General features: G+C 43.5%; 4 protein-coding genes across 10 annotated transcripts in view; 1 reads left to right on the forward strand and 3 right to left on the reverse strand.

The window, feature by feature from the left end:
* pld4 (phospholipase D family member 4) overlaps positions 1 to 1276 on the reverse strand; it is a 4418-nt gene extending 3142 nt beyond the window's left edge. Inside the window, exons 1-4 of the mRNA XM_079641169.1 lie at positions 1153 to 1276; positions 986 to 1056; positions 736 to 896; positions 24 to 207 (exon numbers count right to left, since the gene is read on the reverse strand). Coding sequence (XP_079497295.1) covers positions 24 to 207; positions 736 to 896; positions 986 to 1036 — 396 coding nt within the window. The 5' untranslated portion in view covers positions 1037 to 1056; positions 1153 to 1276. The remainder of the gene's footprint in view (positions 1 to 23; positions 208 to 735; positions 897 to 985; positions 1057 to 1152) is intronic.
* Positions 1277 to 1341: 65 nt separating this feature from the next.
* Positions 1342 to 22782, reverse strand: cep170ba (centrosomal protein 170Ba). Of its 6 annotated transcripts, none has more exons than XM_079641164.1 (19): positions 22588 to 22782; positions 21753 to 21890; positions 19861 to 19950; positions 19023 to 19103; positions 18279 to 18335; positions 17578 to 17728; positions 14882 to 15010; positions 13667 to 14155; positions 12654 to 13582; positions 12319 to 12459; positions 11551 to 11689; positions 9844 to 11433; positions 8808 to 9054; positions 8495 to 8627; positions 4900 to 5034; positions 4726 to 4814; positions 4181 to 4274; positions 4036 to 4087; positions 1342 to 3394 (listed from the first exon to the last, which is right to left on the reverse strand). In XM_079641164.1, exons 2-19 carry the CDS (start codon positions 21855 to 21857, stop codon positions 3180 to 3182), a joined length of 4866 nt encoding a protein of 1621 aa, XP_079497290.1. In that variant the 5' UTR covers positions 21858 to 21890; positions 22588 to 22782; the 3' UTR covers positions 1342 to 3179. The 6 variants fall into 6 exon arrangements, with proteins under 6 accessions (XP_079497290.1, XP_079497291.1, XP_079497293.1 ...); XM_079641165.1 differs by having other exon boundaries at positions 4936 to 5034; positions 12319 to 12477; XM_079641167.1 differs by having other exon boundaries at positions 12358 to 12459; positions 22588 to 22781.
* A 3428-nt stretch (positions 22783 to 26210) lies between these two features.
* On the reverse strand, positions 26211 to 57194 carry akt1 (v-akt murine thymoma viral oncogene homolog 1). 2 transcript variants are annotated; one of them, XM_079691781.1, is made up of 14 exons: positions 57015 to 57194; positions 52144 to 52329; positions 39535 to 39663; positions 37002 to 37113; positions 36581 to 36707; positions 35916 to 36047; positions 35717 to 35782; positions 35090 to 35158; positions 34849 to 34974; positions 33169 to 33297; positions 29883 to 30097; positions 29647 to 29734; positions 29366 to 29468; positions 26211 to 28053 (listed from the first exon to the last, which is right to left on the reverse strand). In XM_079691781.1, exons 2-14 carry the CDS (start codon positions 52187 to 52189, stop codon positions 27974 to 27976), a joined length of 1422 nt encoding a protein of 473 aa, XP_079547907.1. In that variant the 5' UTR covers positions 52190 to 52329; positions 57015 to 57194; the 3' UTR covers positions 26211 to 27973. The 2 variants fall into 2 exon arrangements, with proteins under 2 accessions (XP_079547907.1, XP_079547908.1); XM_079691782.1 differs by having other exon boundaries at positions 56958 to 57194.
* Positions 57195 to 63770: 6576 nt separating this feature from the next.
* Positions 63771 to 70533, forward strand: zbtb42 (zinc finger and BTB domain containing 42). Its single transcript, XM_079691780.1, is given in 3 exon segments — positions 63771 to 63964; positions 65196 to 66309; positions 66311 to 70533. Coding segments are annotated over 2 exon segments (1596 nt in total). The 5' UTR covers positions 63771 to 63964; positions 65196 to 65209; the 3' UTR covers positions 66807 to 70533.
* Positions 70534 to 71461: the final 928 nt, after the last annotated feature.

The following is a 71461-nucleotide window of genomic DNA, read 5'->3' on the forward strand; positions in this document are numbered from 1 at the left end:
TTCTGTTTTAGTTGATAACTCACAGCTGTATCAGAGGAAGAGTTGACGTTAATGTCTTCCCCAGTTAGAGTCCAGTAGAAAGAGGATATGTCCACTTGGGCCGTTGCCATGGAGATAAGATCTTTCCATACTTTTTCCAGAGGGATGCCAAGCGTAGCATTGGCTTTGTACTTCATGTGTTGAGGGATGCTCTCCACCAGGGCCATGCTAAGAGATAAACAGAGACATCTGCTGAAGGACTTGAATAGAAACAGACCGGAGAGAATTATAATTCAGAGAAAGACTAGAGAATAATTAGGTCAATAGATGTAGATAAAGTCATAAAGAGAAACAAAATAGGTAATTTGCTACATTAAAACACAGAATACACTGTATTGAGCATTAAAAACAGACATTTAGGAGGGATCTATTTTGTAATATGACATACGATAGGTCTAGAAATTGTAATAATCATAAGTGATAAAGTCAGTGTTTTGTTAAGTTTCGAATGTCTTTCAGATAAAACTATAACATGGAAGCATATGGTGCTAAATAAAAGCAAGCATTGGAAAAGTCAACGAGCATTCATATAAAAATAACGATAAAACAATGAAAATATATACAATATATCTGAATTAAAATGAAAAAGCTGTACAGTACACATAATGTTGAATATTGACAGTTGCGCATAAGCATCTGTTGAGTCAACTGAGTAGATGATAATCTATATAAATCTATCTTCCATGGGATTATTACCTGCACTGGTCTGTAGAAAAAGCGCTACCACCAGCTCCCTGAGGAAGTGTCTCATGGTCTTTGGGGGGGTTTGGTCTTTCCAGCACAGCGATGGCCAGCAGGACCCCCAAGACGGTCAGACAGCCCAGAATCACAGCTAATGTCACACAGCTGGTCGACCTCTAACATCACGTTGGATAGGAAATCAATACAAATTAAAATATGAGTCATAATAAAACAGAGTTAAAGAATATTTAATGTTGTCCTTTACCCTTTTGTTTGGAACATAGCTGTCATGAAGGCGGCTGTACAAAGAGGTCATTTTCTTTTAGTGCTCCTCGTCTGTTCAAAGGAAGACATTAATAAACACTACTACAAATTCGACCAGTGTAATGACAGAAAGATGAACCATAGGTATTGAAAGCAACAGTAACTTACACAAAGCAGATTTAGTAAATGTCGGAGGCCACTTGCTTCTTCCCCTCCAGCTTCACTAGAAATGAATCTGAAGTGATATCTGTTTTACTGAATACACCACAGCGCAGTTCCTCTTTTCACTTTCATTTCAGGTTTTGCTAAGTAACAACATCAAAATAAAATCTAATGAGTGAAAAAAGTCAAGACAAATAACTTTACTGATCATATTTATTTGAAAAACCTGCAATCATTCTCGAACAAACTACACAACACATGAATACCAGCTTACAAGACAGCAAGATTACAACAAAAATCATTCTGGGTAAAACGAGGAGGAACTGATTGAATATCAAAAAAGGAGTCACAAATTTGACAAACAAGAATGACATTTCAGCTCTCAAACCTGCTCTAGACTAAGATGGAGTAAAGCCAAGGAGATTTTCTATCCCATGGACAACGAATAGCAGCAACACTTTGAGCAAGTGAGGTTAAAGGACAAACATTCAACTTTAGCTTGAGTTTGTAAACAACCACTGTCCCACCCTGCTCTGTGGCACGTACTTCCCAATTACAACCACATGTGAATCTGGACGGGGGGGGGGGGGGGGGGGGGGGGAACGGACTCTTGCTGGTGCACTGGCTCACCGTCTTTACCCGATTCGACCTCCACAGCATCAACTGTTTACAATCATTCACAGGGCAGAGGTGGTTTCCAGTTTGCAGCATTATAAAGTCGAGGGGGATAATGTGCAAAAGACACGATTGAGAGGTAATTTCTATGACGTACAAATATCTTTACTTATTTACATATAGAACACGTCACAAACTAATCATTAGATTTATACTTTCAGATTCAAGCTGACTTTGTCACTTAAATGCTACATTTACATTACTCCTGTCATGTGAGGACCCATCAGAAGAGGAAGGGGACTCGAGAGGAAGCATCAGATCTAACCACAGAGCTCTGATATTTACTGTAGGTGTGATGTGATTAAGTCGTTTTATGATTGTCTTTGGCCAAACTTCAGAGCCGACTGTGGCATGGAAAACTAAAACTAGATGTAAGCCCCCAACTGTGTTCAACACACATAAAAAAAACCTCTCTTATAAAGGTAAAGAGGCCAGGAATGCTTGGAAACCCTGGTTTTATAGCCGTGTGAGTGTGTGGTTGCCAGGTGACTAGACTGAGTCCCTCCTACCAGCCACACACATTCCTTATCATTCCCAGCTGAACAAAATAGTGTCCGTCCACTGAGGAGGGCCGGCACAGAGTCGCTACACTGGGAAATGTTAACAGAAGAAATACTCAGGGAACTGGCTGGTAGCAACTGTGTGATATCACATAAATTGTCCTGGTACTAATTCTCATGTTGTCTCGGTTACAATGTCTCACAAAAGAGCTCCCTAATAAATACTTTTTACATCTGTTGATAAATCTGGTCCACAAAGAGAAAAGATGCAACAAGAAGACAACAACATTGGAAGGAAACAAAAAGCGAAATCAATGGGTTGAACAGGAGTACACAGTACACTACATTCTGCTGCTGTTCCTGCAGTGCTTTCTACCCGAAAGAAATATCAATATTTCCTCAGAAATGTGATTTGTCACTAAACATAGACATTTTATATACTCGTAGATTTCCCTAAGAAGATTATGTTCAGGACGATAAATAGAAAAACTTTAAAATCAGCTATGTTTCTCATATCATTGGCAAATAAAGAAGTCAACCTTCAAAACAGAGAATCAAGTATAGTTTAGAGGCCTTGTCGAGGTGTGGTTTATGAAAATATTTTGGTACTTCCTCAAATCTTCACCTCATATGTAGCCCTTGTGTACTCTAAGGGTGTTTAGGTCACTGTAAATGACACCTCTGTGTGGGTGTGTAGTGCTTATAGTGCAGTAGTGTTTGTTTGGAGGTAAAGGAGGCTACACTTCTGTGTTTACACTCTCACTTCCCCCCTCTTGGTATCATATTGCGTATAACGGTCCGACACCTGTGTGTGGGGTCACAGCAGCAGATCAGCGCTGGTGGGAACTGCGTATGGTCTCACACCAGATACCCCGCTCTGACATCGTCTGGTGTCACAGCGGCTCTCCTCACACTCTCGCTGGGCCGGGGGCCGCCGCCACGTCTGGAGGCAGAGTGGACCGTCCTCCAGTCCCGTGAGGCGGGGGGTCTGGAGGTCTGGACCCCGGAAGAAGAAGAGGCTGAGGCCCTGGATGCTTCAAGCTGCCCACTGGGCTCCATCACTGTGTTTATGACTAGGGGAAAAGAAAACATGTAGTTTGTAGCTGAATATTTAGCTTCACATAATCAAGTAGTAGAAGAAGTAGAAGTACAGATACTCGTGTTTAAAAATACTCTGGTAAAAGTAGAAGTACTGACCATACTTCTTTACTCTAGTAAAAGTAAAGAAGTATGGGCTTCGAAGGAAAAAGTTCCCATAACTACCAACTGTTTTAAAGACTAACTGACCTCACTTTATATTAATAGAACAATAATGTCATTGTTAGCTAATGAATGTTTCCATGCTGAACAACGGCAACATGACAACGTTTTCATCGGTCCCTCTTGTTTAGAGAAGATCAGGAAATGATGGATACACGGATCGTGTTCAAATCAATAGGCACGTAATGACTCTAAATAATAATGATCACGCCACCAGACACAGATTAAAACTAAAGGAACTAGCCTGTTTGGAAAATGTAAGAAGTAGAAAGTACAGGTATTTGTGTTAAAAATGTAAGAAGTAAAAGTAAAAAGTTGTCAGAAAAATAAGTAGTGGAGTAAAAATACCACAAAAATGTACTTGAGTACAGTAACAAAGTATTTGTACTCCACGACTTCCCACCTCTGCACGTAATTATTAAAATGATAGTTTGTATTAATGTTGTTGACTCACCCTCAAGTTGTCGCTGAACCCTCCTGAGTTCTTTCAAGATGGATGTGATTTCCTGCAGTACAAATGTCCAATTCAGCGATCCAATACGATTAGCAATAATTGGCACACATTTAAATTTGAATGTTGACAAACACGAGTCCCTTACCTTGTTGGCGCTTTTGACAACAGGAACATCATTGTCAGAGTTAACCTTTGCATCAATTTCTTCCCAGATATCCACCCTGTCCTGGAACAGTAACCTGTGTGCACAATGACAGATTCAGAAAGTGAACTTATTACTGCGTTCTTTAAGAAGGGACAATCCTAATTTGTGTCCAATATGTTATTGATCTTGTCAATTTGTCACTTATAGCTTACCAATTCCGGAGAGTAAGTATAACTAAATCAAATCAGGGAAAAATACTAAAATACACGTTTTCTTTTTTGATATACTATGGGTTTCCAATTCAATAACAATTGTAAAGAAATCACCAAATTGTGGCTACATGTCTCAGGGGATAACATTTAAACAGGAACAGTTTTATCTGCATCTAATCTGTTGAGCAGATTACATCCCAGTCCTCTCAGCCCCATATTGTCTGTTAGGCTATAAATCCTCGTGCTGACTGACTCAGTTACACCCCTTTAATAAGATTATTGGCTCAGTGCAGTCTGAGCATGGGAATAAAGGATGTATGAGTAACATCTTACTTAATTTTGTCAGCGAGTTGCTCAGTGTTTTCTCTGATAGCCATGGTGATCTGAGACACTGGGTTCAGCATCAGATTGTCCGCAGTGACCTGGGGAAAAACAAACAAAACAATGATCCCCATGTTTTTACATCACAGAGGTTTGCTCAAAGTGACGCAGCACATTAGCTCTGACCTCGTCTCTGCTCCTCGCTCGCGGCCTGGAGCTCACCTCAGGGTCACTGCAGCTCTGCTCCGGTTCCCTTGGAGGGGCAGAATTTGGTGGCACTCTCTGGTAGTTTAGTCCAGCCTCTGGGATACGATGAACCAGCTGCAACACAATCTTACTTTAATTCCATCCACTTGCAGCTTAACGCACCTGCCCCCCCTGCTCCTCACACAGCTCGTACTCCAAGCACTGCTGCTCCAGCTGCACGCTCCTCAGACTGCCACCTCTCTGCCTTCTCCCCTGTGGATGCTGTCCAGGTCGCTAAGCTGGTCTCTAAGGCCAAGCCCTCCAACTGCTCTCTAGACCCCATGTCCACTGTCCTGGTAAAGGCAACACTACACACTGTTCTGCCCACCATCGTGGATATCATTAAGAGGCTGAGGCCCTGGATGCTTCAAGCTGCCCACTGGGCTCCATCACTGTGTTTATGACTAGGGGAAAAGAAAACATGTAGAAAACATGTAGAAAACATGTAGTTTGAATATTTAGCTTCACATAATAGAGCAGTAGAAGAAGTAGAAGTACAGATACTCGTGTTTAAAAATACTCTGTTAACTGGCATCTATCCAACATCCTTCAAAACCGCCTCAGTCACCCCCATTCTGAAGAAACCCGGACTTGACCCAACTGACCTCAATAATTACCGGCCAATCTCCAACCTTGCCTTCTTTAGTAAAATCTTGGAAAGAGCAGTCGCCGACCAACTCCACCATCACATGTCCAACCATGAGCTCTATGAACCCTTTCAATCTGCCTACCGGACACAACACGGCACAGAGACCGCCCTGATCAAAATCACCAATGACCTCCTCATCACAGCTGACTCAGGCTCCATCACTACACTAATTCTCCTAGACCTCTCTGCAGCCTTTGCCACCATCAACCATAATATCCTCCACACCCGCCTGTCTGAACTCCTTGGCCTCACTGACTCCACCCTCTCCTTCTTCCACTCATACCTCTCTGACTGGACACAGTTTGTCACACGCTGGCTGCAGCTCCCCCTGTGCTTCTGTCAATCATGGAGTCCCCCAAGGCTCGGCCCCCTTCTATTTAGAATATACATCCTTCCGATTGCTCATATCATCCGCAGCCATGGTCTCTTTATCCACTCCTACGCCGACGACACCCAACTGTACATCAGCACAAAACCCTCTGCCCATCTCCCCTCTCAGTCGCTAATCAACTGCCTCCACGAAATTAAAACCTGGATGACCACCAACCTACTCAAACTTAACAGTGATAAAACTGAGCTCATGGTTGTGGCCCCCAAGGCACTGCTCGGGAAGGTTGGAGATCTGCTCCTCAACATCGACGGTTCCATCTTCTCACCATCCCCTCAGGTCCGCAACCTTGGCGTTATATTGGATTCAACCCTTTTATTTCAGAACCACATCAAGTCAGTATCAAAATCAGCCTTCTTCCACCTCAGAAACATATCCAGACTCCGGACATCACTCTCCGACTGTTGCAGAGAACCTCATTCACTGTTTCATTACCTCCCGTCTGGACTATTGCAACAGACGCCTGTCCGGGGTTCCCAGCAAAACCCTGAACAGGCTCCAGTACATCCAGAACTGAGCTGCCAGGGTTCTCACACGCACCAAGCGCTGGCAGCACATCACCCCCACTCTCTTCAACCTCCACTGGCTCCCGCTCAAGTCCCGCATCACCTACAAACTCCTCCTCGTCACCTACAAGTCCCTCCATGCCCACTCCCCCCCAGTACCTCACAAATCTCCTCCACCCTTACATCCCGTCCCGCACCCTTAGATCCTCAGACTCCGGCCTGCTCTCCATTCCACCTTCACGCCTCCGCACCTTCGGGGACCAGGCCTTCAGTGTCGCTGCCCCCACCCTCTGGAACTCCCTCCCTGCTGAAATCTGTAACGCCCCTCAGTGTTTCCCACATAATTTGATTCTATTTGTGGGGGCACCGCACCCCCCCCCCCGGCAAGAAAAGCCAAAGGCCCCTTAACCTATTCGGGTGGTCCAGTGGGCGAGTTCATGGCTACTGTAGACAACGATCTTGTTGCTCTGTGTTGTTAATGAGTGAAACACACTGGAGTTGAGGATCTGTGCGGTTTATTCTCCCAAAAATATCATTTACAATTTAAAATTCAGGCATTTAGCAGACGCTTTATTCCAAAGCGACTTACAATGACCAATTACAGGGATATTCTCCCTGGAGTAACTGAGGGCTAAGTGAAAAAAAAAAAAAAAAAATTATAATACTTTTTTTGTTTTTATGAGATCCATTTGTGGCGGACGATATGTAATTGTGGCGGCCAGCCACAAATAAATCAATGTATGGGAAACACTGCCCCTTCTCTGAACATCTTCAAATCAACCCTGAAAACTCATCTGTTCAACAAAGCCTTCCAACATTAACTCACTCATCCCCCCCCCCGCAATGTAACACTTCCATTTCTGCCCCCTGTTTTATGTCTTGTCTTTAAATGTTTCATTGTTAAGCGACCTTGGGTTAATGAAAGGCGCTATATAAATTAAAGTTATTATTATTACTTTAGTTTCAATGTATTATACCTTAAAATATTATTTTACATAACTGTAAAAATATCTAGAAAATGTACTATATGAGAACCTGCAAGTGTAGTTTGTGATAAAGAAGACAAAAAATATATAGAATGGTCATCCTTCATTTTGGTCACGTGATCAAATTGAGTCTTAACGGTCCCATATCCTGCTTTTCCGGTTATTACCCATCCCCTTGTGTGTTATGAAGGTTTTTATGCATGTAAACGGTCTGCAGAGTCAAAACCCTCAAAGTACACCCTGTAGCGAGTAAAACTCTAACATAGAAAATACCTCCCCAAAACGCCTCATTGGAGATACGTCATTGTCCGTTTGATTCTTCCGGGTACGCATGATGTCAACCGTACCCGGAACGAAATGGACCAATCCGTGGAGCCGTTACGTTACGTCCGCGGAGCCGTTACGTTAAGCCCCCGCTGATTGGTCCAAATTGACCAATCCACGGACTTCCTCACACACACACTCAGTGCAAGCAGCTCTGCTGATTTCTCCTCCCTGGCTGCAGGCTGATAACAGACAGTTGGGATCGCGGCGAAATTCTCTCTGCAGACCCATTCTCACAGCGTTTATCAACCTTTTTCTAACTCAATATCAAGCCACACTTATTGTTTTTACTTCGGCTGTGACTTTGTGTGTGCTCAGGGTGAGTTTGGTTGTGTTTCGCTGTCGCTAAACAAGGAAACCACACCTCCATGGAGCTTAGCACGATTCACAACGTCCCGACCAATCAGAGCACACTGTGCTCACAGGGAGGGTGGGGGCTGGAGCTACTGGAGCTACAACGAGCCGTTAAAGGCAGAGAGTGAAATTCAGTGAATACACGTAGTTTACAGAGATGCTGTATGAGAAACCAAAGTGATTTTGGAAAATTGCACAATATAAATCTATTCTAATAGACCTCAACAATGGAATTATGATTAGTGGAAATGGCCATGTCATGGGACCTTTAATGCTTTATTGTGTTAGATTAAGAGGCAACAGCCTGAGGAAAGAAAAAGTGATGTACCTGTTCATGAGCGGTTACTGCGGAGACAGGCGCACTGATCTCTTCTGCTGGGTTTGTGGGGTCACCATCACCCGCCACGTCATGAATCTCTCTCGCCAAGATAGCTAGGTCTTTAGCCAGGTCTTGACTCAACCTAGCAGGCGAGGAATATGTGTTAGAAAGATGACAGAATTAAAAAGTGTCTTTATATTTAAAATGTTTCTACTGTATTTCAAAAGGTTAATTTGTTTAGACCCTAGAATGGAAAATGCAGTAAATAAATGCTGAAGTTTGGCTATAGTCAGGCTTTCTTTAAACTTTTAAAAAACCTTACCTTGCAATCTCAGAACTGTGATTGGTCCAATTATTATAGGCCTCTCCTTCGTTGTTCTCGTCCTCAGAGTCTCTGCTGCGGGGTTTGGGACGCAGCGCGACCACGGGCTGAGGCCGAGCCTGATGACGAGGGTTGTGGGAAGCTGAGGAAGGTTGGGAGCGTTTGTGTTTAGGAGTGCTCTGGTTTGAGTCGTACTCCTCGTCTGAGGTAGAGGCGTAGTCAGAGCCTTTCTGACGTCTCCTGGAGCCTTGGGGTCGTGAATTGGTTTGAGTAACAGAGGGAGAGGATAGAGGAAGTTGGGAAAACGGGATTGAAGGAGAGATACCATCAAAGAATATGGGAAAGAAAAACACCACCAAGCATATTAGAACAAATCCTCCCAGAACCAGAGACAGAGAAGTTGCTGTGGAAGTGCTCATTTCTACATGGAAAATCTATCTGAAATGTCCCAGTTTTTTTTTCTCCCAGTTAAAACATTATTTACAAACTGAAATGAGTACTTCATTCCACAGAACAGCATCTGAGTACCAGCAGAGTACATACTTCAGTATAGAGTGCTCCGGAGAGTGAAGAATTTTGAACATGGCTAACTTTATAATATTCATCAGGTCCCATAATCCTCAGAGAACAATGTGCAGGGCACTTTTTATGCTCCTGTTTGCCCCTCGACTCCCACCTGTGTGAAGGCACCAAAATACCATGAAGACCACCAAACTGAACGTCAAGGTCAGGAAAATACCAAACAGTCAGAGCGCTACTTGCCCTGGTCAAATCAATGTAATGTTAGTTTGATTAATTACCTGCTTTTATGAGAAAAGTATAGAACCCCGGTGTTATTTTCTGAAGGACACTCTATAAACAGAGGACTCTGAATGTATCAAACCAACTCACCACTTTAGTTGATCATGAAATACTTTGAATTCAGATTTTTTTCATCGATACTAGATTTGACTAAGACAGCAGTAAGTGGTTACACCAGTCATAATATTTGAAACCCCATGAAACAGGTTCATGGGAATTTCTGTATTATACTCACTTGTGGTGCTGCCGGTATACTTGGCACTATTTGAGCGTCCCCTTGTGAGAGGGGCCTTGTTGGGCAGGGCTTTCTGCTGCTTCTCTGCAGGCTTCAGCCCCGAAGTGGAGGCCCTCCGAGCCGAGCTGCCTCCTGACTCCGTGCTGCGGTTGGAGAATCCCGAGCGGATTGGGGCTGAAGAGGACTCCGTGTCGCTGGGAGTGTTGAACGAGCCCGCACGCTTACGAGGCATCGCGAGCATGTCCAGCCTGGAGAGTTTCTTGGTTTCCTGGGGTTGCTTAGCCGGGGCGTTGCCGGCCTCCTGGGACATCCTGTCCGTCTCCGTGCCCTCGTTGTCTGAAGCTTCTCCCAGGCGAGCCCGGCGGAGCATGGACGCTCTGGTGGGTCTCGGGGCTGTCAAGCTGTTGGCCCGACTCAACGCCATGGACGTTCTTGTTGTCTTGGAGTCCTCTTTCTGAAGGGGCACTGTGTATTTTGTGTGTGTTTGGTAGCTGTTGGACTCCTGATCAGAGCAAGGTAAGCTGTGCGGGTCGTCACTGAGGTCTGTGGATCCACGTTTTCCGAAACTACGTCTGAGTCCAACCGGCCTCCTGAAAAACCCGGTCTGATTGTTGCTATCTGTTCCCAGAGAACGCATCTTTTCCGATGTAGTGGACTGGTAACTTGAGTCCTGACTAGCTATACTGCCTGAAGACCTCTCCCTATGGAGGCCACTAGCAGAGGCTTTACTTGTCAGTATATTTGACCTGGTGTTATTGCTGTGTTGGCTCACAGTGCTGGAGGTATCCACATCAGACTCCGTAGACACACAGTCAATTACAGGAGACTGGGTTTTCTCTGATTGTCCTGCTCTGAGTTTGGCCTCCAGAGCAGCCAGGACGTCCTCTGTGTCCTTGAGGTAAGAATGTGTGTCCTGATTGACGGCTCCCTGGAATGATTCAGACTCTCTCTGAAGAGACAGGATAGAGATGTTGGGTAATCTGGCATTGCTAGGCCGCTCCTTAGTGTAGCTCTCTTGTCTGATTAATGGAGAGACACTACCCTCTGACTCTGAACTCTGATTTAGGACAGGAGCCGACAAAGCGGGCTTGATTTTTCCGGAGTCCGGGCTACCTTTGGGTTTGGTTAGAGTGGCTGTTGAGAACATTTTGGTTCCATTACTTTTTTCAGTGCTTGAGTTTGAGCCCCCACGATCAGGTTGTGACTCCTCAGACCCGATGTAGAATGATGTAGACTTTGTTGAGAGTTTGTTCTCTTTTGTCTTTTCTTCTGTGTCCGACGGCTTTCTTTTATTTTGCTCCACGATGGAACCGTCGTCTGACCTGCTGGCATCGCTCAGGCTGTCGGGCTCTACGTCGTCCTGCACCGATAACCTGTGAAGGCCCTCCTGAAACCTGGGGGTCGCCAAGCCCCTCTCCCCTACAATAAATGTCGAATGCGGGTCATAATGAACATGAATGCTAGGAGTTGGAATGTCACTCTTCTCCCCCTGCGGCACCTGGGGCAGGATGCGATGAGCTCTTGAACCGTCGCTGTCGCCGCTGTCGTTGTGTAGGGTGAGCGTGGCATTGTTGGTGATTGATCCTCGTGCTGAAGTGAAACAGTTTGAAGGCATATTAACGACACGCACTAAAACAGAATCATTCATATTCATCAGGGCGTCTCATTATCATTTCAAATAGTCTGGTGTCTCGTCAGGTGGCTTACCCCCTGCTGACAGCTCCATCTGGGAGGAGATGTCAAAGAGGCCAGACGAAGGGCCAGATTCTGTGTAGCTGTCTGCCAGGCTGGCCCAGCAAGACATCCACTTAGGAGCCCCCCGCAACACTGCACCTGCTGCCTGGACCTGCACCAGATAACAGACAACTTAATCAATATAATAAAGATAGTAGATTAAACACTTAAAAGAAAGCAGTTATTATTTATATGATTTCCTTAGAAAACAAAGTTAATATGACACACAACAGACAATTCCATACGTCATCCGTCTCATGAGTACGATTCAGGAATGCACCAATATGACTTCTTCAGGCCTGACCTGATACCTGGACTTTGTGTGTATATCAGTAATAATTCCAATAAAATAAAAATCGCGAAAATTAAAAAGGAATTTAATTCAAGCATTAACCTTTTAATTGCAGCAACAAATCGCTCATTAAATCCCAGTATATGATATTTGGTAATTTAATGGGATGGCCCCCGTTTTAACCACTAACCGATCCAGCTATTTCCAAGTCAGCATCGGCCAGATGTTCGCTATTGGTGCATCCCTAAGATTATCTTGTATCTTGTTAGAAAGCAAAGAAATACCAAGAACCTGTGAAGAAAGATGAAGCACATCTAGAAATCAATGGAGAGAGAGATACACCAAAAACACAGAAGAAACCCCGAGAAGGCACATACAGACATTGGATTAGCGATAACATATTGATTATTCCACTCCAACATTGATCACACCCTGAGCAGAAGGTTTACCTCCACCAGACTCTGTCCCTGTTCTGGAGCTGGCCTCACCTCCCCACAGCTACTCTGCCTATGCTGCTCCCTGCTCTCAACTAGAACAGGACTAAACTCTGAGGAAGAATCTGCTTCAGTCTGGTTGGTTCGCTCTGGGCTCTGTAAAACACCAAACACCTGTCAGGAACAAAGCAGTGCAGGTTGATAAGTCGGACAAAGTACACGGCTCCTTCGGAGTGGAACTTTCTCCCTAGAGACAGAGGACACTGGCGAAAATGCAAATATGATTTCCTTCAAGCAACGTGTTGTTATTATAAGCACATTCATTCAAATCAAGCGCAAAATAAACTTGCCTGGTCAATCTTGGTCCGTGCCTCCTCTAGCTCTTTATCTTGAATATCGGCTTCAATGGTGTAGGTTCCTGCGTCACTCAAACTGTCCTCCTCCTCGTGTTTGGGACCAACAGGGGGGCTCGTGACCTCCACATTCTGAGTTACCGGGGCCATCACAGGGGCCTTGAGGGCAACAGGCTGGTGGATAGGAGAGGAAGTCTGTGGCTGGTATGGAGCTTTAGATGGAGCGGGACTACTCTGTGATATGGCCACTGTCTCTGTTTTAGCTGCTGTGGTGGGACTAGATGCATTTTCCTCCCAGCTGGCCGACGAGGACTGCTTTGCTTGTTTGAGAAATTCCGCATTGAATTCCTGGGCGAGTTTAGACCTCCGGCCCACACTGCTAAAGGGCCTTGCAGACACGGAGGAAGAAGAGCGGGAGGAATAGCTGGTGCTCATCCGGTCCTCTGTCTTCTCCCTGCGTAGAGAGCCAGCTCTCTGGAAGCCTGTGGAAGCAGGGCCCTTTAGAGGGACAGTGTATCGTTTGGTTGGGGTGGTGGTGGAGGCTGGAGGCGGGCCTCGTCTCTCCACCGCTGGGCTTGAGATTTTCTTCACCTTATCCAAAGAGACCCTGAGGCATGAAGACTCAGGTGGAGATGGGTTATTGGTGAAGGACTGGGAGCGCTTCTTTCGTGGGCCTTCATCAAAGAATTCAATGACAAAGGCTTGGTGAGGCTCAGCCTTGCCAAGACTGGACAGGGACTGAGGCTCTGGTGGAGAGCGGGACAACGCCTCCTCAGAGTCAGGGGAGGCGAGGCGTTGTGGTGGGGAGGCTCTCAGGGGTTGTGGGGACACATGGGACCCACTCAGAGGATCTGATTGGAGGAAATATCTCCCATTTATTGCAGGATCTCTTGATTCAACATGAGTATCATCTTCACTGTGGTTAGCTAATGATGGAAAGACAAAAGTTAGCACACTATTTCAATTAAAGTCAGTAGAGGTAAAAAAACAACATTTTATGTGGGACTTACCCTTGGTGATCCTCAGAGGCGATGAGTCACCGTTTGTGCCATACAGTTCTTCAGCCATGGACTTTCGCCTCATCATGCTAGCATTGCTTTGGACCAGCCAATCAGCAACTTTGCTTTCTGCTGAAATCACCGCAGTGGGTGCGGTGACGTGCTCTGTGGAAGGTAACTTGTGTTGCTGGCGGGAAGAAAACTTTGTCACGTGGTCCTTGATCTTCATTTTCCCTGGCGTGCATTCGTCAAATTCGATGGTGAAGGAGGCGTGGCTTTGTACCACGGGGGGCGTAGAGGAGACGACGTAAGCGGGATTTGGAGTGTCTTTGGTGGGCACCTCGTGGACCTGCGACTCGGGTTTCTTGGCAGCTCGTTGATGTAATTCTTTTGTTGGGATCTCAAAGTAGCTGGGCTCCCGGCGGTATGATAGGATAGACTTGGCCTGACTCTCGGACAGAGAACCGTTGATCTCATATCTGGACATGTCTTTAGCAGGCTCTGTGTGGTGAGGAGAAACGCAGAGATTGTTCTACTATAGAAAGAGTATCATGTTGGCATTACAAATAGAAACATTTGTATGGGTTTTGTTTCAATTTCCTTTTTCAGCTCACAATGAAAGTCAATCAAATGTCAGATGTACACAAAGCAACACATTGAGATGACGGGATGATAGAAGGTCACAAAATCCCTGAAAGTGGGAGCCACAAAAAACAAATCTTCCAGCAGTTAGACTGAGAAAACAAATCTGCCAGTGTGTGTTTGGGTGCCAGTTAGATGTGGCCAAATATCACTTTAGGAGCTCAGAGTCCAGCGGAGGGTAGCTGAGCAAGAATAATCTGTTTCAGCCTGGGCACCATGAGGCAAACAATTACCCCTCCTTCCCCCTCCAGAGGCTTAGAGGGTCATAATCCATCACGAGGCTGACAGGCACTGCCCACTGGCCTGGCACGGTGCAGCCTGGCTAACACTCCACAACTGGCACCCAGGGAACTGCTCTGTGCTTCTTACCATCCATCTCTCACTGACCCACAAAGGGCGTTAGATAGCAGAGCCATAGAAAACATGTCATTACAAATCAGGATCTGACTGACAGATGTGGGAAGGTCCAATGCAATTGTAGTACTGACTAGTATAAAATGACATTCTGCTGTAATGATACTTATGTATAAATACTATAATTAAGTCTGTTGTTTGTACACATTAGTACCATTTTAAGACACTAACCTGGAGACTCCTGTTCTGGTGATTTTCCACCTCTGTTCTTGGATTTGCTGGCTGCTTCCTCATCCTCACCCCACCAGGATGGTTGGCCATAGAGAGGAGTGGGCTTGGATATGGGAGACTCTGTGGAAGCTAACACACAAACAGACACTATGAGGCCCGTGGATCAATTCAGGCAGGAGCCAAACAAGGAGCTGAATTTACATATACATTGCATTGACATGGCAATCTGTTAGTTAAATGAAAAAACAATGTTGTGTCTAAGTTTGGTCCTGTGACACATTGGAGCTCAGCAGGACATTAAATACGGCAGCTTTTGGGCTTTCTAAACCCCCCCCCCCCCCCCCCCCCCATTGCCCGTACACAGAGAGAATAGTGGGGGTTCAGCTGGGATGCATACAGTTTCACACAAACCACCAAAACATAATCCTTCTGGTGAAAATCGGGACGAAACTAATCTTAATCTATAAAGAAAGAAACAATACAAAACATGGCATAACAACTGCATGTAACGTGAGGCTGGTTGTAGACATCGACACACTGGTTGCACTTTGATTGACCTTGGATACCATGCAGGTATTCTCCCTGATGCTGTTTGGTAACTGGAGTTTAGCCGCTGGCTTGACAGTGTTCACACATGCCGGCGAGCCTATACAGCACTAATCAGATCATCTAGAAGCTGCTTGTTGGCCTGATACACAGGCTAAGCATGCTCTCTGGATTCTGATGTGGAGGCTTCACAACTCTAAGCATCAACAGCACTTTGCCACTGTTGCCTTGGACACTCACAATAAGACATCAACACAGCGACGAGAGATGCAGAGGGGCTTGTTACTAATTCCTTTCCCCTTATCCAAGACTCCCCTTTTAGCCAAGGCAAGCATGAGCGGGTGTCACAACTCAAATGGACTGAGCTATTTTCAGCTTTTATGGACATTTAGAGCAAGATCTAAAAGCAGGCCAAGATTTACATAAAAAGATAAGAGTGAAGGAAATCTGCCAAAATCCTTTTCAATGTTTGTCCTGATTATGTGGCTTCACAAAAAGCTTGAATTCTTATACTTTTTCAGCCCAATACTTTCATGTTAGTCACATTAGATTTAGGATTTGTCAGCATAGATAATGTTTTGGGTCATCTTAGTATGAAAACATGATAAAATGGTAAATTACTACATGATCAATCTGTTAAAAAAAAGGGTTTAAGCATTCAGGCTGTTTAAATCGTGTAGTGCTGAGGTGTGCAGTATCAGGGAAGACGTCAAATATCCATGTTGTGCCCCTTCAGTAAATACTAAGTAGCCTCGGGACCTGGCAGAGTGAAGTAGGCTTGAGTCACACACTGTACAACTGCCCTGAAGACAGCTCAAGGATTGGACACACTCCACATCCTGCCCAGCTGCAGGGGAACACAACCAAGAGCACAGAGAAAAAGAGAAACACAGCTCTCGCAGCACTTTATGCTGTAAGCGACTGAATTTGACAACAAAATAAATTGTAACCGTCAGAATACAATATGTTACAAAGGTCTCCAGTCGAACAAGCCCAGCCAAAGCCAACAGATATATATACGTTCACTCTGGTGTGGCAGACAGAATGTGTTTACAGAAGTGCAGCTTTGTTTTCTGTAGCATACTATGAAATGCATTCCTTATCTGCTTGTGACTGTATATCGAGCGAGACAGAGGATGCTAGTGTGTTATCTCTGTAGACTAGCTCACAACAACACAGGGAGAGGCTGCTATCACACTGCAGGGTGAGTGCAGGGTGAGTGCAGGGCCCCTGGTAAACACAGCGCATTCAACAAAGAGTCTGCAGTCACAGGTTTACAGGATCACTGTGGTTAGCTTTAGCTACACGAGATACAACCGCTCTCCCATCTTACTAAATGTTTTCCAGTTCAAAGTTCAAAGCGTTATTTGTACTGCACTCTGGGAGTCTAATGTTGGAAAAGTCCTATTTTAAGCAACAGTTGTACTCTTCTCTCTGAGCTCACAGGGGCGATTAGGAGCAGAAAGCACGAGAATTACAAAATCAACAGCAGCTGGAATAGGTTTTGTCCCTATGAATGAGCTTCATTCACGAAGTGCTTCGCTTGAACTAACAATTCTTCGACTGTTAAACTGTTGCCTGTACTGTACAGCAGGATTTACTCAGCACGGCTCAGGGCAGAAGGCCATAGCAACCACTGGTAGTACAAGCAGCAACAAACCCACCACCAGATCAATTGATAGAATCTTTACACCTTTCTAGTTCTTGCTCGCGTTGAACCATCAGCACCATGGTTGCCACCCCTCGTCAGCAGTCGGGGATGAATGACGTAGATAAGACTGCTTGTCCTTAACTCCTTACCCCAGGGCTAGTCTGGAAAGCTCTCATTCTGCCAACTCTGGGATGTCAAGATCTATTTCTCCACTGACACCAGAGGATTGCAGCCTCGCCACTCACATGGCAGCCTAATCTCACAGCAGGGAAGCTGTTAATAAGAGACGCCACAGCCTCCTCATGGAGTGATCTACCGTCAAAGCCATGTAGCACATGGAGGCGCAGCCACTTCTCTTCCTTGCGTGCGTTGACATGGTATTCAAATCCACTTAAGTTGGAACATTTTCCCCTCAGGCAACAACAATGTTTACCCTGCTTCTGTATCCATGGAAGCTGCCGACTTCCTGCTCATATCTGTTATAATGAGGTTTGTGTACCTGTAAGAGACTGGGCTTTTTGCTCGGCCTTGTCTTGAAGTTTGGACACAGAGCTTTTGCTCTTCTCAGAGCTCTGGAGCTGCTGTTTTTCCTTTGCCTTGGCCTGCAGGGCTTTCATACCAAGCTGCAACTGGCTGGTGTACTTCTCGTGCTGCACAAAGAGACAGGAGAGGAAACAGGATGTTAGAAACCTTCTGCCAACAATCAGTACAGATGTTCCTGTCCTCAGACACACAGGGTATCAGGAAGAGTCTCCACCATGGACTCCTGCTCATATTTCTATTTGTTGACAATGAATACTACAATTTCAAATGTTGAAGTATTGGCATTTTGAACTGGTAAACATTTGTGTTAACACTTTAAAACTACAATTGTTATCTTTCTTTTAATTTGGAATTTAACTAAGTCTTTTCAAACACTCCAACACCAGTTAGCCAATTTGTTTTTCGGACCACAGAGCTTATCAAGGAGGCTGACGACTGTTGGCACGGGAACCTGACAAACTAAGGTCACAGACATATTACATTCACACCTCCAATGGAAAAGCTGCATATTGTGTAATAAGTTAAGACTATTCATTTGTAATCCTTGTCAAATTTGAAAAAGACAGAATCATTTATACTAAAAAAAAAAAAAGGGCGCTTCACTCTATCAATATAAAGGCTAGCTCCAAAAGGGCACATGCTGTTGCTTTTACTTACTTTGAGAGCTTCCTCTGGGACCTTGTGTTGACTCCTCTCCAGGATATATACATGAGCATGTGCACGGAGAGTTAAAGAACACATACCTACCATTTTGTAAAACAATGTGAGGATATGTCTGCTAAGAATATATATGCACAGTTCGGAGTCTGACCAGTAAGTAACCCTGTTTGTTGGAAAAGGGACTTGAAAGAAATACAGATCTGTTACCTAAAGTATGGTACATGAGCAGTTACTTTAATACATTTATACTGAATATAATATCATGCTTGGTTTGAACCCCTAAAGAGGTCAAAAGTACTTTCTTCTACTGCTTCCAAGAAGTAGAAAAACAGATAAGAAGTACAGGCCTGTTGCAATTTAAATAATGAAATACCAGACGGGTTAAACATTGCTCAATATCTCTATTCTCTTAACTCCCCGCCCCAGTGATATTTAAGATTCAACCTTTGTGAGTGTTATGCCCCGGGGTCAAAGGGGGCAGGAGATTTTCTGTGCACAGTTGACCATAATCTAAACCCCCTGACTGAAAAACCGCAGAGGATTAACATGCCAATGTAGCGAAAGACCACAGAGGGAAAATCAAATGTAAAAAATGTGTGCCTCAAACAGCTGCCAGACATTGGCTTATTTCAGCGTGGGCTGCTAATCACCAACTGAAACTGCTCAAACTCGGGGTTACATCAAATCACAGTTACGCTGAACATTTGTCTATAATTATAATGAATAATACAGAAAAAGGATATCGTAGCCAAAACGGATGATATCAGAGAGCTTGAGCGTGATGTACGTCTGGTCTGGGATTCTCAGGTCATTCACAAATGTCTGCAAAAGAAAGACAAGAAAAAAATCAAGCTCAACTACCGTCTGCTGGTCACTAATGAAGTCAATGTGCTGAGTCACAGGTCATTCCTACTGGCATGCACCCAGATACTGTAAGGTGCTTTGCACTCGGCCCTTTTTTCAATTGAAAGGTAATCCCCGAGCACATAAAAACTCTGAAGAGATTATGCTGTTATGCAACGACTGTCTCTGCTTTTGTACGATGCTTAATGGCCATGTGGGGATAAATAAATGCAACTGTGCTTGAATGTGTTGATCAATCATGCTATAGTGTGCCTAAACAGGTGAGACAGGGATTCCAGAAATTATCATCAGAAGATTGGCTGAGCAATAATGCTGGATTTCAGTTTCAGCTCCTTGTGCTGTTCTGCTCTGATTAGTTTGGCTGCAGTTACCCAGGCCAAAAGAAACACTCTCTGAGAACAATGAAGGGTTTCTCCCACTGCTCAACTCTGGATTTCGGAGGGATAATGGTGCAGTGAAGTGGCAACAGATCGCTGAAGGGAGAAAGGCGGGGGTTAGCGAGTGACATAGAAAGAATGGGGGAAAAGAAAAAAGGGGTTCCAGGCCAGCAGGAAAAGTCAGTCTCCTGATTACCACCACCAACCGTCTGTGGCCCACACAGAGAGGCAGTCTGTGCTCTGGGATATGGATGTGGACGTGATTAGGAGTCTCCTGGGGGCCCAGGGGCTGGCTCCTCTATCACAGGTATTCTGACACTAAAGATGGACTCACTCACCCCGTTCAGGCTGCCCAGGTCCTTCACCATGTGCTCGTCCGTGTTCTGCTCATAATTGATGACAGCATGCTGTTTATCCACACTGCGGGACTGGAACGACAGTAAAGGGAAAAGGTCATTAGAGATTCAACCATTGGTATATCAATGTTTAATCATTTGTCCTTTTTCAAGCAATCTCTGTTTCTCCAACATAAGAAGTCTCCCGCTGACTAACTACATAACTAGGCATCTGAAGGTATCAGCTCGAGTTCCTGGAAACTGTATGAGCATGTTTTCTACTTTCCATGAACTAAATTCATGAATTTATCAAGAGGGTTGTTGGTAGGTTCATCGTTAAATAAAGTCAACGCTGTTCATCATTACTTCTTTATGATCCACATTTAAGACTTGAGAGGGCATGAAAATGAACATTTAGGCCGAGTCAGACCCTGTCCATACACCACACACAATCCTTTAAACATTGCTGTAGATTACACTTTTAGATGGCCCTCATCTACCAAACTCTGCCAGCGTAGCTCTGACCTGTTGCCCACAGTGCAACTGCCATTCACCAGAGTGGAAATGTGCTTATTTCAACTGTCCATCAATTATGCGCAAACTGTACACGTGACTCAGCTTGACTCATTCTCTCCTCTCTGCTCATTATGCACTCTGGGCCTCCTCGTCACAAAAATCACAAAGACAGAGATTACTGCAAAATGACTACCGTGATTCAATTGTGCATTTGTAGCATTGGAAAAACTCCCACACGTCTACTAACTGGGATAAACAGGGAACACAGGCTGTATATAATGTCTGTGTTTGCCTTTTCACTAGGTGGACTTCCAAATAGCTTTAGTACTGCACTGCCTATAAAGTATGGCTTATTGTTTAGCTACTTGATTAGCTTAACTGTGCAACAGAACTAAGAATTCATTCATAATTTGGTGACCTTTAACTTAATGTTGCCCTACTAGAAAATGTGTACACTGCCACTAGGAAACAATAAGTATACCACACATTTGAGGAGGCTTAGGGTCTGATTACTGGTTATGGAGATAGAGACGCTGATCGGACACCAGTTGTCATGGGAGGTCCAAACATTCAAGTCGAGGCCCTTGGCTATTCTAAGAGAGAGGACTTTAACTCAATCTCTGCTTTTCAAGCCAAACAGGATTCTCATGTTACAGATATTCAACAGTTGTTTGAAAAGGAAAAATGCAATAAGCCACGGAAAGAAAAAGATTAAAGGGTTAAAAGAAGACACTGACTGTAAGCCAGGTCAGGAAGGAGTGCTCAGCAACTAAATGGAGCTACAGAAAAGTCTGCATCATTTCAGACTGGGAGAAGCTGAGGTTTTTTCTTGGATCCGGCAACGCCTAAATGTGGACATGAGCAACTTCTCAATCCAAGCGACATCTGTGGTCGGGAGGCTTTTTTCTGAGCATAAAGCACTTACTAAGTAATGTACAAACAACTGTTTCTGAGGCAACATTCCTCTTTCGCGGGGCTAAATGCAGAGAGTGGAGAAAATGAGAGGGAGAATATTATACGAAACCCACAAAAGAAATTGTGTTTATAACGGACGCTGCATGGAAAAACAACACAGTGGAATGCTTTAGCTGCGTTTTAAGTCATTGTTTGAATGACCGTCGGGGACAACTCTGTGTTGAGGCTGTGTCACATGCACACACACACACGAAGCATGTAGGGAGCCTCCCGCTGGTGTTTCACATGGTTCTGTGACTAGCTGTCCTGTCAGACATCATTTTTGACAGGCTACAGTGAAGACCAGTTATAGTTTATATGACACTCTGCTGGTGTTTGCCATATAAACACTAACTTCTCTACAATGTCATCGCCAAGGCGAACGCACACACGATACCTTTCTTAAAACATACAAATTCACCCACCTGCAGCATTAGCTCGCAGTCATCCCTGCCAACGAAGATCATCTCCCGTGGCAACCGGTGGCGTGTGCCAGAGCTGCTGACCAGGAACCATGACGTTACACTCATGTTGGGGCCACGCGTCAGGACCCTCTTAGCATCCTGGGAAAAGAAAACAATACAAATATTTGAAAGAAACCTCAGGACTGAAGGAGTGACATTCAGAAAACATGGTCCAAACTCAATACCTGTGTCCCTGAACAATGTCCTACTAAACAAGCTGGTGCTTTATTGTAGAGATTACTGAGGGGAAGTTACCACCTCACCTGAGTAAGACCTGTTTATCCATTGAATTCCAGTCTGGCAGTTATACTATTGAAACAATGCAATTAAATAACAACTCTGAACATATTTTGCATGTTGGTGAGTCATGTTAAAGAGAGGCAAGTCTCAATGGGACAATGAATGGTATTCAGTATGTTAAAACAACTCACACATGCAGTAAATAAAAGGACAGCAGACATTATAAACTCCTGTTTTCTGTCTCATGAAGCATGCTGGGAAACCTGTTGCAAAGTAGCGCCAGTGGGAAACGTAGCTAACTTAACAGTGGTCAGGTTTTTACTTCCTGTAACCTTGGCTGACTAAACATTACGGCATGGGAAATATTGGCCAACACGGTATTTATATTTGATTTTACAAGCTATGTATTGTCTCGTAATGGCAGTACTATTTTCTTTCAAATTACACCGCGGATTGCTTGACGCTGTCGGTGACAGTGAGGCGGTTTAGCTAACGTTAGTAAGTCTCCGCTACACCGACACAAGCGTTTTCCAATGATTCTTTTCAAACAACGTACCTTTAATGCCTTCTCCGTTTTACTCTTAAGTGAAGCCAGTGTTTAAAGTCGTACAACAAAGGAAACTCGACGACCGACATGTACAGCAAGAGCACCAGGTAAGTCTGGACAGGTAAATGTCGATCACACCCTCTTCTTCCTCTGGGAATGACAACCGGGCGAAACTCTCCAACGCCTCTTCTGCCCACAGGGTGACGTCACGTGACAAGTCCATCAAACGCTTTACCAGTTTGAGTTGAGAGGTGAGGGAGGGAAGAGCTCTCACTCTGATGGTTTCCAGGTGCAGACAAAATGTAGAAACAAAATGTTAAAACATTAGTATCATTATAGAATTCCATATTAGTTTTGTTTAGAACAAAAAAAAAGTAATATTATTTAATTTAGTGTAATTAAACAAAAGAATAATCTATCTAGGCTATATATGTTATGAATTGTTGTTTGACAATGGAAGAGCATTTTTTTAGTTGAATTGTTTTGGTCATTTGTGGTGTATGTGTTTGGACGGATTAGGAATAAGTATATTATATCCTTGACCTTTGCTGAAGTCAAAGCAGCAAAACCCCACTATTATACTTTAAAGTACTATGCTACAAGTAAGTCCTGTATTCAAAACGCTTATTTTGGTTTTTATAAAAAAAACAAGACCTATCAAAAAAATGAATTAAACCGGTTAATCATTATAACATTATACCTGCTGACAATTGTAATTGCAACTAATGACAACAGCCTTACTAGGCAAAAAGGTTTGCAGTAATATTTTCATTGCTTTGTGTGGGCTTTAGTGGAAATGTATGCAATAACTTACTTACTTAGCACCTTGAGATTGCTTTTTGCAATGAAAGGTGCTTTACAAATCAAATATATTATTATTATTATTATTAACTTAGAAAAATAAAATAGCAGGGGAAGAACGCATGTGTACGGATTAAGCACCATTATTGCTGGCTAGAATTTGTTACCATCGAGTCATCTTGTATATACGATCTTTGTCTCTGTGCACGGCCGGCACGGCCACAGGACTTTGTTTATCTTGTGTGTCACTCTGGCTCATCAACAGGACGGTTAATATACCAGCTAAAATATACAGAAATGTAATGTTATTGTGTAGCAACAAACTAACATAGGAGTCTCTAATGCATCATCAGGGAAAAGACTGGATTATTAGTCAAACAGAGGTTCATTATTGTTGTTGAAAGGTGTGTAAGAGCCGAGAGCACGAGCAATTAGGCATAGGTTAAATTAAAGGTACATTCAAATTTAAAATGCAAAATTGAATTGAACATGCATTACGTAGTCTATATAATAATTTACTTCAAATCCAAACCAAACAAAACATCTGGTGATCGTGTGTCAGGATATGGAACATTAGTCGACCTGAAATGATTTTTACATGAGACCAGTAGCCGCTAGATGGCGTTATAGTTCCATCTTTAACGTAGCGATCTCTAGCAAAACTTCCACTATTGTCAGAAGATTGTTTCAGGATGTTAGAGGGAATTTCACTGGGGCCATAACGTCTTAATGTTTTGCTGTGTTGATGTAATTTAGAAACCATCATTAAATTGCAGTGCGTTAGTAGTATGTAAAAAGGGGGAATTGCAACATCACGTTAGTAAATCCATGTGAGGAGGAAGAGATCTCTACTTTGTGGTAAAATAATTTTTCTACATATAACAAGGACTCAATAGACTTGGAGTTCATTAACCTGTAGTATAGATATTCTAAAAAAGGTCAGTTTAGTCTGGGTGTGTTTTCCCCTCCACTTCACCCCTGCTCTTTGAGTTTAGAAGGGGCTTGAAGTCAACAGGTTGAACCGGTTTCTGAAGGCCCTGACCTCTGTCACACATTTGAAAAGCCCCTGAAATTCCTCTCTTCCACCAAGCCCCATGAAACAGCAAAAACACTTTTATTTTCACCTTAAACACATTTACATGCCACTGTATGGAAAAGCAAATAAAAAGGATACAATTAATGATGGCTGAATGATAACTTTGTACATTCACATATTTCACAAATAAAGGTTAACGGGTTTCCGTATGCACATTGAGGGTCAAATGATAGAGGATGTACTGTGTAGAACAGATTATAAAACCCCTTAAGGCACATTTGTGACTTGTGATCCTGCTGGGCTATATAAACAAATGTCCTATGTGCTCCTGCTTTCACGTTCTCCTTCAGTGTCTTTTTGTTTATAGAAGCATATTGCAATCACTAAGGAGAATTACATTTGAAGCCTGCCTCTACAGCTGATCTTGCGCTCGCAACAGGCGAGAAAGAAGATTTTTATATAAATTATAAAATGGTTTCCAAGTGAAATATGCAGTAATTGGCTAATTTCTTTAGAATATTTTATCATAAGTATAAATGACATCCTCTTGATTTTTAGTGGCAACTGCATTTAAATCTGTCATGTATCTCAAAGCTTCCAAATCCTCACCTTCACCTGCCTCAGTAGTACGACTTCTTATTTATCATTTATATACATTTGAAGGCAAAATCATTATTGGATAAAGTATTTTACCTTTCATGTTGAAATAAGGAATCCCATTTTCAAGATGTTATAAGATATATTGTATATAAATCCCAGCCTCCACCTCCTCTATATTTGGACATATAAGAGGAAACCTATTTTGTGTCTGGTATACAAAGAAGAGAGCATCTCTGGGTGAGTGACACTTCCCTCACCCAGCACAACACTACCTCACCCATGGGAGACCTGGAGCCGCGGCCTCAGCTCTGCTCTGTGTTTCTGGGCAGTGCAGCTCGACTCAGGTGAGGGATGGTTCGGTTGTCAGGTGAGCGCCACACTGGGCCAAGCCTCGGTCTCACTGTGTGGCGCTGTGCGTTGCAGCTGGCCAAAAGACAGACTGTGAGCTCTGGCTGTCAACATCTGCTCCAGAGACTGTACCATCTGCCCGGACCCCGCAGGGGAGCCTCTCTCCCATCTCAGACCAGCTGCAGAGCCCCAGACGTGGACCTGAGCAGTCCTGCAGAGCACAGAACACGGCCAAGACACAGTCAGAGCCGTTATGTGCCGCTGGAACATTTGTCTCAAACACTTAGCTGCGTTTTATCTGTAGGGTAGGGTGCCATCATAGCGAGGTTTAGATAAACACATTTCTTTGTGGTTATTTTGATTCCTATTCCTGGTCGGTACTCATCTCTTTGAGTAATATTTTGTAGGTGGAGGCCATGGGGGCCACTGATATGTTCAGGCCCCAAGGCCTTTGACTTGCAGGCTGGTTCAGTAATCCATCCATGATCATGGTTAGCCAAAACAACCAAATTGATGAGGTAGATTTTCATGTAGTTTAAATAACTTTGTATGAAAATGTATGATCACGGAGAAAAACAAGGAACTAAGGTGGGAATATGAAGTTTAAGAAAGACATTTGTGTGAAAGAATTATACTTAAGAGCATTAGAAAAGAATGGATTTCCTTCTTTACGACTCCTTTCAAAGTTTTACTGTACTTTCACAGTGGGAATGTCTAGACACAGACAGTAATCAATATTTCAAAACATGGTTTATTCAGATGTGAGACTTTTAGTTCTTTCTGGTCTCAACTCAATTGTTTTTCTTTAATGTAAGATCTCATAATAAAAGTCTGACTCTACACAGTGTTTTTGTTAAGACCTTTTATTTCATCAATTTCAAAGAAACAAGTAAAAAGTTGTACAAAGTTTATATTATTTGTTTACTAAAGCTGGTGTCCTCGGTCTCAGGAATATGGGAGGGCAGGTACAAAAAAGTTGAAATAAAAAGTATAAAATGTATTTCCCTATTTTCAGAAGGTGACAGCAGAAGGGTGAGCGTGCATAGGAGTAAGTAACAATCAAAAACGGAACAAAAGGCTTGCAAACGATTGAAGTTAAAACAATATCATAAAAACCATTACATTCAATAACGTATGATGCACCTCTTGAAAAATGATTATGTCATAAAAAAAAAGAAATACTGAAGCGCTTTTGGAAACTTCTTAGTACACTTTGAAATAGGAGTTTCAGTGAAGCCTCAGTTGTCTGTAAAGGGGGGGGGGGAATCATTCAACAAGAAACTCTTGTTTTATTTGTATCAACAATGTTAGAATTTACCTTATAAAATAAGCTAATTCAGTATTTTCCAACCAAAAAGTACAAATACAAAGCCAAATACAATCATTTTGGGGCAGCAAAGTGCATATCATTGGCACAAGAAAACTCATTTTAGTCAATGCTGGTCTCACATAAATAACTCAGAAGCTCGTGAAGGGATAGAAGTCCCCTAAAGTAGCAGATCAAAGATAACTCTTTGTGTGTGTTTCCCATGAAGCCCAGTTTGTCAGCAAAGTATTCCTAAAGAAGTGTATTATGTGTAATGACCTCATTGAGGCTGCAGTGAATGCACTGGGTGGAAAACACCCAATACTGATCTGTACATGGAGGAAAAATCCAGAGGAGAGAAGAGTTTCTGATTGGTCAGCAGTGAGTGACCCTGATCAGAGGAAACCAGGAGGTCTGCAGCTCAGCATCGAGACAGCAAGGCATCAGGAACTAAAAGCACCTACTTCAGGAGGGGTGGAGGAGCTAGTTATTATCCTGAACAGGAAACTGTGGGGCCTCTCAGTGACTTTGCAAACAGTCAAGAGGAATGCATTACCTGAATGATTAACCACTCTGTGACTCCTCACATTAGACCCGTTGTGGTGAAGTATGATAATACAACACACTGATTGGTGTCAGTTTTGCATCAGGGTAAGTAGAAAAGTGATACAATACAAATCCCCTCCCGAAGATTTCAGTCTTAGGAGAATCAGTCATGTGTTACAAGACACACAGAAATGTTGACTTTATTTGATACGGTACATTCACTAAAAATATTCTAGGAAGTCTGAATGGTACTTGAATGGTTCAGAAGTCTTAAAAGAGGAAAACATGGATTGTTTACCCACTCGATAAACAACACACTCTGCTCACGTGATCTTTTTTGGTCCGCAGTATGCCTGTGTTCTATTTGAAATGGTTGATTCATATTCAGTTGTATATTTTTATTACAAAAACGAACATCAGTGGCCTAATTTGTGCATAACATGACTGCACTTCCCTATTCATTATGGTGTATGGATGCCTGCTCAGTATACAACATAACAACTAGGAGATGCAGGGTAGTGTTGAAATCTCTCGTGCTCAGTCTTCAAAGGCCTCAGAACAACCACAGTGATCTTTGTTTTGTCTTGAATTTCCTCCTTCCTGGAAAACACAACTTGCAGATTTGAAATGTTACATCCACCGACGGCATCTTGCAGACAATGCAGGGAGGATGGGGCTGTGGCCCCGGTCTTCAGAGAGTGCAGTCGGGCGGGGGTGGGGGGGAGGCGGTGGGACCAGGTGAACGGATGATAGTCGCTTTAGGCCGTCCCACTGGCAGAGTAGGAGAACTGGGGGAAGTGGGGTCTCCGCTCGCTGTCAAACGACTCCATACTGTCTTCTGAGGATAAAGGGCAACAAAAAACCTATTTATTTGAGAACGATATGAAATATACACCGTGAGAATGTGTTCACTGTCAGAGATCTTGCCACATTCGTTCTTCGTTATACTCTCCCCCTTTAATATATCTGGATGTACAAGAATAAGTGGAAGTATTGAAGTAAAAGTAGTAATCTCATATTATTTGTAGAAGTTAAACATTTTTTAAATAAATAAAAGTAAAAAAGGAATGGCATCCAAGTAAACAAAGTACTAAAACTAAAAGTACTCATTAGGCATAATGTCCCATTTTTGACAAATATTTACACCACAAAGGTATAAATAGTGATCCATTAGTGTATGTCCTTTTAATGTTGCTGCTGGTTAAGGTTCAGCTAACATTAGTGACTTTAATAAAACATCATAATTCATTAGTTGATTTATATTTTTCTTTATAATTTGAACCTGCAAAGTCACTTCTGTAGTCAAATACATGTACTGTTTCTTAATTGTTTTTCCAGAAAACCTACACTATTCCAGTATATGACAGTAGAGACTGGGACAGTAGATGTAGGAAGTGCATATAAATGGTTCACCTGCATGGCCATTATATTCACATTGCTCATCATTTATACACATGGTTTTGTTCTGCAGCAACTATTCATCAAAATATTCATTTCAAAATACATTAATATATATTTTTTCATATAGTACCATATATATATATATATACACTATATAGTGTTAATTTATTATCTTTTCCTTATACTGAGTACTCTCTGAATTCACACCCTGGCTAATGCACATGCACTAGATGACCTTTCTGAAGCATGACACTATGTTAATGGCACTGGCTCTCCAGAAGAGGGGAGACTCCTCTCAGGGGAGCTCTGTACTCCCACAGGAAGGTTTTATGAACTCTCCAAAACTAAATCAAGCCTCACACCGAGGCTCAAAATGAACCAGACAGACAGCTTACATTTTGTAATACCATTTAAAATGAAAGTGACAATCTTTTGAGGATTTCACATGAAAACACATTTAGTGACCCTGACTTAGTAACCATATATAATCAAGAAGAAACTCTCATTTTAAATAAATTGTAAATGTAATTCCTCATTCCTAATAACATCTGAGGTCAATGGACATTTATTATAAAGTAAGGCTGCAAGTCATCTTCCCTCCCAGAGTCCACAGCTCCACCCTCCTAACGGTCACATTCGAACCTTACCGCTCCACAATAAGGAACAGTCTAATGATGTGAAGGTGTGTTGAATGCATTTAAGTCAAATTAAGTGTGCTTGATGTTTGGGTGTGTATGCTTTGGTGGTACCTTGTCCGGGTGGCGTAATAGTGATGGTCTGTGCTGTGAACTCCTCGTCAAAATATCGTGTGTCCGTCTCCGAGGTAACTTGGGGCTTGAACGGCGGGACCAGCTGTTTGGAGAGGAGAAGAGACACAAACATATCAGCACATCAGCGCCATCACTCAGTTTAGTAACAGTAACTTCACCTCTAGGGGAGAGTGACCTTTTTATTTTCTTCTGTCTTTCAGCGTTTACCATAACAACGAAACAAGGGGAAATAAAGCAACATGAACATTTTAGAAACCGACCTTCTTCTCATAAACGTCTTGCCATTCAATTGATGCAAAAAACTTGTGTTGCATGATTTCCTTGGCATCGTTAGATCCGCCACCTAACCTGGAAGACCAATGCAAAATCGATAAATATCCACTATTAATAATATTTCTAAAATAATGATTTCTACTTTCTTTTTATTTTAGCCTAACAAAAGCTCATAAGCTGGCATCAGAAGCACAACTCCCAATTTGAGGGTACCCTGCCTCACCTCTGCATTGGCTCTTTCTTTAGGAGGCCAGAGAGCAGTGAGCGGGCCTCGATGCCGAGTGTCCGAGGGAAGCGAATGTCTTCCATGAGGATGAGCTCGAACAGCTTCTCGTGGTCCTGGTTGTAGAAAGGCAGTCTGCCGCACATCATCTCGTACATCACCACCCCCAGACCCCACCAGTCCACTGCCCGGCCGTAGTCATTGTCTTCCAGCACCTTGAGGATGAGGGTAAAACGTTTGTTAAATACAGCTGTTAAGATGCTCATGAGCCATTGTTAGTACATGGTGAGGAGGTATAGTGTGTACAAATGATATCCTTTTATTAAACAATACTATTGTTTTTTAATATAGTAAATATATATATTATATCTGCTCTTTTTCAAAGAATATTTGCACAACAAGCTAAAGAAAATACTTAGGTTGCCATGGTTTTGTGGTTGCGTTTGACAATCAGAAGTCTGTGAAGACAGCTCTTTAGGCTAAACTAAAGACCCTAAAGCAACTGTCCCCCCATCACCCCACCAAAATCACCTGCTCTCCCCCAGTCTGGTCTTTTGAGGCAGCCCCAGCCAGCACTGACTCACATCTCACATTAGGAGAAAGGATAGAGTTTCCCCTGGAGCCCCTGCATATTTAACACACACACACACACACACACACACACACACACACACACACACACACACACACACACACACACACACACACACACACACACACACACACACACACACACACACACACACACACACACACACACACACACACACACACACACACACACACACACACACACACACACACACACACACACACACACACACACACACACACACACACACACACACACACACAGTGTGGGTCGCTGAAGTAAGTGAATGTGTGGCAACAAACACAAACCAGTCCCACAAACAAACACACCTAGAGAGAGGGAAATATTTAGTCTTATAATTTCCATAGGATGACTTTCCTCTCCAGCGTTCTTAATGAGACAACTCCTCCAGTGTTGTGCTCCGTGAACAGCAACCTGTTGCATGACTAATGTGCTGCTGCGCTGAGTTGTTCCAAGGTCTCAGGGGACATGTACTGGATTCTACCTCGCCAGGCGGATGTTGAAGGTGAAATCAAGACAAGGAGAACAGTCTGTTCTCTTAAACCTCTTGCAGCATGATGCTAGGCAATTCATACCTAAGAATAGAAACTTCGGTAAAAGATGTGGGCGGATTAATAGAATTAGATATGGACACAACTGTGCACAAGACGAGAGAGAGAGGGTCTCTGAAAACAGATGGGCCGACGTGTCCGTAAAAGGAACAAAACTACTGTGTGTTGTGTGTGTGTGCACGCATGTGTGTGGGGGCACTCCGCCTGGCGCTGCGGTGAGTGGTGAGCATCGAGGAGGAGGATTGGGAGGGCAGGGGGAGTAACGTGAAGCCGGTGTGGGGCTAGGATTACTGGGCCGTCTCTATTTCCAGCGCCGCTGTCGTGTGATTCACACCGTGCGACAGCTGGGCCCGCAGCTGCCCCATATATGTAGAAGAGCGCCACAGCTGTGAAGCTGCCAGGAGCGCAGGAGCCAAGCTCATCCCTCATATACGTAACCAGGACTGCTGCCTGGGCCTCAACCCCAAACTAATACTGTTACACTGCCCCAAAGGAGCACCGACAGGGGGAGGAGAGAGAGGGAGGAGAGAGAGGGAGGAAGGAGCAGATAAAAGCACAAACACTTGCTGCTGCTGCTGGAGCTCCACACAGTGCAGAACTTTGTGAGCAAAACAGTGCAGAACACAGAGAGCCATTAGTCTGTGAATCCAGATCAGTTTCAGTGGCTAGATAAAGCCTGTCCACATTTCTCTGTAGATGTTCCCTAAAAGCCTATCCCCTCAGCCAATAACGATTTTGTTCTTGTAACTTCTTAATGAAAGTGACAAAGTGAATTTGTCCCGCTCCTGACTCCAGAGACAAACTGGTCAGGCAGATTGGGTCTCTCCTCCCTCTCCCTCTCCCTCCCTCCTGCTCTGGGTGGAATATTCCCAGACGTTACAGCATTCCTGTGCAGCACACACAACAAGGTCATTGTTTACTGCAGAACAACCTGTAACACTGCCTGGCCCGCACTCCATAGAGACACTTGCCAGCGACCCTGTTGCCATGGTAACGCCCCCTGATGTCTCCCTGCTCTCCGCTGCCGAGGCAGGAGCTGTCACAGACTGTGCTCCTCTGTGGAGCCAGACAGAGTTCAGCACGGACAGGTGGGGCCTCAATAAGAAGGTTTATGGAAGTATAGAACAATAAACATTTTCTTTCATGTTTGTCTAGGTGTGAGGGAGTAAATATTTACACGCTAGCTATGACGGCCTGGTGCTGATGGTCAGAGGCAGGTTTGGTCTGACTGATGAAAACACGACAGGTATATGTTCCCGTGAGGCAGCCTGAAGCATTGTGGGATAGCGTGCTCATGACAGCTCTGGCTCTGCGCGGGTCAGGCGAGGCATCCAGGGCAGCAGCCGGGCTGTGGCCCCCCTGGTGCCCCACAACAGCTGTAGCCAATGTGCTCCTTTTCTTTTTTTTTCAGGGGCGGAAGATCACGTTTCCTGAGGCGCTGCCAGCCTATCACTCCACCTCCTCACCCCCAACCAGAAAATTCCAAATGGAGGCTAAAAACAACGATACGGCAACTGTGTCAACATGGACACCCTTCTCCCGGAAAACATTTTTACGGCAACAGGCGAGGGGCTAGCGCAAACACTCATGTACTTACTCACCCACACACATACACTCACACGGCCAACCCCTCACAATGCAATATCGGGTTACACAGCGCACTGCAACACTTGTCATACCTGCACGCAATAGGGAGAAGCCACACCCCCCCACACAGCAAATATGAGCAGGCTGCCCTGCCACGGCACACTCATTAACTGGAAGACTTCAGCTGGAGATTAGAAAGGCATTTTGGGACAGCTGCTTTTTCCACATGCTTCTCATACACTGATGTCCAACAACACACGTGTGTGTGTGTGTGGAATTTCAAAATGATCTCTCTTTGTTTTTGTTTATTTAGTAACACTATAGCCAGGTAAAATATTGAATGTGAAGTATTTCCCTCCATCGGATTTCAGTCTTTGAAGCTGTTAAGTCTTAAGTGACCTAAAAGATTACCGTACCTCATGTTTGTTTTTCCTTTAATTTATCACCCATCTGTACGTGCCTACACTGGGTTGACTTTGTTGCAGGTAAGGGTGAAGTGAATATTTCAGGTGGACTGAATCAGTGCAGTGGTTACCTCGGGTGCCAGGTATTCTGGCGTCCCACAGAAGGTTTTCATGGTGGCGCCATCTGTGATCCCCTCCTTACACAGGCCGAAATCTGTGATCTTTATGTGTCCGTCTTTGTCCAGCATAAGGTTTTCCAGCTGAGGGGGGGACAGAAAAAAGACAGATGTTAGCATCACTGTAAAATGAGTCACTGTTAAGGACAGTATAAAGCAAATCATTCAGGGAGGTGATGGAAATATTATTTATTGAATGTATAATAATTCAGGCATCCGTGTTTGTGATGTTTCTGTCATATAGTTGTGCAAGTATTTCATGAAATCCTGAACATTTGGAAAAAGTTCAATCTAAAATAAATGAATGAACCATGAGCTACATTTATGCAAGATGACTTAAACAAATTAGCACCAGCAGCTTTGATGACATTTTGTTGCTGCCTACCACCAAAGTACATAATTAGCTTTGAATTAATTACCAAATCCTTGTGTACAATGTAGTGTTTATATATTTTGCTTATTTTTATTATTTTTATCCCTCGTTTTAAAAAAAGGCATTCTCGCTAAGCGTCTGCATGAAACAATTATTGCGAGCATGTCACAAATGTATTTTCCAAAAACTATAGAAACTAAATAATATAATTGTGTATTTAATGAATCTACCTCTTTTTTAACATGCCTACACAAACATGTATTTAAAAAAAAAATCCCTCAAACACAGGTGGATGGAAATGTAGCCGGTGATTGAATGTAGAGGTAGATTGACCTTAAGGCTGTAAGGTTGTGCATCATGCAGTGTCATGCCATGAGGCTGCATGGCCTTTTAATATCAGTGTGTCCTCCCTCTGTCTCCCTTCCTTTTCCCTCTCTCTCCCTCTCTCTCTCTCTCTCTCTCTGTCTGTCTCTCTCTCTCTCTCTCTCTCTCTCTCTCTCTCTCTCTCTCTCAGTTAAAGTCACCTGGCAGCTGTAGCTCACACGTGGCCAGCAGTGCCTGGCCAGAGTCAGCACATCCTCCAATCCTGCTACCCTGGCATTTTCAGGAGAACCCTAGCAGGCTGGGAGCCTGCCTCATAAACCCAAGGGAGAGTGGGGGGAGGGAGAGAGTGCTGTGCTGTGCTGTGCTGACCTGGCTGGTATAGTTTTATCAGCTGGAAGTAGCATGGCTACAAATGTACACTGCAACACCGATAACCCCCCACAGCACATCTAAACCCAAACATGTCCTATCAGTCTGCAGCATCCACTTCTGATCCCATCTGAGGAGTTTTCTGCAGCTTTTGAACGCAGAGAATAAAAATGCGTCCTTTTTAAATCATTTTATCTCATTTACCTAAACCTGCTATGCTGCCAGTGTAGAAAATGACATTAATCAGGCACACAAATCACCCACTGAGAGCGCTGTGCACATGCTATAACGGGATGCGATGTGTGCAGAGAGGACTGGTGGTTATTTCTGTCTAGCTGCAGTAAGCGTATGGACCGAGCCTCCCTCCAGCTGCAGTGAGGTCTGTAGACTGATCCGGGGTAGGCAGATCAATAAGCCCTGTCCACTGCCACCGCTCTCTATGGAGGCAAACCCTATTTATATCCTGCCAGGGGAGAAATGAAGGGAAGGAGGGGAGAGGGAGAAAGAGGAAGACAGAAGAGAGGCTGACAGCGAGGATGAGAGAGAGTGAGGATGTGTCTCACACCTACCTTAAGATCTCGATACACCACGTTTCTCTCAGCATGCAGGTAGTCCAGCGCCGACACAATCTCTGCACCGTAGAATCGCGCCCGCTCCTCTGAGAATACACGATCCCTTGACAGGTGGAAGAAAAGCTGATTGACAGAAGAGAAGACAAGAGAAAGATGGTTAGTCCAGGAAAATAGGAACAGTAAAAAGTATTCTGATTAAACTACAGGTGCAGATTTACTGATAGCTCAAATGGTTTACCTCGCCGCCGTTTGCATACTCCATCACGAAGCACAAGCGGTCATGTGTCTGGAAGGAGTATTTCAGTCCCTGCAGACAGAGAACGAAAACGCTTAAAGCAGAACTTGGTGATGTTTCCAGCAAAGTCAAGAGGAAGCTGGCATTTGAACAGCTGATTGTAACATCTAACATAAATACACACGTTGCAGCTTTGAACCTTACATTCACATTTTGTTTTAACTCAAATGTCTAACAGGATGAGAAAAACTACAGCATAGTGCATTTAATGCGTCGAACCTTTTCAACAACTGTTGTGTGGCAAACATTGATCCCATTCATTGCATGAGCAGCACATCACATTATATGTTGCATCCTACTGACACTTAAACCAAATTGGAGGAGCTTTCACTACAGCCCACCTCAGACTTACAGAAAAGGGTTGACTGATAACAACAAAAAAAGGAACGTTCAGTGTTGGTATAAAAGGCCTGGCTCGTCTGCAGCCTTTGTAAGAAAACTCTTCAAAACATTCCTGTTGAAACTGCCCCTTTATCTGAAAGGATGCTGCTGGGTTGGATTGAAGAGGCTCCCGAGGATCTCTACGAGTTAAAATAAGGTTTGGTTTAGGTATATGGAGAGGCTCCTTACTGTCAAGAACGGATGCTTTGAATTCTGGAGGACTCTGTTCTCTGTGAGTGTGTGCGCCACTTCATCCTGAAAAAAAAAGCAACAAAGACTGTTTGTGCAACTCTCACAATGGCTTACCATTTAGGTATCAGTCACTGCTCCACTGCTCTCCCCCCAGTGTATGTCCTCCCCTTTTACTTGCTCATTGGCATCCACTCACTTTTGCTACGATCACCTCCTTCTTCAGGATCTTCATGGCGTAGTAGCGTCCTGTGGCCTTCTCCTTTACTAGGATAACTTTGCCAAAAGTACCTTTTCCCAGGAGTTTGAGGTATTCAAAGTCGTGCATAGTCTGGAGAGCCAAAGGAGAGAAAGTGGCGTTTGGTTACGAACAGAAGCATTAACAAACTCGTGCTCTAACTATCCAGGGCACACAGTCCCACTGACAACAACACGGAAGCATTTCGGGCATGATTTCACCCACTGTGCAACTTCCCCTTCTCTAATGGTTTGGCCTATATGTGGTTGTGTCTGAGTTAACCTCGGATCTTGGCCCTAAGGAGAATGTTGAAAATTGTTGTGTGGGGGACATACAATCCGGTGGCCTCGGACCTTTATGTCATGACACACGTGGGGGTTGTGAAACCTGGTGGACATACTATCTGGTGCTAAGCCACCCATGGCTGATGTTAGGAAAGTAAAAAAGAAGCTGGGGAGAGGCGGAGGAAAGTGGGCTGAAGTACAAATAAGGCAGAGTTCGTGGAAGAGTAACGGTCATCTTGGGATACCAGCAGGGTGGGGAGACTTAATGTTAATGTTAATAGAAACTGATGTGTTTCTATGTGGGGACAGCAGAGCTACACAGCAGGGTCAAACGGGCCGTACCACTTTCTGTCTGGGTTTGGTCAGGTAGACCTCCATGTCCATGGGGTCCGGAGAGAGGTCTATCATCTCCTCCTCTTGTTTCTGGAGGCCTTCAGCCACTGCTTGGATGGCTTTAGTCCATTCTTCCCTGAGGGAGAAACAGGCAGCAGAAAGATAACATCAGCCCATTTACCATCATGCAAGCCAAGCAGCCCAATCATGTAATTGTCTTCTTATCAACAGGAAGGTAACTGTGAGTCCTGCCAATAGCCAGGGAACCTTGTGAGAGAGCATAATAATGATTAAATGTGTATGTTTGCGTCTAGATGTTAGAAAAACAAAGCCGTTAAATTGTTTTCTAGCAACAGGGGCCAGTTCTCTGCATGTAAATGATTTGTGTTTAACTGCTTGGTGAACGGAGAGGTGTGTGCTTCTCGCTTGCCTCTCCTCGGGGGTCTCCACGTGGAAGGTGCGCTCGATGACAGTGGTCCACTGCAGGCAGCGGATGATGAATGTGTTGGGCTTGGGCCGTTCCGTCTTCATCAGCTGGCACTCTGACCGCAGACAGGGAGGGAGGGAGCCGGGGAGGAGGGCCGGTGTGGAGGGGAGCAGCGGAGAGACAGACCCACAGTTATAGCGATTTATCTTTATCGCCACCCTAACACACACTGTCGCTCAATTTGGAGAAGAACAGGTGCACTTTGGTGGAGGGAAACAACTTCGATCCTTAACTTGTCAGCCCCTTTAAAACGAAACGTTTGCCAATAAGGCTGGGCATAACATCGATGCTTGGTAAAAATCATTAAACAAGACCAGATATCATTTTAGATTTTGTAATCATTGCATAGGTGTGGTCTTTCCCTGGTGATAAACGCTGCATTACAGTAACGTGATGTCATTTTCTAAACTTACTGGACACTCTCTGTTATATGCCTTAGCTATTCATTAAATTAATATAACTGAAGTTATCAAAAATCACATTGTGTAAATATTTTGTAAATGTACTAATATGTAACCCTTTCATATTTTATACTGTTATTGATCTATTAGATCCAAAATAATTTGTTGATTGTCTCCACATCGCCCAGCCTTTTGTGCTAGTTTAAGCTTTGATGGAGTAAACCCAGAATGAATACATTAAAGTTCTAGAACAATTCTGCAATAGTACACATATGTATTTTTTAATTATTCTGTGTTTTTTGTTTGGTCTATATAAGTGTATATACAACTATTTTCATTATTGATTCATCTGCCATTTATTTTCCTGTTTAATTGATGGTTTGTTTGTCTATATTATAGAAAACCCTGAAAATGGTGACTTCTTCTTGCGTTCAAGTTCTTGTGCTCTCCAAACATTGCAGAAACCAAAGAATATCATTTTAACCTGAACAAAATAAAAAGGGAAGCTGAAATCAGAAACTGATGTCGTGTTTGAACAGACAAATCTTTCATAACTTGCCAACGATTTCATAAAAAAGCAGCTCAACACATACTTTCCCTCCGTTTCGCTCAATTATCTTACTTTTTAGGCAAATTATTGTCTTGTAAGCGGTTTGCAAAACAATTACTCACAACAGTCTAATAACTGAATTCTAAGATTTCCATCTGCACCTCCTTCACATTAACATCTGTTCCCAAATGAAACATGTCAGCAAATATGTCAAAACGTGACACAAAATGGCCTCTGTCTGATAGATGGGAGGACAGGGGAGTGGACCACCACTGAGATCCAACATGGCTCCATCAGGCTGAGTATGTAATCCAGCTGCAGCAGCCCCGTCAGCAGGGCCGCACCATGTGTCCTCTGTGGCTGGGTCGCCGTGGTGACAAAAACCAAAGCTACCGCTGATGGAAACAGAGCCTCAGAGCGGCGCGCAGATAAATACTCAAAATCAGGCGGCTAATAGCCATGATAACTCAAGAGTGTCGGGGAGGAAACATTTAGTTAAACAAACAGTATGCTGTCTAATTGCTGTGTTCAGTCATCTGCTCAGCTTATCACAGCAACTTTCTCCGATGTGAAGATGGAGAGGGCTCGGCTGCTCTGGGCATTTTTTCTTTTTTGTCGCCGTTTTTATAAAAGCGAAGGGTTTGTGAGAGACACACACAGAGAGGAGGAATGGCATCTGATGTATTAACGTCAGGAGTCAGACATCTTGCACACACGCTCGCTTGGTTTGCCCTAGAGCGACGCCCCAATTGAGAGAAGCTTGCAGTGAAGCCGTTAACATCATACAGCCTAACGTGCTAATGTCTCACAACCAAGGAGTGGCTTGATGTATTGAAGTACATTTACTCGAGTACTATACTTCAGTGTGATTTTGAGGTACTTCTTTTTATTCCATTTTATTCTACTTTACAATTCTACTCCGCTACATTTTAGAAGCTCATATTTTACTTTTGACTTTACTGCATTTATTTGACAAGATGAGTTACTTAACAGATTTAGACAAAAAATAATAAGTTAAAATAATTAAACTAATACATAAACTGTGATCCATAATTATAGTTTAAGATATCAAGAAGCAGTATATAAAGTTATTACATGAACTGCACCTTTACCAGCTGTGATGAACATATTAATGCATCAATAATAATAATAATAATAATCCAGTAATCTCATATGTTTCTGAAATTACATTAAGACAAACAAGTACTTTTAGTTTTTGTATTACTATGTTATGCCAATACTTTTGTACTTTTACTAAAGTAAGATTTTGAATGCAGAACTTTTACTTGTAAACACGTATTTTTCCTTCTCACTTTCATTTTACATCACAGGCACTTGGGCACAATTTATTTGGGGTGTTTTGTTCTGTTAATAATTACTTTTCAGAGTTGGATAGAGAAGCATGCAAACATATTTGTTACAAAAATGCAAGTAAAAACAAGAAAGCAAACAAAAGAAGGGTAAAACCCAGCTGCCAAGAAACAGAGGGAAAAAATGCAGTGGTTTCTCTGAAGCAGATACTCACGTGCGACAGAGAAGTTATTTAAGGGGGTTTCCAGCTGGTCAACATCTTGCGGTCGCTCTTTGTAGCCAATGAATGTACCATCACTCTTCAGGAGAAAATACCTCGGCCTCCAGGTCTTGATGTATTCTCCTGATATGAAAATATAGATTGAAATTGTTATAAGAGACGAGATCAAATCCAAGTGTGACAAAGCAATAGTGTTTTTCAGAAACATCACATTCTTTCACATTAATAAAATGCAAACAAATGCAAAACTATTTTGTTAACATTGTGGTTTCATGATTACTGACAGCACAGGGATGTCCTTTCTTTTTCTGTTTTAAATCAAAGAGGTGCAACCCGTTTCCTGGAAGTAATTACTATGCTGTTCACTAGTGTCCCCTGAAAGAATTACCACCTTGTCACTGTTTTTCTTTGAGTGTAGGTCAGCTGCAGGACAAATGGTGGTTTTAGTAGGAGTCAGGACCCTTTCCTCAGCCCTGTCTGTCCCCTTTCCAGCGATAACTTGTAATAAAAACGGTCCAAAAACTTGCTCTATCCTCCGATCATTTCCTTTAACTGGCACGGTAAAATATGGGTGTTTTGACTTGTTAAAAAAGTCTACTTAGTCTACCTGAGACAAAAGAAAAACCTCCCAGTTATTGTCTAGTACCCTTAGGAGTGCTCCACTGATTTAGCACTGTACTCCCAGAACACTGTTGACCTTTAGATGGCAAGTTTAAAACAAGAAGTAAAGTTTGAAACAAGTATCAAAATCAAATGCACCACACCCAGGGACATCTTTTTATTCCACACATTATTCTTTATTGTCAAAACCTTGGACCTAATTTACCCAAAATGCAAGTTTCAACAGATCAGTTGGAAATGTGGGTGTTTTTACTTGTAGTCCTAACAAACACCGCCTCAAAATGACTTTTGACGCAGACCCAAAGTCTTTACAGAACTATTTCCATTGAATATCAAGCAGTAGCAGTAGTCTGTGAAATTCCCCTTTATATTTTTTAGAGAAGTATTTTAGTTAATCGTTGTAGACCACATCCACTCTCAACCACTGTCTCTTCCCTATCAATCATTTTGTAACACAAGCATCATGTTTGCCTAAGCCTCCATTTGATTTTCAAATAAAACTTTCCACAATTTCAATTTTTTGGACAACACCCATAACCTCAAGCCATGCATGTGCATCCCATTCACTTAGACACACTAGCATCACACAAATGAATCTCTGGTAGGCAGACTAAACTCAATTTATTCCGGTGATGCTTCAGGAAATGTCGTGCCAGATGTTGTGCAGACGGGGAAAGAAAATAGCTTACATACTATAACAAGGCAGTGGCACAAAGTGGAGAGGGAGTTGAATATTTATACAGGAAAAGTGTAATTTATTTTTAATTACGGAGCCGCATATTAACCCCATGCAGAGTCGTAGCAAGCTGTCCTTAATTGCCCCATTTCCTCTAACACAGAAGTGTGTGTGTCTGTAAGGGAGAGGTAGGAGATCTGTCAATATGAGCTTCTGTTACCCTCCTTCAAAGCCACACATGATGACAGATTATGTGTGAGACGGTACAGATCAAACAGCAGCCTAAAGTGTCTCCTCTGATTAGTGTACATCCTTAGGAAATATCTAAAAGGAAAAGACAACAAGTCACAATACCGACTGAACATGACTTTCAAGAGTTGCCACTTTTGACACTTCAAAATGATGGACTCTCTCTTAAATAAAGTAGAAAGTGATGACATGAGCGGCAAACTCTAATAGGGCTAGGGTTGCAGAATTCTGTAAATATTCAAGTTGGAACTTTCCATGGGGATCGATGGTGAATTTATGGGGAATAACGGGAGTAAAATAGAAATACGGGGATTATTCGCTCAGGGCTGTATGCAGATAGAAACACACGTCTTACCATATCATAGGAAGACAACATTAATTGAATCTGCCAAATAAATACATGAATATAATCAATCAGTCCTTCAGCTCAGACAGTCCAGTATATGAGATGCACATGTGATGGAAGGATGTGCTTTCAGAGGGTAGTCATTATACGAAAACACCGTTTAATTGGATTCTGGCAAATGATCGGCTGAATGCAGTATAGGTTACAAATCAATGACAAGCAGTTCCAAGTGGATATACTCTTCACTTAAACAGGTGTATTTCACTCGGAATAAAACAAAAACACATTCACTTTAATAGTCAAATCTACAACATTCATGTTCTTAAATTCAAGAATACCCAAGCTGAACTCCCCTTCGAATTTCACCGTACTCTTTAGGACCCCTTGCATCCATTAATTGGACATTTTCCAAATGGCTTTTCTCTGTCAGCGTAAAAGGTGTGTAGAGGAAAGGGAAAGCACGCTTTAGAAGAGCACAGTCATTCTAGTCGACCACATACAGCAGGATGAAGCCTTGTAAAGCAGGCAACTTTCAGCAGAGCATCACACCAACAACCCCAAAACAAACATCCATGTGTAAAAACAACCTGATTTACTGCCACTGGCAAGTTGGTGGCGGCAATCAGCACAGCCGAGGAAAACATCTGCCCCAGAGCACAGCGTACTTTAAGTGTTAAATCCACAGCAGATGTCCAATACGTTATTACATTTTTCATCATGGCATAGGAGAAGTCTTTTTATCTGGTTTTCTGCAGAGTAGGTGTTTTTACGGCAAACACAGCTCATTTAGAAATTAGCTTTACTTCAGGTTGTCATTCTTGCCGCCTCCCAATAAAGCCACTCTTACTACATGTATCATCCTAATTCGAATACACAGCGGCAAAAGTCTGTTTGGTGGTGGATTTCACTCGTGTCTGTTTGAATGCGACACAATTACAGGGTCGTTTGTCTGTTTTAAACTGCAGGCCTCAACTTCCACATCAGTCACCCGCGCATGCACGCAGGTCTCCAGAGAATCCTCCTGCAGAGTGTTATCCATCAAAGTCCTTCAGGAGAAACAGACTACCTTACTTCAGCATAAAATCGAAATATTCAAAGCGCAGAAGAGGTGCAATTTAAGATTGCACGTAGCCATGTTAGTATCATCTGCGAGGTAAACCAATAGCCAGATCAACATAGAAATAATTTGTGGCCAGAAAGTCCCCTGAGCCTTCAACACCGATCCATGTTTGCCTCAGATGGGCCCCAGCTGGCGCCCTGTTCTGTGGTCAGTTTTGGCTGACCCATATCCTCCAGCCATAGTCCATGCCAGCCCACAGTGAGGACAGCATGTGCACAATGCAGAGGCAGCATAATGACCCCCCTACCTGACACCCTGACACCAGACGAAGGTACATCTCAATGTTGGGACTTTTAGTTTAGAAGTTTTGGTTTGGCAGCAGGAATGCAGCAAACCACTTCCAGCTGAGTGATGACCTTATAGCATTCAGATCCTGATGGACAGAGACAGGTGTTTATGTGTACGCATTCATGTGCTTGTGTGCAAATACATTTGTCTGTGTACACCGCTCTGTTGAGTGAGCAGCAAAAGGTATTTGTATTTAACAGATTACAACAACATCCAGTTTGGAAGGCTTTGAGCTTCTCCAGCCAGCTTCAGTGACGCACAGCACCCACCAGAAGTAGCATGGGTGGTCATACGTGACGCAGCAGCGCATGGCACGGTGTGTGTCAGCTCCACATTCTCCCACACTGAGGTGGCCTCGGTCACATGGGTGTCGGTAAAGATGACAATGTCAGCTTACCATTCTCAGTCACTAGAGTCTCTAAACAACTTACTGCAATATTTAGGACATTATGACAAGTCTGCATGGTCACTGGGGAAAGGAAAGGCAAAACAAAGAAAAGATCATCAAGCGTGTGGTGCAAGGAATGTGAAACTCCAGATCATATCCCTTCATGGGATAAGAAAACAGTCAATATGATAATGCAAATCACACTTTTCTCAGGTGGATGTAAATAAATGACTTGTGTGAGACTTTTGTTATCTTTTTCTACACATGTTTCAAAGATGGTCACAGAGATGGGAAGTAACTCCACATCTGCATTGCACACCCTTACTTAGCACAGGCTCTTTCTAGACAGGAGGACACGGCGACTTCCTCGTCTGTGACCACAAACTGTGTCACATGACAATAGTGGAAGCGGCTATATCCGGCCGTTTATGTGTGTCTGTGTGTGTGTGTGACTCCACCACTCTACAGCGCAACACCCCCCGAAAACAGTCTGCCCTCAGAGCATAAACAACAAAGATGACCCTTGTCAGCTTCCTATTTACATCCATTTCCCCTTCTACTTTAATTCAGTTCTACTTTCCACACTGTGGCCTTTCTTCAGTGCCGACATAGCGAGAAAGTGAAACTGACAGCTGTTGGGAGAGTAAATGTGGAAACACTGTTATATTCTGTAATATACGTCACCAACATATTAATGAAAGAGCAATCTGCTGTCAATACTCAAAATGACTTGACCTCAATGCTCTGCAGATTACATCCTGTGTACAGTGAGAGACACGGCGCAGACAGAAGACAATGGATCTCGTAACAACACAGGAGAGCCTTCTGCTTTTAAGTCAGCTCTTCATCACTGATGTAAACTAAACCCTTTTGATGTCAACATGTTCTCCAAAACAGGAAACTGGCCATGAGAAAGACTGACCACAACCTAGATAAGATCAACCTTCTTCATGTGTAAGGTCTCACTGTAACTGAGACACACTTTAATGTGAGGAAATCCACTAAATGAAGTGCTAATAAAAGTCAAGTGTGACAACAGACATGTGGCTGAACTCCGCCAAATTAGGGGAAGGGTTTTGACACCAGATGAAAGATGAGAGAACTAGAGGGGATGAGAAAGCTACGCAGTGTGCAAAGAGTTGTGCTGAGCGGAGTGGTAGTGAGACAGATCACTACATATGTTCCCCACATATGTAGGACTGTGAGTGAGGGGGGTTGAGCTCAAGTGAAGTGTGTATGAGCCATGCGTACGTGTGTGTGTGCATGGGAGGAGCTGTCAGGGCCTGATAGAGTGTCTTTACATGACAAGCAGCTGCTGAGGTCTGGGATGCGCGCTGGGCAAAGTGGAAAATAATGAACGGAGAACCGCTGCCAAACACAACAGAATTCATCTTTATTTGCCAACTGCTGCATGGCCTCGTGTGTGGACAGCTCCAGCCTGCCACCGCCACACCCTCTATACACCAAACACACACAACAAGGTAGGGCCACAGCTGTACATGGTGGAGCATCGCATTCTAGGCTTATGCATGAGTCTATGCATTTTAGTTTGAGAGCTGAAAAATTACCCCTACATAGTTTACCTTGAAAGCAAGGACATCTCATAAACATCTTTTACAATCTAACCATAGCGAATCAATCACAAGATTTGTTGCAACTTAACACATTTAAAAGAGTTTTCCCTGATTCGAGGATCTGCAAGGAAATCGCACTCACTGGGATAATAATTCATGGTTTCTTGCAGCTACGTAGACATTTGAAAGTCAACTTTGCTTGAGAGGCCTTAACAGTAAGGGATGGCCAGGCAGGCTCATCCAGGGGTCAATAAATAAAAGGAAAACATGTGGACCCCTTTAGACAGAAGGGGGAGAGGATGAGTGACAGGGGTTAGTGGCTGTTTCCGAGGAGCGTCCTGGTCTGCCGTCTCTAAGTGACACTGACAGGAATGTTCAAGTCCCAGCTGCTGTGGCTTGTTGGCTTTTAATAAGACACATCATGCAGCATTCATCGTGCGGCCCCCAAAAGGAGAGGCCGCAGTGTTCTAACAATGTGTCCAAACTAACAGCTCTGTTGCACGTCATCCCCTTCTCTCCCTTGCTCTCCTCTGTTCCCTATGACTTTGGAAGATTTTTTAATAAAGAACAACCAAGAGAGGTAAACTTTAGTCCTCTGGCACTATGTAAACTATGCAACACACACAACATGGTTGAATGTGAGCACTCACACAGTGAGAGAGGAACCGAGAGCGGGTCGGACAAAATGCTCCTCAGTGCCCACACCCAGTGGTTGGACTTCCTGAGGGGGCTGCTGTTGGGTTTTGTCCCCGTCTGGCCATTCATGGTTTGGGGATGGGAGGAAGAGAGCCAGTGGTAACTGCATGAACTGTGAATGTGTATGTGTTTGAGTGGTGAGAATCGGATGAGAAGGGGGGGTAGGCGGAGGTTGAGGATTAGGGAATTAGAACTCCAAAGCGAGGGAGGAGGGGGGAAGCGGGCTGCGCCTTTTGTTGGTTTTTCCTCAGCCGCCCCCGCCATCCCTTCGGCCCTTTTCTGCCGGGTTGTGCCTGTAGGCTGCAGCTGCGGCCTGCCACCCTGTGCCCTGCATCTCAATGAGCCACGGGCCGCCTGCTCCAGAGGAGAGGGGGCTCCCTGATGCAGGGGTCACCACTGAGCCACGGCAACCAGAAAACTCCGCCCCACACCATCCGCAGAGCTCCGAGCTGGTCCCCTCGTGCAGCCTGGACATCTATCTACCCATCTACCCATTTGCCCCTCTTGCTATGACCATATAAGGCAGCACCAGGCTCACATGCCATCCCAAACTGTCCAGGAGTTTGGCCTCCCACATTTCCCCCCCCTTCTCTTTATGTCTTCCTGACATCCCCCTCCTCTCGAAACCTCTTTTGTTGGCCCCTCACTCTCCCATGCAGCTGGATGGGGGACTCCATTGCCAGGGCTTTGGCAGCAGCATCAACAGGTTGCGAGGAAGGGCCACCCTGGCCTCCAATGTGGCCCTCTCTGTCTCGTCCCCTTATCCCTCTCTCTTTCTCTCTGTCACCGCGGTTGCCGCTGCTACCCCAACAGGAAAAAAAGCATGAAGGATGGGGGTGGGGGGTGCGATGGAGGCTGCCCCTCTTTCTCACGCTCGTAAGAAAGCCCTCACTTCTTCTCCGTGGTGAGTGACACCTGCTGATTACCATAGAGACACTGTGGGAAGTTCCCCCCTGCCACACTGGGGCTGAGATGTGCCCCCTCTCCCTGGGTAAACAAGCAGTCCATGGATTAGTTAACTGGGTTACTGCACGGCAAACAAATAAACACACATAATTTAGAGCAAATTACTGCCAATGAACTCTCAATGACCAGTGGAAGATCAAACACCCCCCGGATAACCAGGGATACTCCAGAGGGTCAAGGTAGTATCCAGCTGTGAAAAACTGTCAACTTCCTTCTAAAAGAATGATAAACCTTTTTTTGGTGGCCTCTGAATAACTATTGTATTCTCTAAGTATCACAATAAGCTGATGTGGAGGACATAGGGGCATATCTGAGCATACAGTCAAGCCTTAGTGTGGAGACAGCTGAGCATCCCCTTTATCTCCGCCTCTCCCCTACCCTCCCCAAACTGGAGAGAGGTGCCAGTGGTGTGATTGATGTCGGAGACTGGGAGCTTTTTCGCTGGTCCATAGCCGCTTCCGCCATGGGTCTGAGTTGTCAGCAGGGTCATTATCCTAGCAACAGGATGGTGGGGCTGTGGGTGAGGAGTGTGCGCTGGAAGTAGAGGAGGACCAAGAAGGGGGTGAGCCAGTTGGGGGGTTAGACAGGGGCAGAGAGAAAAGAGGGGAGACAAGGAGAAGAGGAAGAATGTGGGTGTAAGAAAGGAAGAGAACAAGAGGAAGGACAGAGGGGAGGAAAGGACAGAGACAAAAAGGGGAAGAGGGTAATGGAGATGGAGTGCGCTGCCGAGCACCACAGTTGTGGCGCGCAGGCGGACTCTGCACAGCAAAGTAAGCACACAGCGGGTTTGGAGGTGCCCCCCCCCCCCCCAGCCTCCTGGTCCCCCCCACCATGCCAGCCAGCGTGCCGACAGCTGCACCCTAGTAATTTACTTCTCTCCACCACATTTAGCAGGAAGACTGCTTCCCATTACCCAGAGCGCTGACGGCCAGACACCCGGCCAGCGCGCCGGCTCCCCGGTGTGAGACCCTCTGCCGCTGGACCCCGCCCACAGGGTATCCACTCCGACACCGGCCTGGCACTTCATCCTCCACTGCTGGTGATCAACCGTCTGAGTATTTAACTACCAAAGTTGGAGATATCGGTTCTTAAGTTTATTTATTTATTTAAAGTTATGATTTCTAAAGTAAAACAATTAAATGACATGTCGTCACATAATTATATCCCTCAGTTTTCCCCCTGAAGAAAAATCCCTATACACTTTGCCCTTTCATGAGTGTTTATTTAATATTTATTTTAAGAGGCAAGTGCAATGATGCAAAAAACATTAGAGAATAACCTTAAAGAAAAAGACTGTTAAATCTTTACTATCATGCCTTTATCTGAACTCTTTTAAATGATCTTAAAGCAGTTTAGATGTTAAATGGTTAAATATTGGTCAGTGTTCACTACATACTTAGATGCAAAGAGAGAATTAAAAATGTTCTACTTTTTCAGTTTTGTATATCTTATAATAAAAACTTTTGAAGTGTTAAAATGAGAATAATAAATAAACGCGTACTCTGATGAAACGTCGGCTAAATGGAGTTTCTTAAGTAGGTTGAAGCTTTCTGTAGATACTTAATCAGTTATCTAATGTTTAGTGGTTGTCTATCAGTGACAGTGTTCAGAAGACAGAAGCCGTTCTCTATTTGTACTTATCAAAAAGCTGCAATATGACAAATCTTTTTGGACCACTTAGAGAGGACTTGAAACGTGTTTGCTGTGTTTAAAAGCCCCACAAAATAGGTGACAAATATTTGCAAATTGGATAAGCTTGAGTTCTACAGTAGGTAATGTGGGTGTTTGTGTGTGTGTGATGCAGCAGTGTGTGGCCCATGACAGCCATAATGAGGGGATGTGTAGGAGCCAGGGCGAGCCCAGCAGCAGAGCTGGCAGCCGGTCAAAGTCCTGAGTCCGTCAGCAATGCAGCATCATGAGACGTTCTTAATCAGGTGGGGCTGCTCCTTTGAAGAGCATTTCACTGTGCAGGAAACACCACATTCCCTTACTGACATCACTAATACAGAGAGGAAACTAAAACTAATGTGGAAAGCGCTGGCTGAAGAATCCCATGCCTGTTCTCCAGATGCACAACGCACAGATATCAAAGATGTTCTAGACAGACTACTGTGTCTGGTGTTTCACAAAACTCATGCATGCTTTCCACCTCTCCCCCCCTCTCTCAGTCCCACTCTGTGTCTCATGCACTTTGCTGGACCACCAACAAGGTCTCGCTTGGAGGAGCAGCTCATGGGTGTCCTTCAGCCGCATGACCAGCATAGGAGCCAATCAGCTGATGAGCTCCGAACTGAATGGCGAGAGGCTCTCTTTGGCATGTCACACACAACATCCATCGCTCTCCTGAGGCCGCCCGGGTCACTGAGCAATGCTCTGGGAACATCACAAAGATGCTGCTCAACTTCTGTCTCCCTCTCTCTCCCTTTATGTTTCCCCCGTTATCTCTACTGGTGTGCCCTCTGCCTCCCCTCCCTCCCCTGAGCCGGGGCCAGCTGAGCGTGCTACCCAAATCCAACAGTTGTTGTGGCCTTCGTTAGCCTAACGAAGGGGCCGGCTCTTTATACTTGTCAGAGAGCAAATGAGTCAAACAAACAAGGGCCAGGGAAGAGAGGAGGACAAGCGAGCGCTGTTCTGTTGAGCTTCACTGGGTTCTTGGCCGCAGCACTTCCCTGGAAACTAGGGAACCCACAATCTGCCGCTTTGATGATGCTCTGCTTTGATGGAAACTTTGGAAAAACACACTTGCAAAAAGAAATAACATGCTGCTTGGTCTCTGTGGCCGCTAGAGGCCGTAGGCACATTCAAAGTGTGTGGGTGCACTCTGTGAAGAACCTAAAAGAGAAATACCATTTGGGGACGCATAACAACTGGTTATGATAGTAACAACAAAGTTACAGTGTTTTCGAAAGCCTGTACTTGGGATGCGGTCGGAGCATAAGGGCACCGGGGTAACGTCCTGCTTGCAGCATACCTTCTGAATAAATATGCTTCTCACTGTCCATATACTCATACTCATTAGCATATGCATGTCCAGACATAAGTACAAACTCCTCCCATCCTACAGCTGCTTTGTCTTGCATTCCAAAAGTGTCCTTCTAAAACAGACAACCAGGACAGTCACAACAACACATCCTGCACAGCGTCTACAATCGCAGCACAAGGCTTAAGGAGAAAGTATGAAGGTGTGTCCTTCAGAATGAGATCATTTCACTGAGTGAGCACAGAGCACTCCAAGGCTGAGATTCTGCAGCTCTCATGGGAGATTAGCTCTACCGGGGGGGGTTAACCCTATGGCACAATGCTCTACTCCCAATCAGGAGCCTCCACACGGTTAACACACACACGCTGACCACGACTAATCAGACAGGACCCAAAGAGAGAGACTGAGTGACATGTTCAGCTGACGTGCTCTGGGCATGTGACTGGCCCAGTATGAAATCCATTGATCGTGTAGCTTGATTTAATAGGAATTACTGTAAGAAAACACGTTAACTTTATCTCCTCTTACACCAATGTGGTTTGAGCGTGTCTATGGAACACACACAAAATGCTGCGGGACATAGAGGGCTATCTTTTGTAAAACATTAAATTGATGTTTTGAGTGCACACATGGGAGTAATGAGCATGCTGAACACACTTGGAAGCGGTATAAGCCGTTTATTATTACGCCCACATGGAGTTGTGAGTCACTTGGGTGGCGCCACCGCACAAAAAAGCTCCACTCAAGGTGCACACTGGGATGATAGCGGCTGGGTGGGGGTTGAGGTGATGGACAGAGAGACAGGGGGCTACTGCAGGTTCACCTTCTGTGCCGTGGCTCTGGGGCAAAGACTACGTGACAGTGACGCGACACTAAAAGCCTTCCTGTCAAGGAGGCAGGTGGACGCCCTCCAATCAAAACACAGAGGCTCTGGGTGACATTTCACAGGACACAGCTGCTGGGCTGCGACAGCATGCCAACTCACTATTCCTGAAGGGTTGTTTGTTTAGTGTGTTCATGTGTGTGTAACTACCTGAAGGGTGTCACGGCTACAACTGTGTGTGTGTGTGTGTGTGTGTGTGTGTGTGTGTGTGTGTGTGTGTGTGTGTGTGTGTGTGTGTGTGTGTCTACTACCAACTAACCTGATTGTTTTTCTACCTGTAACTTTTTGACTACTCTTGTGTTTATATTTTAAACTAGCTCCTCATTTCACATCTCCCATTCTTATCAGCACTGATGGATGTTTGAAAAGATTTAACTGTGCCACTTTTTTGCTGCACAAATAATAATATGAAGAAAAAGGAACTAAAACCCGGAAAGAGTATACAAATGTACAAAATGAATGATACAACACCTTTAGCGGTCATGCCTAGCTAAAGTAAATGTACATGTTCCCTTCCAAAGAAGGAACTTTCTTGTTGTTGTTTGTTCCTACAGATAGACTCAAAAACACAATCTGCACCTAAAGCACCGAGACACAAAATATGAGTTACAATAGATTGTGGTTTGGATTTAAAAAATCTAACTTGAAGAACTATTTTTTGTAAACATTGATACTCTAACAGAAACACTAAAAGCGCCCCGCGTTTCCCTCCCTGGACGCACCAGGGTGTGTCTGACTGAGACCAACTGAGCCGAACCAGGCTGACCCTTTCCTAAAACAGCAGCCTGTTCTGCTCTTAGCCCAAGCCTTGAGGAGGGGGAGTGTGGGCTAAAGCACCACAGCAGCACACTGTTCCCCCCCACCCAAGAGTCCCAGGAACTCTCTGAGTGACCTGCCACCATCACCCTATCCCCTGAGTCAGAGTCTTGGTTTCCCCTTTTCCAGTAAAAGCCTGGTTCTTTGGCACTGGGCCCATGAGCCTTCAGTGGTTTTGGAGAAGTTCCTTATCCTATTTTGCCCCCCCGGTGGTGGTGGTGGTGGTGGTGGAGGCTCCGTGAGGCGGCTGCAGTTTGAAGGCAGATAGACTATGCACACATAAAGCTGCTCAAAGCCAGCAGGTATGTGAGGAATGCCTCTTCGTCCAAACAACAGGACTCACGACCGACACAGAGCCGTGCCACACCACACAGCACTGTCAGAGTAAAGGGGGCCCGCTGGGGCCTGTACAGTAGATCTGGATTACAGCCTGTTTAAATAAAGTCACCCAGTGATCAATCACCTTGCACCAATGTCATCGGTTCAGCACTGAAGAACTCAGATAATGCATCTGCGAATAGTGTACTACATTAAACTCTTACAAATCTAGAATGAAGGTAATGCGATTTGTGATATTTTAACCATTAGGGAAAACATCTAATTGTTCAAAAACTACACCATTTATGCCCCAACATACTAAGACGTTAAACTGGAACGTGGAAACTGCCATGTGCATGTGTTCCATGAAATCCGTTTTAATGCATTAACATGTATCAACAAGGGATTTTTTTTAAATTTGCATAACTAACATATTTTACGGCCTTTGCTTAGTTTGTGTTCTTTGCCGGCTTAGTTAAGCTAGAAGGTTGCTCAGTTGGTTTTGTACATGAGGTGATGTACATGAGGTGACTATACAATATATTTTTGGACTGAAAAGAAACTATAGCCCAAAGAAAATTAGGTATATGATCTTATTTCATTCTGGTAACAAACACATTCGAGGTGCCATACAAAGTGATATTAAATGAAAGTCAAAGAATAGATGTATCTGTGCATTTACCTCTTTTATGCAGCCAACCCTCCTTGACAATCACCACATTGGTCATGTTGGTGGGCAGGGTGGAGGATCCAGGTTTCCCACAGGGAGAGACACAGCTTTGTTTCCCAAGTTTTCTTCACAGGGCTCTTTGCTGGAGCCTGGAGACGAGGTCCTGGGGTTTACAGCCGCCTTCTCAATGGTGGTTACCTATTAGTAAAAAAAAAAAGAGTGAAAATTAGCCGCATTTCAAGGTGAATGTTTTTTTTCTGTCGTCTGAATATTAACCCTCAGGTCAACATAGTAGAAGAGAGGCAATGAATTTGAGAGGATCCTTGTGTTTTATGACCCAGTTAGGGAAGATATGCTAAAAGCACAGCACCGTCCCTTTCTCACGTGGAACCTGCAACATTGCAAGGTTCAAATATCTGTGTATGGTTTTTGGCATTCACAATGAAGTCTCCCCCCTACTGGAAAATTCCATGCTGTTCTCACACAAATATTTCTTCTTTTTTTTAAAAGTGAGTCAGAAAATAATAGCATAAAACAATTCTGAACCCAGGCTGACTGAATGAAGGGGTTTCAAAGTAAACAGTTGACCTTGATGGTTTAGCCCATGGTATACCAAAATGATTGTCCAAAAGATCTAAAGGCTCTCTTGTTAAACAGTTTGATGAGTATTATGATTTAGTTTTTGCCGAGCATACTATAGGATGTGAATTTCCGAGGGGGATAGCAGGGATTATTATCCCACTTGCAGATTAGCATTTTGGCTAAAAAACATACAACAGTGCAGTCCCTGTGCTCCGTTGCCAACTCAAAAAAGTCAGCGTGAATATAGAAGGGGTCTTATGAACATTTCTTTAATAAAAATTTGTGTTCACTTTGAATAGTTATCACTGAATAAAACAGAAACAACCAGAGAAATTAAAGTAATCAACGACAGTCAATCAATATTAAAAACAAATACATTTTCTTCACATCTCCCATTACTTGTTATGTACTAATTTCAATTATTTTGTAACTGGAGTAATCTAGGTATAGATACTGTGAAATAAATGTTAAATCAATCATAGATTTGTATGTCTTTCAGTAAAGTATTAAATCAGAAAACTGCTAAATCAGTTTGACATTATCCAACCTGATGTGTTTGTTTAAAGCCCGACAACACACATTCAAATGTCATATCACATCCTGAAGGATGTGATGCAAAACATGTACTATGATCCACAACTCCACCACAGCTACTTTGAAGTGAGAAGGTTTTGTTTACTGTAAGATGACCTCAAACTTCTTTTTTTTTACACTTTTTTGTGAAGTCAACACAACTGAGATCAAAAATATTCAGTGGCTATTGAATCAAGAAAATAGCTATGTTGTGAGATAAAGGTTCAATGAATCAATGAGTGTTGTTAAGTTTTTTTACACCTGACCTGTGGTTGAAGCAGTACAGAAATGTAAATGAGTCCAGATAGGATAAACTGCCAGGCTGATGTTTACAATGCGGGGCAACTATTCACACAGAAATCTGACATGAAAAATGCAGACACTTTTATAGTTAAATGTGTGAAAAAGGTCTCAGAAAGATGTACGAGTAAAGTGAATGTAACTAAAAGATCAAGCCACAACAATCATCTTACCATGTATGATAAGACAGGATAAGACGACACTGACAGATAAACCAAATACAGCTGAATTCCATCACAGCCTTATCGGTTATTCATAATCAGCACATACTGAAAAAACCTGGAGGCTATCAAAACCAAAACACTTGACCTTTTGAGTCATTCAGTGCTTTTTATTATTAAATAAAGATAGCTTTGAACGCGGGGAAGAAGCCAAAGAATGATCAATTGCCATGCTTGTTCACAGAAATGTCACATACTGCACCAGGCAATCTCTGACCATCAACTGAAATCAATTTGCTGCTGCTGCTCCGTCGGTAAGGCCATCAAAAGAGAGCTCTGTTTGACTGGCCTCATCCAGCTCACTAGTGGGGACATCAACAGGAAGTGGATGTGACTATTGACAGACTACGACTCATATCAGTAGAGCCCCAGGCTCGAACACATCAGTCAGTGAATGTGCGATCAACACGCCTTTTACTGCCATTCTGCCCACTTCCATCAATGAGCAGAAGTGAGTTTGTGGAAGCACAGTTTATTTTTGCTCAGTGTTTCTGTTTATTGCACTTGGGGTTTCGGTGCTTGTGTCACACAGTGGATGCTGGGAGGATCTTGAAGAGGACTTTGAAAAAGCACAGTGAGTGCTATTCAAACGAGGAGGGATCACACAAACCGTTGGATCTCTCCGGCATCTTAGTGTGTACTCTGTGACACAGGCACGCACACATTATATACACATTGGGATACATCACACAAACAAACTTGAACGCACACACCGCAGCCAAAAAAGCAACACATGCACAAGACCGGCTCTGGAGCCACAACAGAGCGCTGCTGTTTTAATGGGAGCGGACCTGTTGCTACTGCGGCCTATGTGGAAAAGCTGGGCTGCTGCCAGTGCTGCAGCCAGCAGCCACTGAATGAACCCAGTACCCTGACAGCGGGTCACATGGTCCTCAGGCCTCTGGGCCACAGCCTGCCTGCCTACGCTGCTGTCAGGGCAGCTTTCAATCATTCATCTTTCTGGCTCTGGCACCAGGGGCCATCCCATTCAATGCAAATCAGTCTCCTGCTGCAGAGATGCCACACACTGAGCCTGTCACTGAGCCACAGAGGACAGTCCCATGTGTTTATGGCAGGAAGCAGAAAATCAGGCCGACATCACCACACTACTTCCTTCATCACAGATCGATGGATACAAGTCTGTTTTTGCTCCTTTTTCTACCGCCGCTCGGGGATGCAAAAGTCTGATTTACAAAGATAAAATATTGAAACAACAAAATGAGAATATGCTCACCTGCTGCTGGAAAACAGTCCCTGAAGCTACACTTCGTTTGTGTTCAAATGTCACAATAGGATCGGTACTACTGTGAACTACTACACAGTGCACAGTTCCTCTATCAAGTTCCCTTAAAACATATCACTAGTGATAAGAATATTGTGGGTAGGTATAGCCGACTACAAAACCACAGCTACTGTAATCATGAAAGCTGAATAGACCCACTGTTTTAATCCTGTGATGACGTGAGAAGGAACCCCCTTACAGTACGAATCATGCTGAAAATTAATTATTCTTTGTGCTGTTCAGACAAGCTTTGAAATGAATCAATGATAGATCACAAAGCTAGATGTATTGAAATATATACCAAGCGTAACATAACACGTTACACGCAGGATAAGTCCAGGTGTCTTTGGTTTGTCTCAAATCAAATCTCCTGTTTTTTTTTTTATGTGAGTAACTATTATTAAAAAGATGAATAATGTTAGGCTGCAGTGTTCTGACACAGAGTACCGTCATGTGATGCTGATGGTGGGCTACCATCATTAGAAGCATACCCTTCTCAGTGACATTACATTTAGACTCCTGTGGTGAAGGCAGGGGGACGGGCACAATACGTTTGCCTGTGTACAGGGGAAACATTTCAAACAACATTCCTCAGATTCTGCATGCAACTGGTGGCACATTTGCGTCAAAAGGGCTGTCAGGGGATTGGGTGGGAGGTGACTGGTATTTTCTAAATAGAACAGGGAGAGCCAAGGAGTCACTGGATGCATCATTACGCCAGCTTGTTGCGTTTTCACCGGTCACATGCCAAGTCCCCCTGCGTACTCACACTGGACAGACATGGTCTCATGACTGGTAAAAACATTTTGACACTAAAGGCATTTCGGGTACAACATGCCCTGGGACAATGTTCTGTTTCCAGACTGTACATGTATGGGTATCCTCTGGGAGCCAAACAGACAGTAACATCAGTGAAGGAAGTTCAAGGGTCCAAGTTGGGCATTAAAGTTTTACAGGTTGCATCACTTACTGCTGATACTCAGATGAAACATATGACTCCAATAACATCAGTAGGCTTCACATACATTTGAGAAAAAAGGAAATATTGAAGAATGATCCTGTATTCAAAATATGGTTTAGTAAAGAAAGGCATTACTCTCATCAATGTAGGTGGGATGATAACAGTGAGAACAGTATAACCTATTACCAAAACAGCTACCCACATGCAGTTAGCAATTGTACTGATTACAAGGGAGGGAAGTAGAAATATACCTCTATTATACCTTTACTTTATGACTTCCCTGCTGTAAAAACTGTGGAACTAAAAAGGTCCTTGGGCTCCATTTTGAGAACCACTACAAGGTGGCATCTAGTCACAACAAAGATGTACCACTTTGTATCACTGAACGTGAATGCAACAATGTTACAACAGAAACAGCAACAAGCTAGCAAAGCTAACGACTCACTGGAATTACTGCCTGGCCATAAATTCCCCACTCAAACACGTAAACAAACGCGGAGGTAGTTCATAACAATGAATGAGCAGCTCTCTTGTTGAGCTCATTTGTTTTCATTTGCCTCCTGGGCCATAAAGTACAAGCGAAAACAACTTTCTAGCAGAGGAGAAACGTTTAAAGTAACATGACAGCAGATATTTTGGCCTGAGGGCTGTGTCTCAAAAGTGGTCATTGTCAAAAAATGAATGGTTAACTGCACATAGACTCGCTGTTGTTTGTAGAAAAATAACAACGCATTATTTACAACAGGACGTGTATAAGACCTTGACTTTACAGCTACATAACTTCTACGGCGAAGTCAGGAAAGTACCTCATTTCAGGTTTGCATTTAGCGATAGAAAGGATATGGGGCCTAGCAGGGCAGCTTGGGTGAGAATAACCGCATCCCATGTAAGTACAATGGGGACCTACCCTGTCTAGCTGTCGACCTCTTGTAGTTAACCATGCGAAGGAAACGCGGACATTTACCTGGACAGGAATTCAACAATGTGTCCGTCTCATTATAGTGAGCTGTTTCGGCGGTGTATTAAGTTGATAAGTCCTTCAACAATCTGGACAAAAGTGCTCTCATTTACTCCGTTTCTTTGCCTTTCTTCCACTACACCTCCCAAACGCGCTGTCTGCAATGCCTCTGTGGCAGCCCGTCACCCGGGTCCTAGAGCCTACCACTTTAAGGGTCCCACTCACAGGAGGGGTGGTGGGCTGTCAGCCGTCCCATTGAAAAAACCCTGCAGTGTTTCTGTAGGGGGCTTATTAGGGGCTGCATGGCCCTGCTGAACTCTCCGTTGTTTTATCTGGGACAGTGGTTTCCAAAATGGGGTCCGGGGATCTACAGAAGCCCCTGGCCATGTTTCCAGAGGATCCTCAGTACAATGAGGGATGTCTGTTTTTACTTCCTGAAACAATCCATGAGGTGATGTCAAAGATGGATTGTTTTTGTTTGTAGATTTTTTACAGAAGGATAAAAGATTGTTTAAATTAATTTCCAATCTGCTATCTGGTTACTTCATTAAATTAATATGTAACATTCCAGAATATTTGTAATTGAAAAAATCATCAATTTCCCAAGGCCCAAGATGGCAAAGTCTTTTTATAATATTCATTATTATAAAACCCAAAAATATAGACTTAACAAACATACAAAAGGAGCTTTCAAGGAGCTTATTTTGGCTTCAGGATGAAGGCTATATTGTTCAAAACCCCTTAATGTTATATTTAATTTGTTTGGTGTTGTCCAACTTATTTAATCATGTAAAATGTAATTCAATCATGTAAAACTTGCAATGTAAAAATATTCCAAGCAAGCAGCCTTAAAAAAAACGTAAACATGCAGTGATTAAATAAATTACTCTTCATTCAAAAAAATTCAAACAGTATGGGGAATTGCAAAAAGATAAATAAATATATATCAGCAAATGAAAATTGTGCGCTAAGAAACCAAGGATTAGATTCTGTACTCTTCAACTAGCAAAAAACAAGGGAGGGGTAGCGCTCCCCTGAAGGACTACTATATATCAGCCCAATTAAGAAGCTTGTTCTGCTGGTGCAAGCCAGACTACAGAGCTATAGATGGAAAGAAATTGAGAATAATGTATCAGGAGGAGTACCAATCGAGGCAAGGTTAGGTGATAAAAGACATGTTAAAAACTTACTGGAAAAAGATAACCGCTGGATAAACCTCTCCTTAAAATTATGGTTAAGGGTCATTACCAGGAGTGACTTGCTGGAGGAAATGAAGATATTAAGATGGTGCACACATGATCTTGATTTCACCCCGAGCAAGCTACAACATTTAAAGGTTGGGCAAAAAATTGCCTTACTTCATATTGCACATTTTTCAGCAGAAGGAACCATGTTTGATTTTCAAACACTAAAAAAACTATATGGATTGAATAACGGCGATCTTTTTAGATTTCTACAGGTACGCCATTACTTAAATAGTTCCCTGTCAGACAACCAGAAGGCCCTTGAAAACCCTTTATTAATAGTTTTCACCAGTGCATACACATCAGACACAGGGATGAAAGTAATCTCAAAACTTTACCAAGCTCTTCAAGATATTAAAAAGGAAAATACTTTCTATATAAAACACAAATGGGAAAACGAAACAAAAAAACCCATCCCTGACGAAGTCTGGACAAATTACTGTACTTTTCAATGGAAGATCTCGAGCTCAGGCACCTACAGAATGTTTAGTTGGAAGATGCTGAGCAGGTACTTTTTCAGCCCTGCTCAGTCATCACATCATTTAGGGCCCCCCAGCTGCTGGAGGAAATGTGGTTCTCAGTTAGCACATCACTACCATTTGTTTTGGGCTTGCCCTTTAATAGTAACTTTTTGGCAAAAGATCCATATCGAAATTGAAATAGTACTACAGGAAAAAATCCCTTTCAACTGGGACAAATTTCTATTTGGGCTCGTACATTCAATCCCCACAAACTCCAAAACAAAACAATTATTTGGAATTCTTACTGTTGCAGCAAAAAAAGCAAGAACTAGAAAATGGCTTAAAGCGGATATCCCTTCTGCTACGACAAAGATCCATGAAATCTATGTTATGGAAAGAATCACTTTCTCAATGAGGCTTCAGGAAAACACATTTGAAGAAATATGGAAAAAGTGGAGAATTTACATATCCCAAAGACGACCATCCCTTGTTTGACTGTGTTTCTATACACCGATTGAATGTATATGTATAGATGTGTATGTATGGTCACATGCATGTGTGTATGTGTATTGAATGTATGTTGATATGTGTGCATATGTACATGTGTAGACATTTGCTATTTTAAACAACCCCTGTGTTTTCGTTTTTATTTTATTTTGACTAATTTTGTTTGCTATTTCATTTGTCACTTTCGGGTCTCTACAAATACTATATGATTTGAAAAACTGTACTTGTATTAATGTGACCCGAAATAAATAAAGAATACAAAAATAATAATAATTGTGCGCTAGGCTAAAATAGGTTACTTCTTTACTCGGTAATGGCCAGGAGCAAAAGGTTTTTGTCCTGCAGTTTGGAGACACTCCCCCAGGATCTGACTTGGGTGCTTGAAAGCATTTCAGACATTGTAGCCCTGAATACTTTGAGAACAGGTACCCATTGTGAGCAGCGTAGTCATGGCTGTGATGCTTCTGTCCTCCTTTTACTTGTTGCACTCAAGCAGCAGGCAACTGGTTGTTGATTTATGGCTTATTTTTGGAGACGCCTGATTGGACAAATTACAGTAGTCCTGCTAAAAAATACATTCTTTAACTGTGAGTTGCTGTCAGGAGGAAAGGGCCATTGACATTTCACATAAAAGGCACATAAGCCATGAAGTAAAGTTCAGATCAAACGTAACCTTTAGTTTTCTTACTCTGTGACGAGGGCAAATCCTACTGAATGCACTTTTACAACCATTATTTCTTATTTGGCGCCTCAGCACATCTCTTATATCCTGATTGAGATGTGAACACGTTTTTTATGGAGCTTTCACACAGACTCCATGGGTGGATGGAGTACAATTATGACACTACGATGAGCTTAGCAGTAGACAATAAATTGACACTGTTTAGTCAAAGTATTTTTCCAGGGGCAGGACTACTCTCTAGGTTAATATATAAAAAGGGCATCAGTTGTGTCAACAGGAAATGCAGCAACATAAAGTTACACAAAGTCAGGAAAGAAAAGAAAGAATGATGAAACTGCAGAAGGAAAAAACTAAAGCATAAAGATACAATTGGGAGTTTATATCAGAATATAATTCTTATTATACCACATTGTTATTGTATAAACACTCATGTCCATACACAAAAAAAACTGCCTGTCGGAGAGGCAGGAGTTAAACCAGTTTGCAACAGGTACAGACATGTTAAGTCAGCCAGACTCAAGAGAAGTCAGGGATCCTCTGTAAAAAATGAAGAACCCATATAACTTCATTCATTTTTGTTTCACATTACATTTTTGGAAAACCTCTCTCCATATCATTCCAATAATATTCCTATAACCTTGCTGTATAAGCAGGTACATTTGTGATCTTTCGACGCTTCATTTTCTTTGAAGGCGACCACAATATCTTCTTTATCAACTCCTTTTATCTGTGTATGATATATAAATGCAAGACAATGCTTTTGAAAGGTTGTGTAATAACTAATGAATATACTGTCACAAGAAAGCTGCCAATGTTCCCTCTGTGATGAAAAACGTAGTGGCCTCTGCCCTCTGTCTCTCAGCCTCCTCTGTTGTGGTTTCCCCTCTTTGTCACTTACACTGTAATGTGTTTCTCCCTGCTACCATGTGTCAGCCTCGCCAAGCTGTTCCTGTCATAAGAACTGAGCTGAGTGAGGGTATCCCATATTTCAGCAGTGACTCCTCTCCTCCTCATCCTCCTCTGGTCCGGTGATGGGGAAGCCAACTCTGTTGTTTTTCAGGTTCAAAGCTAAAGAAGCAGGATCATAGAGTCAAAGTGAGTTAATAATGTCTTTCCTGCAAAGACTCATCTGATCTCTTCTCTTGTCTGCCTGCAGTATCTGTTCAGAGAATAACAAACAGGACAGAACATAACCTAATGGGCTGTTGAAGGAGAATAGATAACATACAGCAGCAACAATTACACACAGAAGGGCAAAAGGGCCATAATAGGGAGGAAGTGGTGGGGGGTCCGACCAATACGGCATCTCCCAGCAACTGCAGTGCAATGTTGCTTCAACTGTCACATTATTTTCCAGGATGTATTATCCACCTGGTGTGCAGCTTCACCTACAGTCACTACAGGATTCAACGCTTTAAAGGGTATAGGCAGTTTGTTGCATTGTATAAGAAATCACACAGCTGGCTGTTCTTTATGTTTTCTAAACAAGACCATAACCTCATCTCAATATAAGCTGGTTTTATTTGTTCACCCCAAATGTATAACAAACTGAACGTCATATGCCATCTTGTAGTCTTTTAAATCCTAAATGAAGATCAGTATATCTTTTTAAACACTAAAAGAAAAATGTACTCTTTGTTTTTTTTAAAGGTGTAGTTTTATTTTAACTCCAAACTAGTCTAAAGGATGAATGGAGTGAGCAATAGTAGTTCATAAAAGTACAAGTATATCTGTAAAAAGAATACTTTCAAATACAAAACCAACAAATATAATTTAATGTGTCACTCATTTTACTTGGTCCTTCCTTACCACCAGATGCAGCCACATTGTTACAAACTCACAACATTGTATTCTAAATTATTGTAAAGACTCTGAGCTATGTACAGATACCATAGGCTTAACTTTGTGTAAATGTGTAAAAAAAATATTGTTTTTTTTAAAGATGGAGCAGGCCAGACAGTGTGCAATGTTTGGTTTAATATTGATTGCAATGGGAGAGCTTAATGTTTAGGGCTTTAAAAGTGATTTTCGATGCATAACGAGGCCTTATAAGCATCCTCCACTCATGCACCCCTATGGTGAGACTTTGGTCCAGCGGGGAGAGGGATGTGGTGCGACTGTGGCTGGCTGGTTGGCCGGTCAGGCTACACTGGAATGCGGGGTCTTTTGTTTGCCTGAGAGAGGAGTGGGTCAGGGGGAGAATGCCATTGATGATTGGAGAGAGGAAGAATGAACCTCCAGGAAGTGTCCTCTCTCTCTCCCCGCTCCCCCACTCTCCCACTCTCATTCTCTCTCCCTCTCTGCCTCTCTTTCTCTATCGTTTTTTTTTTTTTCTGTGTGTGAGAACCTTCACCGTGCCGAGCCTCTCTCTCTGAGGCCACGGTCCCCAGGCACAACCACTGCTTTGTCTTGCCTTGTGAACACACACCCCTCCTCTACTGGGCGCCTACGTTTGCCAGGGAAACACAGGGCCACTGCTCCTATTCTTATCCACATCGCTGCTCTTGCATTGATGGTGTGTGTGTGTGTGTGTGTGTGTGTGTGTGTGTGTGTGTGTGTGTGTGTGTGTGTGTGTGTGTGTGTGTGTGTGTGTGTGTGTGTGTGTGTGTGTGTGTGTGTGTGTGTGTTTTTGTGAGTGCTCAATGGTAAATTGTATTTCCTATGGCATCTGATGCTTCAGTATAACCATTTATTTTGCTGGTGTTTTGTCAAAAATGTGAAGTTATTCATCATCGTTGTTTCCTTTGCTACCCTAATTAAGCTTTCAGACTAAAATAAAGAGAGTTTTTATTTAGAGACATGACCAGAGTACAAGATATCCACCCTCTATAACAGCCAGACTAAAAATGGAATAAAGCAGTAAGTGGATAAGAATCTAGCCGGTGGCCCCTTCCGACCAGTGGCTGCCGCCTCCCGTCACATTGCTCATTCCCTTCTGTGTCAGAAGGCTGAGAGGAGCTGCAAATGGCCCTTTCAAAACACACGGCAGCTGAACACAGGGCAAAGGTGACTGAAGCAGTTGGGGGAGCACAGGGAGGGACAGGAGGGGGAGGGGGGGTGGGGGGGGGGGGGGGCACGAGATGAGCAGCTGCAACCTCGAGCCCCTGTTTCTGCACTGTGCCACCATCTCTAGCTTTAACAATTAAAGACCCTAGAGACTGATTTTTTTTTCAGGTAGTGCCTGATAGTCCACAACAACTTTTTTCTAATGTAGTCCACACAAATCAGCATCATTCCTGTCTTCAGACAATTTAGGCTAAACAAGTCACAGCCAGGGACATGGTGTGGTCTAAAGAAACAAAGGCGCTGGGTGGTGCGGTGCCAGGGAATTCCACATCCCAAAGCAGGATTAGAGAGAACAGCCCTTAAAAAGTTCCCTATAGTCCACTGACCCTCCAAATTAACAAAGCATGATTTTATAATTCTCTGTATCAGTTTGGATACTTTCAAAGACACAAGTTATTTGTGACAGAAAGTGTTTCTTTCATCAAATGCAGACTCAAAACCACATCCATCGTTTCTTGCAAATTCAATTTGCCTTCTGGATTTGAACTATTGAAATCCTATCAGATCTGGATAGAACAGGAAACATGGTACTTTTCAACATATAATACATTTCAACATCCAGCTGTATGACAAGTCTGTCTAGTCACAAAAATGTTTTTTGCTCAATGTCTAGACTCTTTGTATTGTCATCAATTGCTCTATTTGTCGTTTCCTCAACTTTGCCATACTTCCGGATTTGTCCCACTGAAAGCCCCCCTCCCCCGTCCGTGGGGCAGGTGTTTTAATAAGGCAGCCAATTGATGTTCCCAGTGTACTCTGCTACTTGCTGCCGCTGTGTGAATTCTCGGAGTAGTACAGAACTTATTGTGGACGCGCGATATCGCGAGACTTGTGCCATTATCAACCTGCTTGACACACAGCAGCGCTGAGTGCAGCCTGCCTTGCCAGGGTCGGACTGAAGCTCAAGAAACGACAAGGAGAAGCGAACATCTGGCCGCACATCATGAAAGGACGTCCGGGCTTCTAAAGAACACGACGAACCGGGCGGAAATAAATGTAAGTGCAGTGTTTTTGTGCTTTGAAACGGAGGAAGCGAAAGTTAAAAGAGTGTCCCCTCGCCGCTTCGTTCAGCGCAGTTACTGCGAGTTCCTGTGCTGTTTAAAAGGCTCCTAGCAATGCGTTTCCCAACACGGACATAGAGCTCGGTTTACTGCGCCCTTGGCTCTGCTGTGTCTTACACTTGTATCTCTCATTAACATGTTAATACCGGGCGCAAAATTACACTTATACATTTTCCTTTACGGTGAATGAAACTTTAATATCCAATTCACCGAAGTTTTTTTTTAATCTGCCTGTTTAGAGTTTTGAGTTGACCCTTTTAAACAAATATGTCACAGTTGTGCGCGTGTGTCTGATAAGTGCCCCGAAGCGTTTTTATTCCCCTCCGCGGTTATCGGCTGCAGTTTTCCTTGGTGATAAATTACACGATTAAAAAAAAAGTAAAGTTAGAAATTCCGTGCAATCTTGTGATACTTATGAATCCACTCTTTTTCTTTTGAAACAAGTTGAGTGTGTGTAGTTTGGACTGCGTATAGCCCAGAGTTAACATATGGCATAAAGGGGAGCACAGCTGGAGGTAGCGTTTCCATTGCGGTGATGTCAGAGCAGCTGACTCCACAGCTTGCAGTGTAATTAGCAAACAGAGCACCAGTTTACTCACTCTGCACTGCTCTTATTTTTCACGTTTGCCTCCTCCCCGCCCCCCCCCCCCCCCCCCCCCCCTGATGGACTGCTATAATTCCCACTCTCGGGAGTTTATTCCGTAAACCTCCGCTATTTCTTGTGCGATCGCCGGTGCGCCACTTTTTTTTGCCAATTTTGGAAGCTCAATAAGTAGGCTGACTACCAGAAACCGGAATACTTCAGATAATTCGGAGAGTGGATCCTTTTACATCGTGATACATGGGTGGGTGAGCGCAGCGTAGCGTGTCCTGCACCACTGGAAAGAATGTAGGATTTATGGTCTCAAGTTGGATAAAGTTATTGCTGATGAATTTAATGTATCTGAATAAAGTTTTGTAACTGGGAAGGATTTTATTGACTTGTTTGATTAAAACACGGGCATGCTTGTGCATTGTTTGTTTGCTCAGACTTTTAAATTATTTGCGTTAAGTTATCCTAACATTTCCTCTGGTTTAGCCGTGGTGCCTCTGCCGGAGCACCGCTCTGCCCTCTAAATGGCTTCAATTCGTTTATCCAGTATCCTGTTTTTCCTGTTTTTTCTCAGGTTATGAAGGAAGAATGGAGTTCCCAGACCATAGCCGCCAGTTGCTGCAGTGTCTGAGTCAGCAGCGTCACCAAGGTTTCCTCTGTGACTGCACTGTTCTTGTCGGGGAGGCTCGATTCAAAGCGCACAGAGCCGTGCTGGCCTCCTGCAGCATGTACTTCCATCTCTTCTACAGGGACCAGCTGGACAAAAGGGACGTTGTGCATCTCAACAGTGACATTGTGACAGCCCCGGCTTTCAGTCTGCTCCTTGAATTTATGTATGAGGGGAAGTTGGATTTCAGCTCTCTCCCGGTGGAGGATGTCCTGGCAGCAGCCAGTTACCTCCACATGTATGATATAGTGAAAGTGTGTAAAAGCAAGCTTAAAGATAAAGAACTCTCCCCTCTGGATGAAAAGATCAGTGAGGGCTTGGGGCTTGGCTGTGTTGACAGAGAAAAATATTTGGAAAGCCAGCTGCACAGTAAGCAGCTCATCCGGCGACAGCCCCAGACACAGTCTCAAGGGCTCCTCAGGGCCCCCCTGAAACAAGAGTTTGACATAGACAACAACGAAGTCAGGCTGGCTGTCACAGATTGTGATAGGTCTGTGCGGAGCAGGCAGAAGGCGAACGGTCACTCTGGCAGGTCCCCGGACCTTGTAGGTGTCAATTATTTGTCAGCAGAGGCCGAGCCCTGCGTCCAAACAGCTGGAAAAACAAAAGCTGATGTCAGTAGTTCCACCGTATCGCTGTCCCAGAGGTCCCGGGCTTCAGATGACATGGACTGTGCGCTGGATTTGTCTTTCAAGCCTCTGTCTAGCAGAGATCCCTTACACCCCTCCTACGTCTCGGGACAGCTGGCCCTCGACAGCCAGCAGCAGGGCACTGAGCCACTTGTTAAAGACGAACACGACTTGCTGTCAGAGCAGGAGGACAGTGAGCCGATGAGCCCTGAGAGCCAGCGCTTTGGGAATAGTGCCAGGAGCTCAGTGGTGACAGGGTTCGCTGCCCTCTTCCCAGGCAACAACGGATCCACAGCCGCCCTGCTCTCCCAGGAGGAAGACCTGATGGACGAGGAGGGGGAGGCCTGCAGGGGGAGGGAGGGCGCCCCGGGCCGGGAGGTAGAGGAGAGGAGGGGGGAGGCTGCTGGGGGACAGCGAGGAGGAGGAGGAGGACGACCTGGCCTCTTCAGACATCTCCACCTCCAGCGGGGTGCTCCTGCCCCCGGGGCAACAGGTGTGTGTGTGCCCCCTCTGCAGCAAAGTCTTCCCCAGCCCCCATGTGCTGCAGCTGCACCTCAGCTCGCACTTCAGAGAGAAGGACGTGGCTCGCTCCAAGCTGTCCCCTGATGGCTCGGTCCCCACCTGCATGCAGTGCAACAAGACCTTCTCCTGCATGTACACCCTGAAGCGCCATGAGCGCACACACTCTGGCGAGAAGCCGTACACCTGTGGCCAGTGTGGCAAGAGCTTCCAGTACTCCCATAACTTGAGTCGGCATGCTGTGGTTCACACACGGGAGAAGCCTCACGCCTGTAAGTGGTGCGAGCGGCGCTTCACCCAGTCTGGGGACCTCTACCGCCACATCAGGAAGTTTCACTGTGGCCTTGTCAAGACTCTCGCCATTGGATAAAACCCCTCTCACCAGTGCCATGACACGAGACAGAATGTCTTTTCATACACTGAATAATACTACTGAACACTTTCCCCATTAGTACACACACATGTTGGCAGTATATTTTGGAGACTTCTCTTTTTGGATTCTACCCCATTTGGCATTTCTCAAGTTAAAGATGTAGTAAAGTGCTTCCTGTGCTGGACTGTGACACAGGCCTTCATGAGGGTCAGAAGCAGGCTGTTAGGATACACATGCATGGTGCTGTGAAACCCAAGCTGGATCTGTGTTGATGAAGGTGAACAAATGTAGATGATGCACTTGTTTGTTTCTGTCTTGTTTGTGTCAATCTGTTGACTTTATTTTTGAGGAGTATATTTGCTGAGAGAAAAAGCGTCCCATGTTCGAGCCTATGGGCAAATGGGTGATAGCTAATGCTAACATATGTTAATACAATCGTCAGAGTGAGTGAGACTTTTATTTGTGCACATGGGAGATCAGAACCGTCCGTAAGTAGCAATATATGATTTTTTTTAAAACTCCTACATTATTAATATTATTATTATTATTATTTATTTTATGGGGATTTATTTAGTCCTTAACAAGTATCATAAAGCAGCAAAACTAATGAAGATTAACTACTGGAAGTATAACTATTTTTCATGAAAGTAGAATTTTTTATTTGGTTGAAATGAAGTTGGAGACAGTTTTATGTTGTTTATAACAAGAGGCAAGCAGACCATCATATCCCCATATTTCTAATTCTTTCTGCCTTGAGGAGAGACAGCACGTCTTCAGTTGCTAATGTGAGTGAGCTCATATCAATGGGATGGCCTTCTAATTTGCTACTTAAAAATAAGTTGTATAATCAGAGGAAGGAAGTTAAAAGCTAATGCTCGTAACACTGGTGCCTACTGAAATTCTTAACACTTCACCTGATGTACTTACTTAAACGAGAATGAGCTGTATCACTATGCCTTCTTGTCAAATTCAGTGAGTTTTCAGGCATTTTGAAATAATCTGGATTACACTCCACATACCAGGTGGTAACAAAGATTATTGTCCACTCTGGAATGCCTTTTTATCCACGAGCGTCCTTAACTGAATAATTAACAGGAATGTACTAAAAGAACCTAAAGCAAGCTCAAATACATTTTGTATTGTTTGGGTTAAAGGCAACTAGTTTCCAGTGAATTACCTTGTTATTTCCTGGTATGACATAAAGGGCAAACCCTCAGCAGGCAGGAAGGGAGACAGGTGGATACTCAGCGCTTTGTTGTTCATCAAAGCTGAGCTCCAGTTGCCATTCAGCTCAATCTACTGACTTCTTTCTTTCTTTGAATTAACCTTTTCACATTATCATATCCTCTTACTGTATGTGTGTGTGTGACTACTGATGAAGCTGGAGCCTTTAGTGATGCTGTCCTTTTCAAAAAAGAATCTTTCAAGTCTGTTAACATAGATGCTTTCTGGATTCTTAGGGGGCGTAGCACTAAAAGTTCATGATATATTGTCTAATCTGTCCTGAGAAGACTTGATCAGAATTTATTTATTAGTTTGGTTCAGGGTTTACTGTAGGTGTACTTCTTATTTTCTATAAGCTTGAAAAGACGCCGCGTCTTGCCTAGTGATCTTGGTACTCATCAACTGGTATTGGGGCTGTCTGTTCATTTTTTTTTCTCCGTGCAAATCGAGTTACTGTAATTGTATTTTAATATACCGTGTAGAAAGCTTAAGATTTGTCACATGGAACATAGAGAAGCACTTGTTTTAAGCATGCATATAGTTTCAACACTATTGTCTAGGCTGCTATTTCTTACTATATGTATATTTAATGTAAATATATATTCTATTTATCAAACTGTTTTTGTTTTTTTTCCGTGTTACAACACAGAGTCAGGTGTCTTATTAAGACTGCAGTCTCTTAAAGTGTCACGTCTTCCCCAGGGGAGTCCTTTTCCATATTTAAGAGCAGTTAATACTGCTCTGACTGCTGTTCTGCCACAGGAAACAGTTGTTCACAAGCGCGGCCACACCGATACGGCATTAGTTACCTATAGAAACCAGACAATACAGGCATTGTCCCCCCCCCCACCACCACACCACCAAATCCCAGGTAGTTCTCAAGGGATCATTGTGTATTTCTCCGCTGGCTGTGGGTAGAAAAGGCAAACGCAAGTCTCTCTTTGCACTTTTCTGTATTGAATGGAGCCCTTGGAATGTGAGAAATGTATTTAGCAAAGGGAGACCAAGGACACTGTAAACAGGTGTATTGTTTGGAGGCATCAAAGAACATTCCCCCTCCCCACCTCCATACCAGCATGCAGTAGATAAATGCTTCATTGTTCCTTTACATTGAGGAGATACCACGGTGATTTGATTGCACATCCATCAAAAGAATATCAAAATTATCATAGTATTGTTTTCTAAGTGCTCGATTTAGAAAAATTGTAGGGGCTGAAAATAATGTCTGGCAATTGTGACGACACAGGTCAAACGTAGGCGCTGACGACCTATCCATTTCAGCATAGCGCACCCTTAAGGTGTCTTTATGTTTTTATGTTAATCACCAAGACTTCTTTCAGGACACAGAAAATGAATTCACATGTGATTTCTCAGCATTCGCAAGACAATGTGTTTCAGATACATAGCTGTTGTAGTGTTAAGGTTCAATCAGAACACAGGACTGTAGTTTTGTCTTTTTCAAGAAACATTTCTTATGTGGTTCAAATTAAATGTGTACAAAGGTAGAAAAACTAACAATATGTGAAGATTTCTTTGTATTGTTTGCAGTCTTTATTTATACCTCCAGGATGTTCACCACTTGTGCCTTGTAGACACACGAATAGGTGTTGCATCTGGAGAAGCCCTTTTTCTATGTTGTCCATCTTTTGACCTTCACTGCGGCGTTCACGTCACAGTGACAGAAGCCCACTGATTCGCAACTGTTGTTCCTGTCTTTCTATCATGTCTAAAATCAGACAAACTAAAAGTTACAAGTCCATTTATTTTTGCTGCTTTTGCGAGAGATTACATTTAACCTTTATTTGACCGTTTTTGTCTATGTGAACAAATCTGTTTTTGGACGTGTTAACTGAGGACAAGCATTTTGTTTTGTGGCTTTCTAGAAGTCATTACTACTGGGAACTAACAGTCGGTTCCTTTAATTATTGTCACTGTTGAATGTGAAACACTGAGATTTTGATTGTTGACTTCTATGGAAACTTGTTTGAGGGCTATGTTTGCCTAACTCATGCTGTATGATGTTTTAAGTCTAAAAAAAATGACTTTACCAATACTGGAATTTTGTCCTCAGCAGGTTACAACTGTGAAATTGTGTATAATCATGAGAAATATTTATTACTGCATTTGCTTCTTGTTCAACATTTGACTGTCTCAGTTTTAATTGGTTAAAAAAAAAGCTTCTAAATATCAAACGGAAATCTTTTTAATAGAATTTGTAGAAAGTGCCATTAGAATTTAATATAATTTTTTTAATAAGAAAGGTATATTTTATAGTAATCAATTGCTTCAGTGTTAGTGGTGTAGAGATTAGAGGACAATCTTCATGCAGAGTTGACATTGCTTAGATATTGAGGCAACTTACTTTTGATCTGTAACTGTATGTGCATTTTCTTTGTTTGCGCTTTTGGAGTGTGTGCGTGTGCGTGTGCTGTGGAAATGTGACAATCTTGATTTTAGGTCTTTCTTAAGATTATGCATAGAATTAAATGGAACAACTTTCTCTCATTGTGTGGCGTTTATTCATTTGACCAATCTTCCTTTTTTGTTTGCATTCAATCTAGTTTTAACACCAGCCAATGTACCCATTTCTGACAACTCATGTTTTACTAGAAGATTAGCTTTTAAATAAATTTTTAGTCGAAGTAGACTCTGATACACTGGCAACCAAAGAACATTGTTTAAGAGCCCTCGTCTGACACGGAGCAGCAACAATCAGCCAGATTGTGTGTGTGTGTGTGTGTTTGTGCGTGTGTGTGTGCGTGTGTGTGTGTGGGCAGCATTGCAATGTGTACAGAGACAACAGAAAGTGATAATACTGCAGGCCGTAAACCATAAACTTAGCTCAAGGACGGAGACATTTTCAAGATGGTTTCCCATTGTTCCTGACCTGTTGCCAATACTCACCAAAAGAGATAAACCTTGGATAACAATTAAGCCAGTTGACATTCTTCTGTAATTATTACTAAAACTCAGCTTGATTATATCTGCTTTCTCACACACACACACACACACACACACACACACACACACACACACAATTTGTAAGTAAATATATGTCTCCTTCAGGGGCTTAATGCCAATTCACTGGACATTTTCAATGGCGAGTACTTTTAATTATTTCCCCGCTGCACCATGAAAGAAATCCAGCTGCTCTGCGACGTGATCCCAATGGGGATGTGCTCGAGTTCCCACCACCCTCCCCCCCAAATCCCAGCTCACCCGTTCCGGGAAACACCCTATAGACAAGGGCCGCATCCAAACTACCCCTGCCCCCAATCTCTCCTACCTCCACCCCCACAGCCCCCCAAAACCACGGCCCCCAAACCTCGGCCTCATCCCTCCACTCTATTGTGTGCATGGGTAGTAGCTCAGCCAGGCCATTGTCTGGCGCGGCTCCCCGGCACGTACTTTATGCACAAACAGACGAC

The sequence above is a fragment of the Notothenia rossii genome (assembly GCF_949606895.1).
Source record: "Notothenia rossii genome assembly, chromosome: 7".
Classification (NCBI taxonomy): domain Eukaryota; kingdom Metazoa; phylum Chordata; class Actinopteri; order Perciformes; family Nototheniidae; genus Notothenia; species Notothenia rossii.

Excerpts from the sequence above, each read along its gene's own strand:
- cep170ba (XM_079641163.1), bottom strand. The coding sequence starts at position 21,857 with ATGAGTGTAACGTCATGGTTCCTGGTCAGCAGCTCTGGCACACGCCAC. Across the intron at positions 17,729-18,278 it reads TCCCAGAGGAAGCTCTCAAA|CACGAGAAGTACACCAGCCA; the intron begins GTAAGTAAAAGC and ends CTCTTTGTGCAG. Across the intron at positions 11,690-12,318 it reads AGGGACAGAGTCTGGTGGAG|GTCCAGGCAGCAGGTGCAGT; the intron begins GTAAACCTTCTG and ends TATCTGGTGCAG.
- akt1 (XM_079691781.1), bottom strand. The coding sequence starts at position 52,189 with ATGACCAATGTGGTGATTGTCAAGGAGGGTTGGCTGCATAAAAGAG. Across the intron at positions 35,783-35,915 it reads AGGAGGTGATCGTAGCAAAA|GATGAAGTGGCGCACACACT; the intron begins GTGAGTGGATGC and ends TTTTTTTTTCAG. Across the intron at positions 33,298-34,848 it reads TGGTGTATCGAGATCTTAAG|CTGGAAAACCTTATGCTGGA; the intron begins GTAGGTGTGAGA and ends TCCCCCCCTCAG.